The 60,948-nt window shown below is 37.8% G+C and overlaps 5 protein-coding genes and 1 pseudogene across 5 annotated transcripts in view; 5 read left to right on the forward strand and 1 right to left on the reverse strand.

Annotated features, from left to right (window-relative positions):
• Positions 1–334, forward strand: part of TAAR1 (trace amine associated receptor 1) — a 1,017-nt gene extending 683 nt beyond the window's left edge. The window contains exon 1 of the mRNA XM_032408255.1: positions 1–334. This exon is cut by the window's left edge and continues 683 nt beyond it. Coding sequence (XP_032264146.1) covers positions 1–334 — 334 coding nt within the window.
• A 21,256-nt stretch (positions 335–21,590) lies between these two features.
• On the forward strand, positions 21,591–22,454 carry LOC116634777 (trace amine-associated receptor 2). Its single transcript, XM_032408314.1, has one exon. The coding sequence runs from the start codon at positions 21,591–21,593 to the stop codon at positions 22,452–22,454; it is 864 nt and encodes a 287-aa protein (XP_032264205.1).
• Positions 22,455–33,582: 11,128 nt separating this feature from the next.
• LOC116634778 lies at positions 33,583–34,606 on the forward strand (annotated as a pseudogene).
• A 9,871-nt stretch (positions 34,607–44,477) lies between these two features.
• On the forward strand, positions 44,478–45,521 carry LOC116634316 (trace amine-associated receptor 4-like). Its single transcript, XM_032407428.1, has one exon. It carries the CDS (start codon positions 44,478–44,480, stop codon positions 45,519–45,521), a length of 1,044 nt encoding a protein of 347 aa, XP_032263319.1.
• Positions 45,522–52,963: 7,442 nt separating this feature from the next.
• Positions 52,964–53,974, forward strand: TAAR5 (trace amine associated receptor 5). The gene has a single exon (XM_032407427.1). It carries the CDS (start codon positions 52,964–52,966, stop codon positions 53,972–53,974), a length of 1,011 nt encoding a protein of 336 aa, XP_032263318.1.
• Positions 53,975–54,474: 500 nt separating this feature from the next.
• On the reverse strand, positions 54,475–60,658 carry LOC116634702 (trace amine-associated receptor 6-like). The gene is given in 5 exon segments (XM_032408256.1): positions 54,475–54,635; positions 58,328–59,134; positions 59,137–59,175; positions 59,178–59,220; positions 60,635–60,658. Coding segments are annotated over 5 exon segments (1,074 nt in total).
• Positions 60,659–60,948: the final 290 nt, after the last annotated feature.

Raw genomic sequence — 60,948 nt, forward strand, 5'->3', positions numbered from 1 at the left:
GAAGTTTCAAATTGGATTGGAAGAAAAAAATAGAATGTCACAAAGCAAAGAAAGGAAAGCTGCAAAGACTTTAGGGATTGTGATGGGAGTTTTCCTAATATGCTGGTGTCCTTTCTTTGTCTGCATGGTCATGGATCCTTTCCTGGACTATAGTATTCCATCCACCTTGAATGATGCATTGATTTGGTTTGGCTACTTAAACTCTACTTTCAATCCACTGGTTTATGCGTTTTTCTATCCCTGGTTCAGAAAAGCACTGAAGATGATTCTACTTGGTAAAATTTTCCAAAAAGATTCGTGTAGTTATAAACTATTTTTAGAATCACATCCATAGAATTATTATATTTACTGCTTACTGTTTTGCAAAACAGGTGGTGATCATATTATGATCACGACATAATCAACCACATGCACCAATTGCAAGGTCTTTTATCAATTATTTGAGCCAAAGAATGTATAGTGAGATTCTTATATTTTGCTTCCTATTTTAGACGTAGTAGATGTGATCTTTGCCATTTTTACTATCCACAGAAGCTTTGCAAGTCCAGAATTGAAGGCTCTTCATTAAAGAAATTTTCCAGGCCTTACATGAACTGCCATGAAATTGTCAGCAGTACCTTACTCCAGTTATTTAGGGAATGTATTTGGGAATGCAAATTAGAATGGCTTTGTCATTCATTTGCTTGACTATAAATGCCTTTTTGTAAAATCAAAGAAAGTACACATTAAATGTTATTAAATAATTGTTTATACATGACTTGCTATTTATCATGAATCCTTATTAATATATATTCCAGTTTTCAAATAACTTAATTTTCATCTTCTTATAATAGGTGTTCTTGATTCTCAGAAAAGTTGCAAAAAAATCAGAAAATAAAGAAAAAATAAAAATAAAAAATCATACAGAAACGAAATGAAAATGAAGATATCACTCATAGCTTACCTCCTAAAAGAACTATATCATTTAAAATTCTTAAAAACATAATATTTTGGTGACTGTATAATGTTACATTGTATGGATCTACAAAGATTTTTTTTTTTTCCAAACATGGGGCTTGAACTCATGGCCCTGAGATCAAGACCAGAACTGAGATCAAGAGTCGGATATTTAACTGAGCCACCCAGGTGCCCCCCAAGATTTTTTTTAACCATTTCCCTATTGTTGACCACTTAGATTTCAATTTCTTTCTTTTTTTTTTAATGATGGAAATTAAACCAAATTTCTGTTACTTGTTAGTGAAGGTTCTGAAAGTGTCTGGAAGGATTTTACCATATTTCAAGGTTGTGCCTGGTATGACAGGACTCAAAATACAAGCTCTATGAAGTAAAACAAATTCCCTTCTTGGGCTCCAGGCTACACCGAAAGAGGAGCAGCCATCCATCAGTGCAGCTAAACATGATGGATTAACACGAGGTATAATCAGAATAGACATGCCATGCCTATTAAGATGGCATATACAAAAAGAAAAAGAGGAACAATGGTGGTTTCAAATAAGATTCCAGAACAGGAAGCGGGCAAACATTCTAAATGATAAGCACTGATTTCCAATTGAGCTGTTTCTCCTACAGACTTCATGCAGTCTGTTGCATGTTGAGTAGCCCTAGCGATTTGGGTTTATTTATTTAATAACAGCAACTTACGCTCACGAGTAGGTTGGGGTAAAGTAGCTAATTTTAAATGAAATTACATTGCACCTTCTTGCATCCAAGTTTCTGTTCACAGACCTGTTGATCTCTGAGGATGTTAAATCCTTCCATCGATCATGGTCTGTTTCAGGACTACGTATTATGTTTTATCGATTTGACTAGATTTTTGTTCTGGGACATTTATCTTTTCATTTAATATAAAGTAAGACAAATTGTTGCTAATTACTCCCAGTGTCAAAAACTACCTAGACTTTTTTTCATCTGTGAGATCACTTTGTCAGATTTTAAAAAGTGAACAAAAGGGGGCACCTGGGTGGCCCAGTCGGTTAAGCATTTGACTTTGGCTCAGGTCATGATCTCAGAGTCCGAGGATCGAGCCCCACGCTGGGCTCCCTGCTCAGCCCCCTGTTTGTCCCCTGTTCCTCCCCCTGTTCATGCTCTCTCATTTGTTCATTCTCTCAAATAAATAAATAAAATCTTAAAAAAAAGGGAACAAAAATATTTAGACAGCTTTCTGTACCGTATAGCAAGTTTCTGTGGTGTTCTTCATTTGCTCCCATAGGTTCCTCTCAAAATTATTCCCATTCTGTCCTTTTGTGTATGTGTGTTTTGCCTATTGTGAGTAAATCTTTTTTAAACCACTATATTTTCTGTGTAATCATTATTGCTGGCATACAGTAAAATTTATTTTAGCTTTTCAGTTGATTTATTTGGACTTTCATTCTGTGTAGTCATGTTATCCTCAAACAATGCTAAGTTTTATCTCCTTTCCAATAATTATGATTCTTATTTATATTCTTTGCTGTACTTTAATTAGTCAGAATTTCTAGAGTAATATTGATAGTGGTGATAAGAGTCATTCTTGTCTTACGTTTATTTTAAATTACTATTCAGGTTTTACTATCGATCCTACATTTTTCTTGGTACAAGTTCATGACTCAGATAATTCGACCTCTTTTTTTTACTCAATGCTACAGCCCCATAGCCTATCTTTCTTGGTAGCCTCTGTTTTTAAGACTCACAATAAGAGATAACCTATAACCCACTCTCTTAGCACAACTAGAAGATAGGCTCACTTTGTCTTTCTATATTCCCAGCATCACTCTAGCTTCCATTCCCTCATGCAGAAAGTATTTTTGCCTTTTGGTTGCCCAGAGTCCATTTCCCAACTAGCATCCAATTAGCCTTTGAGAAATTTCCCACTCTGACTGGACATAGCTTGTTGGAACTGTAGTGAGAAGATAGACCCCTGCCTTTCCCCTTTACTAAATAGACAGGGGGTAAGCCAACTAACATTTCCATAAAGTCTTTCTTTGGAATTTAAATCTTTAGCAGAGGGGAAAAACAGTGATCTTTAGCAGAATCATTAGCAGAAAACATTGAAGACATGTGTGGAATTCCATTCCATCCATGTGGTAAGATCTTGGCCAGACTGCTCTTGGTGTTATTGAGGTTCTTGCTTACCAGACTCCAGAGCTGCCTCACGGTCTGTCCATTTCCAAACTAAGCTCTCCAGTCTCTCAGGTATTCCATGAATCTCAGATAGTTTTCCAATAAATTCTTTTGAGAGTAATTTTTAGTTGCATCCATGGAAAGAACCTTAACTTGATACACTGTATTATGGTAAATGCTAAGAAAGTGATTGCAATGACATGACATTCTTTCCCCAAATCCAGACGACTTCCAATCAAAATAGTCTCATTTTCCACTCGCCACCTCTCAAAGAGACGAATTTGTATAAAATGCCAATTAGGAAGAGATAAAAATAGATGCATTAGCGAAGAAGTTTGTTGGAACTGATTTATTAATAATAATTATAAAGCCATCTTAAGAGATCAGTAAACTAGAAGGTCCATCCCCATTTTTAACTTGGTTCTTGAACTCAATAATCCAGTCTCGGGAGAATCATAAATACTTGCCAAAAACATAAGACAAACCATATAAACTCTAATCCATTGTAGATTCTGGTGAGTCACAGTTTCTGTTTAGCCGTACATTGTCAACAAGAGCTTGAACTTTAACTTCAATGTGTAGATATATGAAGAATGATTTGTTTTTAAATTTAACAGACTATAAAATGTACTAACAAAACCTCTCTCCAGAGAGATATTTTGAATGCTGCACTCAAATATTCTAGATGATGTAAGAATCAGATTGAAGTATTTTTTTAAGGTAAGGTATATATGCATTTTCCAAAGTGTCTTAATACAGGTTATTGAGTATATGGCCAGCAATAAAAAGTATTCAAAGGAAATGAATTTATCTTTGACAGGTCCTGACCTTCTTTTCCATATCCCTCCTCCTCCTAAAACCCCTTTCCCAAGTATTTAAGCTCCCAGCGTATTTATACTGCTCCAACATTTTAACTTGGTTGAGGCTGGTTCTCCTGCTCCAACATTTTAACTTGGTTGAGGCTGATTCTCCTGTAAAGCCATATCAACATCAGCATCTAATTTGTTCTGTCTTTGATTTTTCCTGAGAGAGAGAAAACCTTGACTCATACAAATTGAAAGTTCTCAGCATATTTATCAACTTAAGTGACTTAGAAGCTTAGAGTGAAGCCATCACAATGGTTTATCAATGGCAAACCTTCCTCTTCCTAAATATATGTCAGATAAATAATAACTGAGATAGAGGATAAACTCTAAGATTTGTTTATTGGTCAATGTTTTCACAATGTGGTATTTTTTTTTAAAGATTTTATTTATTTATTTGACAGAGAGAGACACAGAGAGAGAGGGAACACAAGCAGGGGGAGTGGGAGAGGGAGAAGCAGGTGTCCCACTGAGCAGGGAGCCTGACGTGTGGCTTGATCCCAGGACTCTGGGATCACTGCCTGAGCTGAAGGCAGACACTTAACACTGAACCACCCAGGCGCCCCACAATGTGGTATGTCACTCAACCCTGGCTGCTGCTGGGGAGCAATAATATAAATATAAATAATGTGGATACTCAGGTCCTATGTCAAGAAATTAATCTACGGTGAAGAGGGAAAGCCTAGAAGCCAGATACCACGGGTTTAAATTCTGGCGCCATATTTATCAACTAATGTTTGGACAAAGTTACTTAAAAACTCTAAGCCTTAGCTCACTCACCTACAAATGAGAACAATAATATTACCCATCTCACCAGACTGTTGATTATTAGATGAGAGAAACTGTCTAGCATGGAGACTTGCACATAAAAAAAAAAACCACGCAGCAAACATACATTATTAGTATTATTCCCTATCATTTTATTGGCATGTGCTATGGTGGTGCTTACTCAGAATATGCTCAGGCAGATTACACAGAGAAGTTGCCATAGGCAAATATTACATACTGGATTTTTTTTTAAAGGTGGTGCAGAATTATATCATCCTCTTTCCTAATAAATTTCAAAATTACAATTATGCAAAAGAATAGCAGAAGATTTATTCCAAGGTCTACGCAGAAGGAAATTGAACTTGGTGCCACATTTTTACATCACTGGTCTGTGATATGTCAGTGTTTGGCATATAGGATGTTTGAGAGGCTGTGGGATTTTTTTATTTCTTTAAAAAATAATGTATATAAAATATGTATATTATATATATATAATAACTATATTCTTATATATACATGTATAATAGCAATATCTATTTGCGAAGTAACTATTACCTACCTATCTAATGAGCTTGAACAGATACTTTATGTAAGCCAGGAAGCACAGTAGTATGGAGCAGAGGCCTGCAGCACCCACACAGAGGGACGTCCTCAGGCTTTGGAAGCAGGCAAACCTGAGTTGAAATCCCAGCTCTCTTCCTAGTTCCTGTGCTTTCTCTCCTTTGTGCCTTTGCTCCTGCAGCCCCCCCATGCCTGAAACGCTGAAATGCCTCCTTCCTCCCCAACTCCACCTCCCTTAACTGGCTGACATTTACTCATTTTAAAGAATCCTCTTGAGGGTTATCTCTCCAGGAGGCCATCTATAATTCCCCAGATCAGGTAGGTGTTTTTCTCTGAATTCCCAAAATATCCTATGCATTTCCTTGTTGGTGCACTTATTCATTGTTCTAAGATGTCCTCTGCCCCCCACTGAACTGTAAATTGCTGAAGTTAGGGAGTGTGTTTTACTCATCCTTGTATACCCTGTGCTTAGCACAATGCCTGACACAGACAAGTCACTCTATGCCTGGTTTTAAGAGGGAATAAATGAATAAGGGATTATAATAAGGTATCCAAGGGGATCAAGCTAATAAAAGTTAGAGACAGATTTGAGCCCCAGTCTGTCTGGCTACAAACTCCACCCTCCAGGAAATCTATTTCAGGAAGTGGGGCCAACAATGGAGAAACTACAGGGATTCATAGTTTGATCCCCTGCCAAGTCTAAGCAGATGTGCCTATATGGGTTTAATTTTGGCAATAAATGTGTATTTGTTATGAACAGAAATGATTTTAAGAGTTGTTTTCTTATTTTTTTAAGATTGTATTTATTTGAGAGAGAGAGAATGAGAGAGAGAGAGCACATGTGGAGGGAGGGTCAGAGGGAGAGGGAGAAGCAGACTCCCCACTGAGCAGGGAGCCCCACAGGGGGCTCAATCCCAGGACCCTAAGATCATGACCTGAGCCAAAAGCTGATGCTTAACCAACTGAGCCACCCAGGTGCCCCAAGAGTTAAGGTATTAAAATGTGTCTAGATTTAGCTTATGGTCTACTGCCTAAGCTGATGTTTGAAGCCCTAACTGCCTTCCAATTTTTTGGGATGTTTGGACTGAGACTCAGAAGTCTTCAGTTTCTGGGAAATCCAAATCAAAACCTCAATGAGATACCACCTCACACCAGTCAGAATGGCTAAAATTAACAAGTCAGGAAACAACAGATGTCGGTGAGGATGTAGAGAAAGGGGAACCCTCCTACACTGTTGGTGGGAATGCAAGCTGGTGCAGCCACTCTGGAAAACAGTATGGAGGTTCCTCAAAAAGTTGAAAATAGAGTTTATAGCAGCAATGTCCACAATAGCCAAACTATGGAAAGAGCCAAGATGTCCATCAACAGATGAATGGATAAAGAAGATATGGTATATATATATACAATGGACTATTATGCAGCCATCAAAAAAAAAAAACCCCAAAATCTTGCTATTTGCAATGACATGGATGGAACTAGAGGGTATTATGCTAAGCGAAATAAGTCAATCAGAGAAAGACATGTATCATATGATCTCACTGATATGAGGAATTCTTAATCTCAGGAAACAAACTGAGGGTTGCTGGAGTGGTGGGCGGTGGGAGGGATGGGGCGGCTGGGTGACAGACACTGGGGAGGGTATGTGCTATGGTGAGCGCTGTGAATTGTGTAAGACTGATGAATCACAGACCTGTACCTCTGAAACAAATAATACATTATATGTTAAAAAAAAAAAAGAAGAAGAAGAAGATAGTAGGAAGGGAAAAATGAAGGGGGGGAGAATCGGAGGGGGAGACGAACCATGAGAGACTATGGACTCTGAGAAACAAACTGAGGGTTCTAGAGGGGAGGGGGTGGGGGGATGGGTTAGCCTGGTGATGGGTATTAAAGAGGGCACATATTGAATGGAGCACTTGGTGTTATATGCAAACAATGAATCATGGAACACTACATCAAAAAAATAAAGAAAGAAAGAAGTCTTCAATTTCAACATACAATGCAGGTTTTTTGGGCTACATTTCTTCTGACAACCATTGACTTAGCTCCTTAAGAAAAAGGAATTCTAAATTTTTCAGTTTGTATAGTACAGTGAAAACTTTGGAAGATACTAAATACTACAGCACATTTATAAAGGAGCCCAGAAGCCCTGGCACATGAATCTCCAGCACCTGCCACAGGGCCCAGCACAGGTGGTGCTCCAGGAACGTGTGTCCAAGGAAGGCAGAGAGGAAAGATAAGTGGTTAGAATGTGATGTTTTTAAAGCAGCAAGAAAAAGATTATTTCTCAAGTTATCTCCTGAAATTTAGGCATTTTAATGTCATTTTCTCAAATTATTGGTGCCTTGACTGTCCAATTCAGGGTTTCCTAAGCCCTCTCAGTCTGTGGATTAGCACTGGATGTGACATTTTACAGATCATTGTGAAATATGAAAATAAAAACAAGGTAGTGAGGTTTTTTTTTTTTTTTTTTTTTAAGATTTTATTTATTTATTTGAGAGAGAGAGCACATGAGACAGGGGAGGGTCAGAGGGAGAAGCAGACTCCCTGCTGAGCAGGGAGCCTGATGCGGGACTCGATCCCGGGACTCCAGGATCATGACCTGAGCCGAAGGCAGTCGCTTAACCAACTGAGCCACCCAGGCGCCCAAGATAGTGAGTTTTTCATTTTGGAATACTTATTCAACTTAATAGATTTTCTTTTATTCTTTCTTTCTTTTTTTTGTATTAAGTAGGCTCCACGCCCAACGTGGAACCCAACATGGGGTTTGAACTCGCTATCCTGAAATCAAGACCTGAGCTGAGATCAAGAGTCGGACACCCAACCGCCTGAAACACCCAGGTGCCCCTAATAAATTTTCTTTTATCTAAGATCATAACTTGTAAAATGTTCAGGATTAAGATGTTCTTTTCTTTTATGAAAATTTGGTAAGAATAGATGGAAGGTTTTTAAAATGTTTGACAAACCTACATTTAACACCCATGTTTTTAAAATTTTTATTTATGAAATATCCACTATTCTACCCTATTACTAACTAACCCCAATGGCAAGAAAGGTGGTTTTGGCAACAAGATCTTATGGTAGGCCTGAAACGTACCAGGGAGGCATCTGGTCAGCTCCAATCACTGAAGAAATTAATGTCATAAGGACCGCTACGAACCCACAGTCACAATCAGTGGTAACATGACAAAGGCAACAACCAAACACAGACAAAATAATTCTTGCTACTAAGAGCAAAATTGGCCTTTTCCTGTGTTATTCCCCCTTTCACCACAGAATCTTAATTTATTCCACTTGCCTAACTCATTTATAAATTTAAATTCTGAAATTACTCATTAAGGGACAAAGAAAATAAGTATCTAGTTTAAGAATTCTCTTGTTTCAGCCAACCAGGGCTAAGGTGTGATGTTAGTTGAATGGTTTTCCTGAGACTTCTGAAATCTTCCAGATAGCTGACTCTTTGTTTCATTGCTCATGATGCCAGCTCCGTAAACATAGTCACATCAAATAAGAAGGTAAACTAAGGTAGAAGTCACTATTTTGCTTCTCTTGCATCAGCTAAAGTTTTCTTCCTCAGATTTCCACTTTGCCTTTGCTTAATAGTCTGAGAATTCCCCAAACATTTGATTCCTCAAATAAAGCTCTGTGATAAATGTTTTCCTATCTCCACTAAGTACATCTGCTTCCCTAATGACTTAGAGTGTGAAATTATTTCCCATCATGATGAAGGCAGAACAGCAGATGTGTTAATGATGCCCTCTGGTCTCTATTTACTTGGAAGTTTGGCAAATGAGAGCAAAGCGAAAGAGATGCTGCTCATACTTGTCTCTTTGGACTGTGGACTCAATTGCCCCTTCAGAGTGTCAAACTGTAAATGAATTGTGGTGGACTTTGGTAAATATCCAATCAACACATTTAATTACTGTTATTGGCAATTCTCACAAGACTTTGAATGAACAGAAGAGTTTGCAAACGGTGATATCATATACTTGAAATATGTTAGCTTTATTTTTAAATGGCTCAGGGTTTTCCATCTTGTCTGTATATTGTCCTAAGCATAGAAAATTAAAAAAGTTTGAGGAATAAGGAAAAACACATAGACCATCCATTGATTTTCTCTTCAATGGTTCATATTACAAGGAACAATAAAATAAAACACAACAAAACAAACATTGCAGTAACACCTGTTTCCTACCACATAGTAAACTAGATGTGGAATTACCACAATGCTAAATTTGATTATGTATAGCTAGGTGACATGTTAGTTCTATATAAAAAAGCGAAGTGAAAAATGTGGTCATTACCTGGGTGGGTCGTTTAAGCTCTTCCTCATGACTCCTGCTGCCACAATTAAATAAAAACACAACCAAAAGAGACTAGAATAGTTGCTTGTGACGTACATTAGAAACCTATTGGCCTGAGTTTACATTCAAACACTGGTGATTAATAGCCGTTTAGCAATGTTCAATAGCAGAAAGCAATTTACTAAACCTCTTTAAATTTCAGTTTTCTCACTTCTAAAGTGGGGAATAGATAACTTCCAGTGTGTTGTGAAGATTTATTCATTCATTAAATCACTTATTCATTCATATAACAAGTATTTATTGAGCACTTGTTATAGCCCATTGTGTTAGCTACATGCTAAGGGTATAAGCAGGAAGAAGGCCAATATGTTCCCGGTCCCTCTGAAATTTTCATAGAAATAAAACTAAGCTTTTGGAAATGAAATGAGATTATATTTTATCACATGTCCGCATGATATACAGTACATAGTTCATAGCACATGGTCAATAAATTAGCTATGGTTATGATTATGATTTACAATTCATTTAGGCATTGCCAACTTAGTCCATACTGCAGAGAATTTTTGTAAAGATTTTATTTATTTGACACACAGAGGGAGAGAGTGTGTGTACGAGTGCACAAGCAGGGGGGAGCAGCAGGCAGAGGGAGAAGGGAGAAGACTCCCCACTGAGCAGGGAGCCCGATGCAGGGCCCAATCCAAGGACCCTGAGATCATGACCTGAGCCAAAGGCAGATGCTTAAAAGACTGAGCCACCCAGGGGCAGAGAGAATTTAAAGATATATCCCTGACTCTCCATTTTGAGCTCAGATCTCTTTCTGTTTAGCTGATATGTCAAAGCCTCAAGGTCATTGTTGTGATCGTACTCTCACTGCCTCCTACTCTGTTTCTGTTCTTGTTTGGCCAACTTACATAAACCACATGGGTGTCTTTGTCTGTCTATTGGGCATCTCCATTTCAGCAGGAGCCAAAATTCTGTATGTACAAATTAAACTAATTTATCCCATTATCCCACTTTCTCCTCCTATGTTCAATATTGAAAGACACCACTATCCTTGCAATTGCTCAAGCTGAGTCTGGGAGGAATCCTTGGTTCCTCCTCGTCCTTACTCCCCACATCCTGTCAAATATGGGCTCTGCATCTTAATTTAGGACCCAACTTTCCCTCCATGAACTCTGGATAAATCCCACAACTGGTTTCATTCCTCAAGTCTTGACCATTCTAGTCCAGTCTCCACACAGTAGCTACTGATTCATGTAAATCCCACATTTGGCCCCTTGTCTAAATGTCTTTCTGCTGTTGAACATCTTTAAGTATTTTGTAGTATTTTTTGTATTACTTACATCACAATGTCCAAAATCCCTGGCTAACATAAAAGACCGTCTGTGGTCTGACCTGCCTACTTTTCTATCTGTATGTTCTACCCATCTCCTACAAGCATATTATATTTTAGCCACACTAAGTTACCTAAATTTCCTGAAAATTCTATGTCTTTTCAGAACCAGGTTTTTCAAAACCTGGACTTTGAACACTCTTTTTCTGCTGTTCAGAATGTCCTTCATCAGGGCGCCTGGGTGGCTCAGTCAGTTAGGTGGTCAACTCTTGGTTTTGGCTCAGGTCATGACCTCAGGTCCTGGGATCAAGCTGAGCCCCTTCCCCGCCTCAGGCTCTGCACTCAGCAGGGAGTCTGCTTGAGATTTTCTCTTTCCCTCTCCCTCTGCCCCTACTCCCACTCTCTCTCTCTCTCAAATAAACAAATAAATAAATAAATCTTTAAAAGAAAAAAGAATGTCCTTCATCAAATTGTTTACATATTCATTCTCAAAGCCTTACCACAGCCTAACTCTTTCCTGAAGCTTGCCTGACAGAGAGCCACTCTGACCCTGATGGTACTTTCTTCTCTGATCTCCAGGAGCAACTCAGGCACAGTCTATTACAAGTGTACACAATGCATTGCAGTGTGATGGTCTTTTTAACGAATATTGAATAGAATATTTAACACAAAATATGTAAGGTACAAATGTTAGGCATAAAAATCACTATGAGCATCCAGGCAGCCTATACTCAGTTTAGAAAAAATAACATTATTTTACAAAATTGTATTGATTTGTAATTCTTTGCATATTCCTTATGCTAACTCTTTGTCAGTTACATGTGTGACAAATACCTTCCCTCTAATTAGTAGTTTATTTTTTTCAGTTTCTTATGATAACTACTGTTAAACATAAATTCTTTATCCTCATAAAGTCAAATTTATCAAACAGTTGCTTTATTTTTTATCTTTTTTTGTGACAACAGTAATCCTTTTCTACAGTGAGATCATAAAGAAATTTTCCCAAATGTCTTCTATGAATTTTATAGCTTTGCTTTTCATACTTAGGTTTTTAATTCACCTCAATTCTGGAATTGATTGTTATGTGTAGTGTGCGATAGGGTCCAATTTCATTTATCCTTTCTATCTGATTGTCCTAACACTCATAACCATTCTCCATTAATCTGTTGTGAGCAGTATCATAAATCATATTTCCATATGTATAAAAGAAAATATGTATTTTTAGGCTCTATGTATTTTTAGGCCACATTACCTGTATCAATACCACAATGTCTTAACTACTATAACTTTATATTAAGTCTTTAAATGAGGTAAAAGAAAATTCCCTTCATCCCATTTTCATCCTTCTCTTCTTCTTCCTTTTTCTTTTTCTTCATCTGGAGAATTTAGGTTTATGTGGCCCTTTGTAATTCCTTATAAATTATTGAGATGACTTGTCAAATAACACACACACACACCCACACACACTCACATTCTCTGAAATTTTAATAGAGACTATATTAAATCTATAGATCATTTTGAGGAAAATTAGCACCTTTACCAAAATGATTCTTCCAATCCCAGAATGTGGTATATTTCTTCATTTATTTAGGGCTTCATTTATGTCTTTAAATAAAAATTTAAACCTTTTCCATAAAGAACTGTCACATCTATTTTTAAAGGTACTGTATGTATTTTTTTGATTATGTTGTAAAGATAGACTTTTAAGAAGTTATGATTTCTAATCATTATTGTTAGAAAAGCGATATATTTCTGTACACTGATTTTTTAATAGCAACCTTGTTAATCTCTCTTATTAATTCTAAAAATATAACACATATTTTGAATATTTTACATAGATGTTTGTGTCATTTGTCAATAATAACGATTTTTCCCATTTCTAATCCTTATACATTTTTCTCCTGTTTTCCTGCACTGGCCAAAGCCTTCAACAAAAGAAGGAAATGAAATGGTTTAAGAGGTTTTTGGAGGGTTTTCTTCATCCTCAAGAGAATAATGTTTCATCATTAAGTAAGATATCTATTGAAATCTTTTCAGTTTTTGTAGAGATACTCCTAATTGGGTTTAAGGAAATAACTCTTCCCCTTAGTTTGCTGCAAGTTATTTTTTAAAGTCATAAATAGATTTCAATTTTATCATGTGTCAATTGAGATAATTGAATGATTATCCACTCTTTTTCCGATGTGAATGACTGCAAGTCATGTCCTAGAGTCAAAATGTCAAACCATGCTTACATACATGGATAAAAATGTAGGCATAATTTATCTTTCTTTTAAAAAAATAAGTCAGTAGTCTATAGACTGTTACCTTTATGTTTATGAGTAAGAATAAACTTTAATTTTCCTATCCTGCATATCCTTGTGAGGATTTGATAACCTCATATGAAGTTTATGCTAACCTCATAAAATTGACTGACAGACTGACCATTTTCTGTATTCTAGAGGTTTGTGTAAGACAGGAATTGTTTGGTTCTGGAATGTTCAGTAGGGCTTGCTATTAAAACCACCTGGACATGAAGTTTTCCTTATGAGAACATTTCAAACTATTCATTTTAATGGTCCCAGACTAGTCACAGATGTTTCTGGTTTAATGGAATGTGTGGGTACCAGAGAAAACAATGTTATTAAAATTGTGCTCTATGAATGAATAATAGAGCTAATGGGGGAAATAGGATTACTGGCAGACCACCCAAGCCCCATGTAGCACTGTAACTGGGACCCTAACAAAAGCAATAATAATCCTAACAAAAACACGAGTAAATTTCTCCTGGAATTTGCACTCAGCTTCACAGTGAATTTCTTTAATAGGGCTTCTGTTTGTTCCTTTGAATTCTGGATGCGTGAGTACATTTGCTTCCAACAAGAGAATAGTTTAATAACAAAATAAAAATTGAAAATCTAATCTCAGGCATGCCATTAATCATCAGTCACAAAAACAAAAAGACAAAAACAAAAACAAAAAACCCTAGCATTGGAGGAAATACCTCTGCCCCCTTTCCGTAGGTACTCTCGACTTCCCCAGAGAGATTCCTGCTGTCACAAGGAAAGCCGTTTTCAAAACCACCAAAGCAGCCAGTACTTGTGCTTCAGGAAGATCCCTAAGACTTATACATATGATGTTAGGGTTCTTTTTTCGATTGTGAGGAAGCCTGTCATAATTACTTCACAACATTAATGTGTTGGGAAAGATCACATGAGAATCAACATAATTCTGAATTATACTGACATCATCCTGATACGAATCAATTGGATATGAGCTAATTCGTAGTATGGAAACACACACTGTCCAACAAACTGTCTCCCATTTCTCCTTAAGTCAATTTCTGTGAAGTATAATTTTCTAAGAATTTCTAGGATTTTCCACTGTTTTGGTATAAGGTTGTTCATAGTATCTTATTACCTTTTAGATATTTGCTGAGTATGTAGTTACACATATTCATATGTCCTTTTTATTTCTAATATTGTTTATTTTCTCTCTCTCTTTCTCAAAAGTATCTAGGCTTTATTTAGCCTTTCTATTGTATGTTGGTTTCCTGTATCAATTACTGCTCTTATCTTACTATTTTTTCCTTTCTTTGCTTTGGGTATTCCATTGCTCTTTTTCTAACTTCTTAATTTGGATGATTATTTAGCTGATTTTCAGTCTTTCTTCTTTTCAAATATAAGCACTTAAGGGAAAAATTATCCTTTTGAGTTTTAATTTTAGATGACTCTTTCAAGCCTTAATACATTTCCTCATTGCCTAGTTCAAAGTAAGTTCCAATTTTAATGTTCGATTCTTTTTGAAGTCAATGAGTGATTTTGAAGTATGTTTTTAATATCCCAAGATAAGGGATTTTTTCCTAGTTACCTTTTTATTTATTTCTAGCTTAATTGCTCTGTGCTTAGACAATTTGATACATATCATGTCAGTCCCTTGAAATTAGTTGAGGCTTTACTTTATATCCCAATATTTTATTAATTTTTGTAAATGTTTTTGTGTATACCTGAGAAGACTGTGTTCTGCAGTTGTTTTGTTGTGCTTTACCTATTTTCATTAGGTCTAGCTTATCTAAAATCTTATTGATATTTGGTACTTATTCTTTCAGTTATTGATAGATATGTATTAAAATCTGCCACAAGGGTTGTGGACTTTGTCTATTTTTCCTTATAGTTTGGTCAGTTTTTCTCTTTATAGATTCTATATAGATTCTTTATAGATTCTATATAGTAAACTGTGGTTAAATTTAGATACATTACATCATCTTGGCAAGTGGAACTCCTTCTGTTATGTATCCTTTTTGCCAGTAATGCTTTTTGCCTTAACATATATATTGTCTGCTATTAACACGACTACACAAATTTTCTTTTGATTTATATTTGTTTGGAATTTTTTTCTTTTTTTCATTTTCAAAATGTCTGTATCCTTGTTTTAGATTCATCTTTTTAAAACAGCTTATAGTTGGATTTTTTTTCTATCAAATCTGATACTTTCTTTTAAGAAGGAGAGTTAGAGAAAACGAGATCAAATAGATAGCTGGAATGACTGAACTTTTAAGCCAAAATTAGAGCTTTGAATGTTATTTCAAGAAGGGAAGCCATTGGAGAGTTTGAGCATGATCATATCACACATGTCTTTCACCTTTCATGCCTTTCTCATTTCTTTTCTCCCCCCTCCTTCTCTACTTCCCTTCCTTCCTTCTTGGCTGGCTTGCTTCCTTCCTTCCCTTAATTCTTCTCTTTTTTGTATGATAAAAATTCTTTGTTTAAAATCTACTTTGTTAGGATGTGTTTAGGGTGGGAAAGGATAAAGGTAAAAATAAAGTGGAAACAGAGTACAGTAGTGTAGTGTAAACTGAAAATCTCAATACAAAGCATTTGAGAGACAAGGAAAGTTGCCACAATGAATGAGTGCTTTAGTAATCCAGAGAAGAAGTCATTATCAGACTAAAGTAAAAGTAATTCTATTTTTTGCAGATTAAAATAGCTAAGATATATTTTTAAAAATCTTTAATGTAGGGGCACCTTGGTGGCTCAGTCAGTTAAGCGGCTGTCTTGGGCTCAGGTCCTGATCCCAGGGTCCTGGGATCGAGCCCCATGTTGGCCTCTCTGTTCAGCAGGAGCCTGCTTCTCCCTCTCCCTGCTGCTTCCCCTGCTTGTACTCTCTCTCTCTCTGTCAAATAAATAAATAAAATCTTTAAAAGAAGTCTTTAATGTGAGCTGCATTTTCAGAAACAGTAAGAAACTCTTTAAGCATAGTCTCAGTGATTTGATTGGGTAATAAGCTATGGTATTTATTTTCTGGAAAGGAACATGAACCACCCTAAAATGGCTAGCTTTTTGTGTCTGAATTAAAGACTGGCAGAAAGGAGTTCCCAAAATGTTTTGAACCGTATCATCTCTAAAGGACTTTTTCAGTGTCATAAGACATATGAATTTTGTTTTAAAAGCAGCTTCATCATTTTGTAATGGTACCTTAATCAACATTGTTCTAGAGGTCTTAGCAATATATTAAGAATAAGAAATTGAAAGCCTAAAGGATTGAAAAGGAGGAAATAAAACCATAATTATTTATAGATAGTATTATTAACCACATAGAAAATCCAAAAGAATCTAAAGAGAAATTTTTCAAATTATAAGAGAATTCAGCAAGTTGCCCCATTCTTCCAAGTCTAGGAGGGTTGATGAGATTTGTTCTTTTAGTCACATTTATGTGGGGGAAAAAAAAGAAAAAGAAGAACAATGGATGGTACGGCTTCTTCTCAGTGACTGGAATGTGAAACAAATGTGGACTGTGACAATCTTGGATTTTCCTAAAGAGATACAGGGCACATGTCCGTTTTTCTACTGGAACCACTGGTCCCATCCCTGTGCGGTTGGGATCAGGTTCCTTAGGGCCACCTGTAATGAACACAGCAGTTCAGATTGGCTTTTACAGTCATTATGTGATAGCAGACTTCGAGACCTCAGGTCGGGTGATGACAACTTAGGTAAGCAGACACTCCTGAGAGGATGGCGGGGCGGGGGGGGGGGGGGGGGGGGGTGCTTCAAGCTTATTAATCTGTTCAACTTTAAAACAGCAAGGGTTTGTTTTTGCTCCCCCCCTCTTAAAATTTTCAGTCCCAGTTCCCTCAAGACTAATTGATAAGTTCTAGAAGAGCGTAAGTCACATAGTTCAGGTCTTCTAGTTCCACATAAAAGAAACAAGGCAATAAAATTCCTTCCAGAAGGAGTTTCATTAACAATGGCATCTTCCGCAGTACAACAGGTATATGGAAAAGGGATTAAGGATGGACCTGTGTTTTTTTTTTTTTTTTAAAGATTTTATTTATTTATTTGAGAGAGAGAATGAGATAGAGACAGAGAGAGCATGAGAGGGGGGAGCATCAGAGGGAGAAGCAGACTTCCTGCTGAGCAGGGAGCCCGATGTGGGACTCGATCCCGGGACTCCAGGATCATGACCTGAGCTGAAGGCAGTCGCTTAACCAACTGAGCCACCCAGGCGCCCCAAGGATGGACCTGTGTTTTGTCTTTCTTGAGGTTTTGTTAGGAAGTCAATTGTCACTGTAATTATGTGATAGCATTATGTGCGACTTGATTCTTTTTTGCGTTTTTGTCATGTGCAAAGAGAAGGTGTAGGAATGTGAAAGATGGTAGGTGTAGGATTTAATACGAATTTGTAATAAAAGGCAGAGTCTTTCTATTATGTAAACAGGATAATGTGTTGCCTTTTGGCAGTGACAAGTTTCTTGGGAAGAAGATATGGAATCCTAGAATTCACAAGTGGCTGAGTAAATTATCACTGGTGTTCACCCAAGTGTAGAGAAGTTTAAGACTGACCTAGGATTTTACATACAATCCCATTCTTTACTTTCTTAGGAACAGTATTTTCTAGTCAAATGTATTCTTGAATGTGGTGTTCATCCCAACAAGGAAGGAATAAAGATGAGAAGAAAGTCACTTTGATAATGTTCTTTGTATATCAGGCATTGTGTTATTTAATATGTTATGATTCATTAACATGGAATATTTGATAGAAATTGAAAAACTGAAAGAAACCAATAGCTTGGGTAAGGGCAGAATAATTCCAGAAAGGTAGAAAGAATAATTAGCCAGAAGAAGGACTTTGTAAAGTCTGTTAAAAGTTTAAAAAAGTGGTTGCTAAAATGAAGGAATATTTACTATGGCAGCACTTACCAAATTTAATAAGGTAAAGAGAAATGAGATTGCATTAGAAAAATCAGAAAATTCCTATTATGATGGTCATGGTCCTGCAATTTAATCACTTTCCCAGGGAATGTAGAAAAAGCTTTTATTTTTAACAATTTAGTAGAATACAGTTTAGATACAGTATTTATTTGTTATTCATGAATGGGCAAGCGATTCATTATGTTCTGGATCTTTAATTTTTGTGCTTCTTATAGCAATAATGGGGAAAAGACCAGTCTTTAATTCTTTTGCCATCCATGTATCTCTATGTGCTTATATTAATAGTTAAAAAGATTTTTTTACAAAAAAGTACTTGAAAGATGCATAAAACAATACTTGAAAGTATTGTTTTATGCATCTAGCATTCACAGACAATCACTGAAAGATGTGAAAGATTTGGCCATCGAAAGGTTTAAACTGATGGTGGATGTCACATTACACCATAGAGGACAATGATGCTTAGAGAGAAGTTACTTAAACATCTTCTTTGATGAAGTCGCCAAATAGTCATCTACTGTGCCCCTTCCTGCTCTGTGGCGGGGGGACAAGGAAGACATATTCTAATGTATGCATCATGCTATGTGTTTCAAAGAACTTTATAATGGTTCTTAGAGTTGATTGGCTAATTAGGTTCCTGAATGCTACAGGGAAGGGAGGTCAGCTCTGTGCCCTATGATTTGAAGCTTAGAAGGATTGAGCATGACTTTCCAAAAATGGACAGTAGGATGATAATAATATGAAAGTCACTAAGCCAGGATCACAAAGAAGTTTGCAATTAAACCCCATATAAGCTAAAGGGTCAACTGTACTGTATTTTCTAATTTGTAAAGACATATGGTCTCCTATGTTCATTGCAACATTATTTACAATAGCTAAGATGTGAAAGCAACCTAAATGTGCATCGATAGATGAATGGATAAAGAAGATGTGGTGTATATATCTACATTGAAATATTATTCATCCATAAAAAAGAATGAATCTTGCCATTTGCAACAACATGGATAGACCTTGAGGGTATTATGCTAACTGAAATAAGTCAGACAGAGCAAGACAAGTACCGTATGATTTCATTTATACTTGGAACGTAAAAAACAAAACAAATGAACATATGAACAAAACAGAAATAGACTCATAGATACAGAGTACAAACTGATGGTTACCAGAAGGCAGAAGGGTGGGGATGGACAAGATAGGTGAATAGAATTAAGAAGTACCATCTTCCAGTTAAAAAATAAGTAAGACATGGGGAGGTAATAATGTACAGCATAGGAAATATAGTCAACAATATTGTAACAACTTTGCATGGTGACAGATCATAACTAGACTTATTGTAGTGACCATTTTGTAATGTGTATAAATATCAAATCACTATGTTGTACACTCAAAATGAATACAATCTTGTATGTCAATTATTCAATAAAAAAGAATCAGTTGGAGAAAGCTTTTAATTTCAAATCTGCACTCATTCTCCTGCAGCTATCTTAAATGCTTTATTTATTTTTTTCTTTTTTAAATCACTACTTAAATTTGAGAACAAAATGGGGAAGCTCCTTGATTATATGCTGGCTAAGACCACTGACTTAACAATGGGGGCAACAATGAAACTAGCTCCCTCCTCCCACTCTGTCTTCTCCTCAACCCTTTAGTTTCTCTGTGTTGTTTCAGAGACCCTTAGAATGAAGGTCTCTGAACAACCTCATGCTTTTTCTTCACCTTTCCTTCTGCTTGGAATCGGCTTTCTCTCTTCTGTTTTTTGGTTTTGTTTTTTTAAGATTTTATTTATTCATTTGAGAGGGAGAGAGACAGAGAGAGCACAGGCAGGCGGAGAAGTAGAGGGAGAGGGAGAAGCAGACTCCCCGCTGAGCCAGGAGTCCAACGTGGGGCTCTATCCCAGGACCTGGAGATCATGACCTGAGCCGAAAGCAGACGTTTAACCCACTGAGCCACCCAGGTGCCCCCTCTCTTCTGTTTTAAATTCCATTCATCTATTGAGAACCAGATGGAAAGTCTCGCCCTCACCAGATCATTCTTGTCTACCCCAGCCTGAAATTCTCTTGTCCATTTTTTATCTTAGCATGTTTTGCCTAAACCCCTCTCAGGTCAGTTAATCTCCATAGTTGCTTTTTATCTGTGGTGCAGAATCATTTATGTTTTAAGTGTTGATGTGTTTTGCCTCATCACATGTTTTGTAGAATCTCTGCAGCCAGGGACTAGTGAACTAGTGCTTTCTTGTTCTTTCATTGTGTCTTGTGTGTTGTGGGGACTCACTAAACAGTTTTGCTCAGTGTGTGATGGTACTCACAGGGGCTGAGAATCTACTGGTTTATGTTAGTAAGTAGTCATGTCTGATTTTTGTGAAGTCCTTGATGGCCAAAGACTCTACAGTATTAATAGTTATGCTTTGTATTAGATAGTGCTTTTCCCCTCAATATACTTTAAGAAAGGTAAGTTATATAATTATTGAACATGTTTCCTTTCAAATATACATGCAGATTTTTATATGCAAAATGAAGATACTGGGCCAACACAAGAAGGGAGTGGAGATGGCTTGTTGTCCTAAAGCTCACTTACCATCTGTTCCTAGCTCTCTATGTGACCCGCACACTGAAACATCAGGCTTTCATTTTTTCCTGCTTTGCATTGCCTGAGGCTCTGAGGGGAAGCACCATGGAGGGGAGCTTGCTCTTCACAAAGAAGTGAAGGTGGTCCAACTTTGGCCTCTGCCCATGTCTGATTGAGCTGCTCTGGCTGGTGAGATGCTTGTCAAGGCTCCATGACTGGCTAAAGATGTTCTACTAGATCATTAGACATCCTTAAATGACTCTTTCCCTTGCAAACAACCTTGGTGAGAACAAAATCAAAACACCATGAAAATAACACAACACATGAATGGAACAATTTTCAAATGATAATAACCTGGTCCCACAAGGCAGTAGACCTGAATCAAATAAAATCTGATTATTTGTTCCAGACTTATTTGAGGAAGAAGTGAATGTATTGTTTAATACATATCTAGTCTTTCTATGAACATAAGGAATATCAATTATAATGAATTAGATAATGAACTTGTTGCTTCTTCTCTTCCCCTTCACCTCTCCTCCCAGTTTTCTCTTTCTCTTCCTCCTCTCTTCCTTTTTTTTTAAATTTCTGGCCCTGGCATAAAGTAAGAGCTTACAAAATGTTGGTGGTATAATTTGTACCTAGGAAAGTATAAAGTAAATAATGATCATTTAAGCTCAGGTTAAAATTCTATGAAGTTGCAAATAAAGGTTAGGATAAATAAATGAGAAAGATTATAACTAATATTTCAGCATAAATTAAATATCTTCCTTGAGTCTTCTATATTTTTCTTGAGTTTGTGAAAACTTTGACAACATTTCATGTGTTCTCGCTTCTTCTGAAGGAAATACTGGATTGCTCTGGATATGGAAATGGATCTTGCCCAGAAAATCAAAGGCCACTGGGTGTCCAAGTAGCTATGTATTCATTTATGGCAGGAGCCATATTCATCACGGTGCTTGGCAGTCTTGCCATGATCATTTCCATTTCCTACTTCAAGCAGCTTCACACACCAACCAACTTCCTCATCCTCTCCATGGCAGTCACTGATTTCCTCCTGGGGCTTACCATCATGCCCTACAGTATGGTCAGATCAGTGGAGACTTGCTGGTATTTCGGGCTTACATTTTGCAAGATTCATTATAGTTTTGACCTGATGCTTAGCATAACGTCCATTTTCCATCTTTGCTCAGTGGCCATTGATAGATTTTATGCTATCTGTTACCCTTTACATCATTCCACGAAAACAACGATTCCCCTCATTAAGTGGTTGCTACTTCTCTGCTGGTTGGTCCCCGGAGCATTTGCTTTCGGGGTGGTCTTCTCCGAGACCTACGCCAATGGGATAGAAGGTTATGATATCTTGGTGGCTTGTTCCAGTTCCTGTCCAGTGATGTTCAACAAGCTATGGGGGACCACCTTGTTTATGGCAGGTTTCTTCACTCCAGGGTCTGTGATGGTGGGGATTTATGGCAAGATTTTTGCAGTATTGAGAAAACATCCTTGTGCAATCAATAACTTGCCAGAAAATCAAAATAACCAAATGAGGAAAGACAAAAAAGCAGCCAAAACTTTAGGAATAGTGATGGGTGTTTTCTTATTATGTTGGTTTCCCTGTTTCTTCACAATTTTATTGGATCCCTTTTTGGGCTTCTCTACTCCTGTGGTTTTGTTTGATGCTTTGACATGGTTTGGTTATTTTAACTCCACATGTAATCCCTTAATATATGGTTTCTTCTATCCCTGGTTTTCGCAGAGCGCTGAAGTACATTTTACTAGGTAAAATTTTCAGCTCACATTTCCATAATACTAATTTGTTTACTCAAAAAGAAACTGAATAGACTTCTTCTGTATGAGTGAATTGAGGCAAAAGGACTGGAACTTAGAAGAATAAAGTCACTTAAAGCGTGTGTGTGTGTGTGTGTGTGTGTGTGCGCACACACACACACACGCACGCTTTTGGCTACCATGGGAAGCTTTTCATTTCTAAGACTTGAGAAAAAAAAAAAAAAAAAGGAATCTTCTCTTTGAACCCCAAATCCCTCTTTTTCAGAATACTTGATATACCCACTACTTCTAGGTAAGAAAAACAAAGAAGAAGAAAGAAAGATAAAGAGAAGATGAGGAAAAGTCTGGAATGGTGTGAAGAGGACACACAGGACTTTTACCCCATTTGGAAGGGATCAGGGCACAAGCTGAGCTTGAGGGCTGCTGCCCCCTCTTACCACCACTAGCACTTTTTTGTGATATTTCCATTCACTTTCTGTTCCTCAGCAGCTCACCAGATGTATTTTGAAACATCAACAACTAATAATTATAGATAAATAAATACGGCAATAATTTCAAAAATGTATATTCTGTCAGGAACCCGTCGTTGGTTAGCGGACAGTTAAACCTTTACTAGATTTTACTGTGGTGTAACGTTTCTTAAAGGAAAGAAGGGCAACTGCACATCAGAGGCCACGGATTTCACTCGCGTTTTCACTGATGTATCATCTTAATCATAGTCGCTGGCAAGTTTCTGTTCATTTGCAGGATAATTCTACTCAGTGCTCCCTTCCTTCCTGAGGCTCATCCACATTTTGTATTGCTCATTGGTGTTCTGATTTTTTTTTTTTTAAGAGAGAGAGAGTGCACACACAAGCGGGGGTAGGGCAGAGGGAGAGGGAGAGAGAGAATCCGAGGCGAACTCCATGCTCAGTGTGGAGCCTCACTGGTGGCTGGATTTCACGACCCTGAGATCATGACGTGAGCTGAAACCAAGAGTCAGCCACTCAATGGACTGAGCCACCCAGGCGTCCCTGTGTTCTGATTTTTAATAAATGTAAATATATACCAAAAAGTTGTGGGTTTTTTTTTTTTTTTTTGCTTAATATTTATACATACATGTTTGAATCAGAGTGGTGGGAGGAGGAAGCTAAGAAGAAAACTAACATTTATGGCAGGGGTAGGGGCGGTTCTAGGTCCTGGAAACTATATGTTATTCAGTGTCCTTTTAACTGTAAGCTGAGACCCATAAATGACTAGTGAAATGCAGTTGGTGGTCTGCAACCAGTGGTGTGTTGCTAAGTATTTAACACCTGGCTCTAAAAAAAAAAAAAAGAAAGAAAGAAAGAAAGAGCCTTGATTTGTAGAATTTGACAATTTCCTTGAGATACATATCTATCTCTATCTCTATATCTATATCTAGATATATTTATTTATTTCATGGAATAACGTAACATTTTAATTTTAGTTCTCTGTGTGTGTGTGTGTATAAGTGAACTGCGTTCCACTAAAATTTTTTTTGGTTTATTTATTTATTTACATTATATCAATGAACAAATTAACAATTTTTTCTCTTTGTGGAAAAGTTTACATAACTGTCTGTAAATTCGCCTTGATCTTAGTTAATTGCACAATTAAATAGTGACCATTCAGAGGTCAGCTGAAATATTAGTTTTGCCTACCTGTCCAAAGATGGCCCTGTCACATGTGGTCTAGACCTTTCATCCTTGCCAGCCTGCTGATAGGTTGGTCCCCCCCCATAGCCTTAGAGTAGAGGAGAAATGGTGGAGATGCTTTGAGATGGTGAAAGAGATTGCAAGTACAAAATAAATGGAAACAATTTTCCAAGAAGAGAGTAATTAAAGCCAGGTGCAGTTATGAGAGTTAATATGGTGTGTTGGATGCTATTGAGTCTGTTTCGTAATTCTTTTTAATGAAATACTGATGTTTATGCTGTTTTGGTATTTGAACACACCCACATGCACACAGATGTTCTTATCCTAATTTTATTTTATTTTTGTCTTTATTTTAAAAGAACAATTGTTAAAAAAAATGAGTAAAATAGATTTTAGTTTTACTGTAAGGTAGAATAATTTTGAGTTAATATTTATTGAATTTTCTCCCAATTCCCTAACATATGACTTTGGAAAATTAAATATCTTGGTGTAAGTTTGTCTGTTGACATTTGTTGGAGAGGTTTAGACATTCCTTTCTTTTTTCTTTCTTTCTTTCTTTTTTTTTCAGAAGGATAATGTTTGTGATGGTGGTTACGTTTATGCTGGTGTTTACAGAGGCAATAAAAATTTGGCAGCCCTGTGTGCACCATAAAGTTTCTTATGGTGCTTCTTTTCCTTTTCTATTAGATCCTATTCATATTTAAAAACATCAAATAGCCCCTCTGTAAAGTTCTGCTCAGTTAGTCCCTTTTCACTGAAACATAATTTTTTTTGTAGGTCTTCATGGCACTTTTTGGTTTCAGAATGTAGTCATCCTGACTTGTCTGCTGGTGAAGAAAGTGATCCAGCCTCCTATGCAGGGTCTGCCTTTCATCATTTCTCAGAGTAAGTAAAGTAGTCTCCCCTCTGCACCCAGGATTTTGTAGGAAGTTGCAAATGAGAAAACCGAATCCAGAGATATTAAATGGTTTGCCTTAGATTATACAGCTAATTATAAAGGTAGGACTAGAACCCGGCTCTCTAGACTTCTTATCCAGTGTTCTTTGTTCACTGAACTGATTTTTTCAAGATTTGTGACACTTTAATTGGCTATTCTTACTAAGGATTTTAGTCAAACTGGTATAAATCACTAAAGCAAAAATAAATACTTCCCTCTTACCCCAATATCTTATTACATTCAGGAGTCAAAGTGTAAACAGCAATCTTTTCTGGGTCAGACAATTGTCCCTCCTTTGGATATCAGCCAATGTTTAATTCAGCCTACACATATCTGTATATTTTTAATATACAGAAGGATACCTTATCTTTGGTACCTTATCTACCCAGAATGAAGCCCAAATGCCCTTGAAATTGATATAAAATTGTCGTTCCTTTGGAAAAAAAAGAAACTGAAAACTACTTGGGACATTAAAAATACACAGAATATTTCAATATCCTTCAGGAAAGAGAGTTAGAAGAGCAATCCCACTGGGGCTCTGCACTTAGCTCCTCTCTTGGAGCTCCTGGATCTGAGTTCTCCACTTCAGGTCTCTCGAGAGCCCAGGCAAACTTATATGAATCAGATATCTCAATCCTCAACACTATACTTTCTAGAACTTCCTCACCTCATATCTGCAAAGCCAGCAGAAGAGACTCATGGTTCACAACTAACTTTTCAGGAGAAGGAAGGTACTGGGTCAATACAAAGAATTGGAAATGTACTATCCTTTTAAAAAGAAAAAATTGCTAATTTATTCTCTTTTTCAAAATAATTGAACAGAGATAATTAAATTTTATAGAAAACCAGAAATTGTTGCAGTAGAGGAGGTAGGGGCTCTTTCCTAACTGGAAAATGATTATTACGATATTTCAGTGAAAGAAACTTCTTAAATTTTCCATCAAATTTTGTTATAAATTTCTATGTGGTGGCATATAAAAAAGGTTTTTGTAAAATTCAAAAACTATGCCAAACATGATTTAATAAATGTAAGGTACTTACGTGTCTCAATAATGCTAAAATGTATTCTCCTCTTCAATATTAAAAATTTAATAAACAATTCCTGTTATATACTACTTAATTCACTACCTATTTCGTTTTTGGTATTTTTCTCTTGCCAGCAACATTGACTTAAGGTATTCAGTTGCTCTTTGCTGCTCAAAATTACTCACTCATTTCAGATACAGAGAGTGTCCAAACTAAAAATGTAGTTTCTCTATTGTCTAGAATTGTCCTTCTAGAATTCATTGGGCATACAAATAATAATAGGTATTTTGCTAAGATATACACTTTGGGATGGTTTAAGATTTTTCATTTCCCAAAATACTCCCAGGAGATGAAGATGTGGCTGGCCCATGGACCATACTTTGATTAGCAAGCCTAAAAGGGAAAAACGATAAGCAGATGAAGCCATAAACTTTCTTGCTGTCCAAATAGATCAGAAGTGAATTGTTACCATAATTAGGGAAAGTAAGAGGTGGTGGGAGGGTCACTGGACAGGAGCTGAAAGACCGAGGTTATGATGTTGGTTCCAGGCTTTAGTGGCAATGGTTACTTCAAGGCCTGAGGTATAGTGGGAGGGTGACTTTCAAGTGATTTAGAAACTTTAAGACACACAAAATTTTAATTGTGGGCTGGGTTTCATTTGGAATACTGTTTGTTTTGGGAGGAGGTTTATTAGGTACTTTCTGTACAGCATTTATTGTATTCCTAATATTTTAATCTTTCCTAAACCAGATGTCTTTTAAGACCATGAGAGGAGATGCTTATTAACCAGGTTGCATGATGTGTTGGGATTAATGTCCTTGCATTTAACTCAATAAGCTGTTACTACATACCTTCCACGTATACAGCTCTGTATAAACTATTGCAAGAGTTGGAAGATTAATGGGGATAGATAGAGAAATGTTTTAAGACATTTACAGTTAAGGGGAGGCTGGGTGGCCCAGCAGGGTAAGCACCTCCCTTCAGCTCAGGTCATGATCCCAGGGTCCTGGGATTGAGCTTCACTTTGGGCTCCCTGCTCAGGGGAGAGCCTACCTTTCCCTCTCCCTCTGCCCCTCCCCTGCCTTGTGCTCTCTTGCTATCTCTTTCTCTCAAATAAATAAATAAAATCTTAAAAAAAAAAAAAAAGAAATTTACAGTTAAGATCAGACTGTTTTAAAAAAGAATTGTGCCAGAAGAAGGAAACAAGGTAATTGAAATCAAAGTCAGCTGTAAGATGAGGAAATGGAATCACCTATCTCTACAGTCTTTGGCCACCCTATAGTCTATAATTTCATGAGATTAACTCCAACGGGGAGAGTCAGAAAAGGTTCCCGGAAGGAAACGATAGTTTTGCTGAGCCTTGAAGTGCTCAGAGATGAAAGGACAGGCAATCAGGTGCAGGAAAGAGGGGCTGGCCAAGCCACGGGTTGGGCGTTTACAGGGCAACGTGGAGACAACTGTAGGCAGAAGTGGCTGCGTTATTGCAGACTGAAGGCAGGAAAGGCGACAGACAGATGCTGAAAACATAAATTTACAGCCTGCAAAAGCATGCTCTGCTGCTCTAGCCAACATGTGTTTTCTCGGACTCTTTCCCTTGTATCCAACGAAAAACATATCTGTGATCTTGATAAAAGATTTATTTAGCTCAATTCCTCTTGGGCCCTCTACTTCGAACACGTTCTCTGGTGCATAGTTTTATTTTATTTATTTATTTATTTTATTATTATGTTATGTTAATCACCATACTGGTGCATAGTTTTAGTAAAGATTCTTCCGTTCTGCTGGTGTTCAAAATGCCATCATTTATAGCTAGTTATAAGAAAGATGTTTTGCTTTGCTTTTCATTTTCACTCTTCTTTCTGCCACCGCTCTCTGAAATGGAATTTGCTCTGCCTGTTCCCCGTGTGTATTTACTGTCACTTAAAATGTGTTTCTTGATCCTAGCTCCTTTTGAGAAGACAACATTTTCAAGAGGTCACCTCTGCCCGTGGCTAGCTGCTATGTGGTTTTATAAGGCTGACTTATGAACTGTAAGCCATTTGGAATAAATCTGTCATTTACATGCCAGATACTACTTTTACTTTTTGATGTCATGATGTGTAAACTACTATAGATAGTTACAAAGTAGACTTACAGAAAGAACTCTTTTTCTTCTGTTTGTTTTAGTTTTCAGTGTTACATCAGTGTAACAGCAGTGTTACATTTGAATACGGTCTACTTATCCCTGAAACGTCTTCCAGAGTCTTTGTGATTGTAGTCTTTAGATATTCATTATAGTCCATATTAGATATTAGAGAATTAACCAGAAAAGATCCAATATCAATATCATGAATTTTCATAAATTTCAAACCTTTGCTTATTTTTTCTATTATACTTCGTACACTATTTACACCTTGTACTGTCACCCTGCTGTCTTTTTTTTTTGAAGATTTTATTTATTTATTTGACAGAGAGACACAGCGAGAGAGGGAACACAAGCAGGGGGAGTAGGAGAGGGAGAAGCAGGCTTCCCACGGAGCAGGGAGCCTGATGCGGGGCTCGATCCCAGGACCCTGGGATCATGACCCCGAGCCAAAGGCAGACAGTTAACGACTGAGCCACCCAGGTGCCCCTGTCACCCTGCTGTCTTGATTTAACAAATTCAATCGAAAATTCACACAACTCTGCTCCTTGGGTGGAATTTGCTTTTAGGCTAAGAATGATTTTGGAGCATTAAAAACAGAATTCATATTTGAGACTTTGCAGCTTGAGATCAATTTCTTAGAAGATTATATTAAAATTGACATTTTCTGACCTGTGGTAAGAGGAATGAAACAGTCATTTTTGGTGTTAGTTTTAGGTCTTTCAATTCATGTGGGTTTTGATAAGAGACTCTGTCTTACTGGTACACCATGAGCAGACATTCAGAGTGTATGGTTTGAGAGGCTAGTTTGAAATTTTTTGTGGTTCTCTTAAGCAGTTGGATAATAAGCTGAAATACCTTAGACTTCAGCCTTAAATTCCAGGGCAATCAGAATTTAAAGGAAAAAAAAGAAAGAAAACACATTATTTATGAACATTATCCAAATTTGTGTTCAAATAAAAAAACTTTAAAATTTTCTTCTTGTTACATTTAATTTGAGTCCATGTATTTAAAGAACTACAATACTAATTACTCATATCTCCTTTTGTTGATCCTTCATACTTGATATTTTTCTCAACAATTAAAAATGAGAAAAATCTTAGGGTGCCTGGGTGGCTCAGTCAGTTAGGTGTCCAAGTCTTGATCTCACCTCAGGTCTTGATCTTAGGGTCATGAGTTCGAGCCCCGCATTGGGCTTTATGCTGGGCATGGAGCCTACTTAAAAACAATGATAAAAGTCTTAATTTGGATTAATTTATATATCTCTACATACATATATATGGTGGCAATGACAATTTTATGTTCTTTACCAAATAGGTTCCAGAACGGGGGAATGTGTTTTCTAGCAATGGTGATACTTATACTAGTTGATACCTTACAGAGAGCATGTACAAATATTTGCCTCCTTTTGTTAGAACCATGGGTTGTAAATTTCTCATTTTCTACTACATCTTATATGATATTTGTACTTTAAGGCTACAAAAATTAGAAATTAGATTCTGAACCTAAAATTTGCTGTTGGGCCACCTTTTCCTCCTACTAAAATCAGTATGTTCACTGAAGATTCTCTTCAACAAGCTTTAGCTCCATGATATAATCTTGCACTGAAAATCTGGCTTCTTGTACATGTATGTGATTGGAGATATGCCAACTTTTTATCAGTCAGTCCTTGAAACTGAGACTTAAGGGAGGAAAAAGAAAAAAGATCCCAATAGTAAATTCTTCAAACTTACTAATATTTGAACATTTTGAACTTACAAAAATGACAATTTCATAGAGGCATGTGGTTCAACATGGTAGATTACATGGAAGATTCAAAATAAGGCAAACTTGGAGGAGATGCCATAATTCTTAGGAGGAAAAGCAAAGAGGAAGGTAAAAATAATGCTAATGGTCTTAAATATCTTCAGAGACAGCTTCCCCATTTTATAGAGAAAACTGAGGCTCAGGGACACTGAGAAACCTTTCCAAAGTAATATGGTTAATAAGTGGTTGAGCCAATCATCAAACCATGTTGGCCTGATTTCAAAGCCATACTGGAGGATGTAAGACAGCTAAGAGGCTGGAAATTGCATCACATAATACATCTTTGTAAACATTCCATTTGAGGTCTTCTCCAGTTCTGAAAGTATGTGAAGTTTCCCTTATATAAATAGTAATGTGCATGGTGGAAAATCTGATCTCACGTCAAGCACCTCCTAGAATCCTCTCAATCCTTAAAAAAATGGAGCAGTTACTTACATGCAACACTCATATGATGCTGTTTCAATGTCATGGCTGTCATCGTTAAGGTCATGTGGGCAACTGAGGTGTGACAGGGAGTTTCTCGGGCAATAACATAATTTAAGTGTATAGGTCTTCATGGACTTGTGTACTGTACAAGTTTAATTGTGAGTCTGTGCTTTCTGTACAGTATTAAATTTATGAGACTATGTGAGTTTCAGCTGGAAGAAAATCCCCAACTCTGCTAACCCCATCTTAATGTATTCATGAAACACCAACGAGTCTGATACCATCACAGCCACCACCTCCCAGGTGCATCTAGCTGAAACACTCAGGAGGTTTTGTTTTTGTTTTTGTTTTCCCACTGACACCTTTGTATTTATCTGAACTCAATATCTTTTATCCTCTTCTCAGTAACCTAAGGGATCAGTAAAATATGTCCACAGCAATCTCTTTTCTGCTTTTCTAAATGTTGTCTAAATAACAAGGGATTATTTTATAGCACTATCAGAAGCAATTTAATACTGGAAGATAAACTCATGAACTGTGCTCCTGGATCTAGTCCATTTGTTTATAGCAAAATTTCAAGCATATTGAAGCAACTGCTTTTATTGGAACAATGCAGATATTTTTTTAAACAACCATAATTTACCATTTATTTATGTTTTTATTCATTCAAAAATATGTACCTAGTGTCTGCCATAAGCACCTACCAAGGTGCTGAGAATTCAGGGGTGAATAAGACATACAGGTTCTTTGCCTGATGGTAGTATATTAAAAAGTTGTGCCTGATAAGATGTAGCTGTTACTTAGAGTTTATTTTAGGAGGTTAAGTCAAGAAAAGACAAGATGTGAGCTGGTGTATATTTTAACACAGATATTACATTTAACAATTGTTTATCGAGTGTTATCACTTATATGCTAACATGGGGCCCAGGTTAGAGCTCACAGCCTTTTCTTGGTGAAAACCGAAGAAGAAAAAGAGGCAATGAGGAGTGGAGGAGTATCTACAGTGGAGAGAATCACATCTGTGATCTTGGTCAGATGTACCCCGAGACTGAAAGTACTATTCAATGAATTCCTACATTGAGCCACATCCTTTATTCCATGTCTTTCTTTCATCTTATTTCTCTGTTTTTCCACTTTCCATTTGTTTATAGGAAGATGATTTAAAACTAATGACCTTTCAGCTACCAGTCATTCACAGACTTTCAAAGCTGGAAGACCCTCTCGGGCCCATCTAGTCTAGCACACCTCCCTTTATTGGAAGCTCACAGCCAGTTAGAGGCAGAGCTCAGACTAGAAGAAGAACCCCCAATTCAAGTCTCTTTTGCTCCCTCTTCTTTGGAAGTAAGTGATGGAACCCCCTAAAATAGAGCAAACAGGAGAGCCGCATGGAACACTCAGCTCAAAGGGGGTCCTCTTAAGACTTTCTGAAGAGAAACCTTCCTGAGGCTTGGGAAAAGAAGCTTCTCCATCTAACATCACACAGGTTCTTCTGTCATTAAAAGGTTCTTTTTCTTTTCCCTGTCAGTCAGGAAAGATTGACAGAGTCAGAAGGAATGAAAAGAGCTTCTGACACTTTGAGACCAGGAAGGGACTTTTTGTGCTCTTTCTTAGGGTTCTAAAGGCAAAACTAAGTTGAGTCTGCCAAAATAGATGAACTTGCCTGAATCTATGCTATGGTTGAATCTCTATGGCTGGGAGAATCTGATGTAGGTCTACAGTGTCTCTTATGTCTGACTCAGTCAAGATTGGCCTTGTTTTTCTGTAGCCCATTGAGTAGATTTGATGGTTTGTGAGAGGTACAGTGTCAAGCATCTGCAGAACCAGCCAGTGAGCAGATTTTTCATGATAGTGGATATCACAAAGTAAATAGCAAAGCAGGTGCAGTAACTTACTAAGAGTTCAGATTTATGCCAACTTGTCCATTATCTCTTATTCAGCCCCTTTGACCAATTAGAATCACATGAGATTTGACTGGCCCAAGTCTATGAACATGAAATTTGTGAACCTTATGAGTCTCTCGGGGATGATATTTATGACATGGCTCCAGTAGTTAGAATTCCAGATGAGTGATAAAACTAAAGAAATATAGGGAAGGGGAACAAAGAGGAGAGGGCAGTAGAGAAGGACAGAGGGGAGGGGAGGAAGGCAGTAGAGAGTAGAGAAACTAAGCATTGACCCAGGTGCATGGTTTGACCCATAGGTACATGGTTTTCCTTATATTTCAACAGCCACATGCTATTTATAATTCTTATATCTGCAGACTCTTTAAAAAGAAGATTTGAAATTATTGAAAGAATGCATAAAGAAAAACATTGTGATTTCACTTAGCTTTTGTGTACTAAGTATTTTTATGATGAGAGATGTTAACTTGTAGTTCAAAAGAGTTTCTAGAAACGTCATTGCTCAAGGTAAAAGTTGACCATAAATTCTTTTTTTAAAACAGCTTTATTGAGATACAAGCTGGACAGTTTGATTAGTTTGGACATATACAAACACCTGGGATACCATCACCATAATCAAGGTAATGGACATAGCCAACACCTTTTGCCCCCCTGCCTTTTTTTTTTTTTTTAGTTTTAGTTGTTTGTGTGTGAGTGTTAAGAACACTTACATGAGATTTACCCTCTTAACATATTTTGAAGTACACAACACCATATTATTAACCAGAGGCACTCTGTTGCACAGCAGATCTCTAGCATAACTGAAAGTTTATATCCATTGAACAATAACCCCTCACCTTCCCCATTACTGGTAACCGTACTGTATTCTCTGCTTCATGAGTTTGACTTTTATAGATGTCTATATAAATAGAATAAACTCTTGAGAAGCTTCCAATACATTAAAAAGAACAGAGCACTCAATAGATAAATCCACGTTGAATAAAAAATGGATGGTTGGAATAGAATAAAATATAACAGGAAAGAATAAGCAGTTGGAACTTTTCCTTTCCTAATGCAGCAAATAACTCAGAAAGCAACCACAATTGATACAGTTTTAAATATTTAAATAAATAAAAATGGAAATGAATTAATAACAGATGACTTTGAACCTTATTGCACTATTAGGAGCTGAAATTACTGGAATCATTTTAAGAAGAGAAGAAACACTGAATCATCTTCCTAGAAAAAGGAATTTGGAGTGATAAAGCACCATGGATCTAACTTATATTCCTGAAGATTTATCCAGTTGTCCAAAATTTGGAAATAAATCTTGCCCTCCCATCAACCGTTCTTTGCATGTCCGAGTGATAATGTATTCTATTATGACTGCAGCCATGTTTATCACCATCTTTGGAAACTTGGTTATAATGATTTCCATATCACATTTCAAACAGCTTCACTCTCCCACAAATTTTCTGATTCTCTCCATGGCAACCACTGACTTTCTGCTGGGTTTTGTCATTATGCCATACAGCATGGTACGATCAGTAGAGAGCTGCTGGTATTTTGGGGATGGCTTTTGTAAATTCCATGTAAGCTTTGACATGATGCTAAGCCTAACCTCCATTTTCCATCTGTGTTCCATTGCTATTGATCGATTTTATGCCGTGTGTTACCCTTTAACTACTCAGCCACAATGACCACCTCCATGATAAAGTGACTGTTGGCATTTTGCTGGTCGGCCCCTGCTCTTTTTTCATTCAGTTTAGTTCTATCTGAGGCCAATGTTGCTGGTATGCACTGCTACGAGATTCTTGCTGCTTGTTTCCATTTCTGTGCACTTACTTTCAACAAATTTTGGGGGACGATATTGTTCACTATGTTTCTTTACTCCTGGCTCTGTCATGGTTGGTATTTATGGCAAAATCTTTATTGTTTCCAAACAACATGCAAAAGTTATCAGCAATATGCCTGAGAACACAAAGGGCGAAGTGAAAAAAAAACTTATCTAAGAAAAAGGACAGAAAAGCAGCTAAGACCCTGGGTATAGTAATGGGGGTGTTTCTAGCTTGCTGGCTGCCTTGCTTTCTTGCTGTTTTGATAGACCCATATAATTCCACTTCCATAATAGTACTTGATCTTTTAGTGTGGCTTGGGTACTTCAACTCTACTTGCAACCCCCTCATTCATGGTTTTTTTTATCCATGGTTTCGGAAAGCTCTTAAGTACGTAGTGTCAGGCAAAATATTTAGTTCTCACTCAGAAGCTGCAAATCTGTTTCCTGAAGCACATTAATAAAAAAAAAAACTGTTAGAAAAGTGAAGAAAGTATTGAAAATGAGACATTATTTTGGCCCCATACCTCACATTACTTATTCTATTAAATTTCAGTAATCTTGATAAGTGTTTTATAACCTGAATGTAACAAGAGTTACATTCAATATCTTTGACCAATCAATCACTTATTAATTGTGAACTCTGTATCTAATCAACACTCCCATCTGATTGGGGGAAGATATACAAAAGAAATATAAAACATTTCAGAATAGGCTGGCCTCTATTTACACACATGAGACAATTATAAACCAATATAAGAATAAAGAAAATCAAGTGCTAATGGTTTGGGTTGTTGATTCCACTCTAGGAATTCAGAAAAAAGAAGATTATTGTGGGTAACCTGTGGACCCATGGGAGAAGTGTGACAGAAGTTTGGCCTTTACTATTAACTAGCAGTCTACTTTATTGTTTGGTGTTGGATAATTATTAACCCTCATTATATAAATTATTCAGTCATTTCCTGACACCCTGAAGCTTATTACAAAGAGCTGTCCATAGGAGAAGCAGTTGATTACAAATCATCATACACAATTTGAGCTTTTATCTTTGTGATTTTTCACTTTGTGGTTTATATTTGGAATGACTTCCTGGTTCCTTGTCGCTACATTTTTCCTCTGCAAGGTGTGTCTACACCATCGGCCAGCAATCACAAGGCCTCTCCCTGTACTTGCTTTAATCACTTTTTCTGAAAGTTGCCCTAAAGGCCTGACAAATAAATTTCATCCGCACAACAATGCCTATGATTTAAGTCGGATCATGAATGTTTGGTGAAAATCCTTCCAGTGATTATTCTGTGAAACATTAAGAAACAAACAGAAACTTTCTTTTACCTGATAGATTGGAAAATACATGAGTACATGTAACAGCCGTGTCCACTTCCTCTCCTACCTGGGATTACGTTGTGGGAGGGAAAAGAGGAGGAGCAGAAGGAAGGCAGACTGCCCCTGAATCCAAGTCCAGCTTTAGGGCAAACTTTGGATAGGAAAACTTAATTTTGGCTCTTTCTGACTCTCTTCTAAGCCCTTCTCTCACATTCCTTGACACACCATGGCCTAGATCCAACCGTGGATAATTAGCCAGGCTCAACATGTGCCTTGAAGAACAATATGATTCCATAAGGATGACTCCTCTTCACCATCATCACAGTTTTCATCCCCTGTTCTTGTTGGTAGAAAAGCAAAGGTGCATAATAAATGCATAACTGAAGTACTTCCATGTCTACCAAAGGATATTTACTGATGTAAGTAGTCTAACTGCTGGTCTTGAGAAGAACATTTTAGGCTGTATCCAGGGAGAGATAATTGGGTGTGAGTAGCACTGCTCAGCTCCTTCCTCCTGAGAGTCCCAAAAGATGGTGGACACCACCACTTGGACCTCTCCCCTCACAGTTGAAGACCGGGGTGCCCAGCTGACTCGGTCAGTAGAGCATGTGACTCTTGATCTCAAGGTCCTGAGTTTGAACTCCACATTGAGTGTAAAGACCACTTAAAAAAAAAAAAAAAGTTATCACAGACCTTAAAACTGACTTGCCCCACTTCAGTAGTGACAGGCACTTACTATCCAGTGATTCTTGTAATACTTGGACTTCTTCTCAGTTCCTGCTTTTAAAAGTCTCATTTGAGGGCACCTGGGTGGCTCAGTCAGTTAAGCATCAGACTCTTGGTTTTGGCTCAGGTCATGATCTCAGGGTTGTGAGATTGAGCCCCACATTGGGCTCCGTGCTCAGCAAAGAGTCTGCTTGGGATTCTCTCCCCTTCTCTCCCTCTCCCTCTGCCCCTCTTCTTGCTCTCTCTCAAATAAATAAATAAAATCTTGAAAAAAAAGTCTCATTTGTTTCTCTACTTCTGAACTATTTCTCTATTTTAAAAACATCATGACATGCATGTGTGTGCGTTAAGTTATTCATCACCCTTGTTATAGGTGGTAAGGCAGACTTTATTCAAGGGAGGCTACTACACTTTGGTTATTATTCAAGGGAGGCTACTACAGCATGATTTGTATAGTAGGGAAGACTGGACTCAAATCTGACTCCCACAAACTCCAGTGGGGATCTGTACCCAAAGAATAGTGTTTGGGGCAGTGGATGGAAAATTACTAAGAGGAAACACCAGGGTTAAAGGGAATTCTTGCTAGACTGACTCACCAGAATTTTTGCTGAAGGCAGGCCAGAATGATAAGATGTTGAAGCTGGTTAGCTACCAATGGTGGGAGATTTTTGCTGAACTGACTTAGCAGGATTCTTGCTCAAACTGGATTTTACAAAGGCAGAGAGGGAAGCCCAGGTTCACGTCTAGTTAAGCACAGGCATTAAAGGAGCCTGATTAGAGTTTGGTCAAAGGAGAGAGCCTTGGTCTTGTGTGTCCCACCCGCCACTCCTGCCCTCCCATGCTTCTCATGGAAGCAGCATCAGGGGTTTCCCAAGGGGGAAGAGAGCACCATAGGGATGGCCAGCTTTTCAATATGTGGGACAATGGCATGTGGTTGTTAGACTGAGGACCATCTGTAGATATAAATCTAACTAAATAAAAATGGAATCATCGTATTGGATAAATTTAGCGAACCACCTGCATGAAATATATAGCTATAAGGCTATGGGAAAATTGTCTCTATTTATTGATGTAGATATTAAGTACTCAATAAAAGACATACATGGTCATCTGTAAATGTGCCTTCCCTCTCATCCATGTTAACTCGTGTTCTCGCCTCAGGTCTCACAGCTTTCCAATCTACTCTGCACAGTTATCTGAAGTTAACAACTGCCCTCTTAAATATCTTCCATGGTTTCTATGCTAGATTCCCTCTGTTTTCCCTAGCGGGGAGCACAAATTAGGATTAGAATTAAGGGGCTCCCTTGCCCTGGGTTGTCCAATGGCATATTACCAATGAGAAGCACTTGCAGGACGGGAGGAAGTTGAAACAAAGGTATTTAACCCAGACAATCTCTCTGTCACATTACCCTGGGGGTTGGCTGAGTGTCTTCAGGAAAGGTCATATGGAGTCCCCCTCTCTAGAGCCATCCTCTCGAATGCCTGTAACCAGTGCCTTCCCAGGGCACTTTGGGCCCTGCAGGGTGGTGACGCTGTGTTATTGCTGCCCCTGGGTACTAGGCTGTTTCTTGCTAGTTTTCTTAATGCTGCCCACATCTTTGTATATAGTCCCTTTATTAAACTCTCCTCAATCTCCCAGGCTAACTGTGCCGTCTGTTTCCTGCTAGACACGTGGTGAATGTAGCTTTTCATTGTTCTGAGATAAAGTTTTGAAATTCTCACCAAAGGCATCACGTCTATCCATGCCCAACTTGGCCTTTCTTTGTATTTTCACATTTTTTCACATTTTAAATCATTCCTCTGTTTGCCCTACCTGGGGGCAACTCACCCTCCTCTTCCACTTGGTTTCTCCTGGGGGGAGAGGTATAACTGGAGAGGGGTAGGAGGGAATCATCTGCATGCTGGAAATATCCTATGACTCTTCTGGATTATGGCTGTACAAGTCTACATGTATTTAAAATCTCATAAGCTGTATGCTGGATATTTGTGCATTTACTGGGTGTGTGTTGAACAACAATAAAAAAAATTTTAACAGTGTAAAACAAAAAAAAAATAATGACACATTTTAAGTGGGAATCACAAAGCTATGGTGATAAATGCCCTAATATGCTAAAGTCTCTTAAACACTACAAATACTGAAAATGACAAATATACAAAGATTACTTTAAACCGAACACAAACTATACTAATACTTTGGATTTCTATGACTGCATTTCTATAACAAATTCAGAGCCTTCATAAGCGTGAGTTATAAGGGTTTTTAAACCCTGCCTACAGCTAGATAAAGTTTTAGTTAATATGTTTGAATGACATAAAGAAAAATAAAGAAAACTTGTTTAAAAATCTTTTTAATTTTTTTAAAGGGAATGCATGCATATTAAAAATGCAAAAGGAACCAAGGTCTGTACACTAAAGAATAAATTTCCCTTTAGTCTTTGTCCTTTTGTCTTACAGACTCTTTCTTAGAGGCAATCACTTTCCTGCATATCTTTCTGGACATACACAGGCATCTCCACAATCTTATATGTATGCACATACTGTACTCTCACACTTATTAAAAAAATGGCAAAATACCTACACATGCTGTTCTGAACACTTGGTTGTTTCACTTAATATACATCTCAGGGGTTCATTCTATATCAGGAAAAAGTTTTGCCTAATTTTTCAAAAAGTCTGTAAAATATCCTTTTATTTGGAAATATCATAATTTATTTAACCTACTGTTTCTGATTTCTGCAGTAACAAGTCATGCTGCAGTAAATATCCATGCAAACACGTATACATTCATCGCTGTATATCAGTAAATACCTTAGTTGTTTGCTTTTTGATATTTATTTTACTGCATTTCAATGATTATGTTATATCACTCCTCCTCCCGTGATTGAGTATGGTGCATAGTTACCGATGCCTACCCGGAGGAACACAGAACAGAACACAGTGATAAACTAGAATTCAATCCTGTTCTCTAGAAATTTGAATCCTAGTGGGGGAAAAGAAAACATAAGGGCAGATGAACACGTATTTTGCAAAGCTTCTCAGGTATAATATATCTAATCTGAATCATTTAAATTTTGTGTTTAATTTAGATCTATTAGTTCTTTGGTGTATGAAGAAAATCCTGTTGAAAGTTCAAATGTGCAGTTCGTAAGTACCTGTTAATCTGGTTTGTCCCTTCCTTCCTTCCTTCCTTCCTGCTTGCCTTCCTTCCTTCCCTCCCTCCTCTCGTTCTTTCTTTTTTACTTTATTCTTTGATCTTTATTTTATTCTATATTACCTTATTCTTATTTCTTTTATTTTACTTTATTCTTATTTATACTTTATCCTATACTACTTTATTCATCTTGGGGGATGAGCAGCTAAGAGTGGTTCACTGGTAAATTAATGCCAAAGAAAGAAAAGATCTTCTAAGATCAAAAGGATGCCATTGCTTTTCCTTTGGCAAACTAAGTTCTTTTAGTAATAATCAAGTCCTGGTGCTCCAAAGTCCTTCTGCCCTCCGTGGAGCCCCGGGAGAGCTGTGGTGACGGGTTGGACAGCTCAGAATCCAACTGTAGCCACCAAATCTGTGCTTTACATTTTATCAAGCTCACTGAGGAGTTATTTTCATGCTAAATAATTTTGTTTAGTCAGACACCACTAAAGCACTTGAACCTCAGCTTGAGCCTGGACAAACTCTTCAAGCCATTTAAATAGGACATAAGTCCTTCGATATCTCTTAAAACAGTTTCATAGTTAATTTCTTTCAGTTAAAATAACAATTTCCCTTTTTACTTTCCTGACTGGACTCTGCCTGATACAATGAAAATTTATAAAAATATACTATGACGTTATTAGTGCTCCATCTAGGAAGAAGTTTGGAAAGAGAAGTTTTGTAAACCCAGTGAACGTAAAAAGAAAACCCAACATCTTCTAACCATCCCCATTCACTGAGGCTTTTTATTTTATAAAGAAAAGTCCTCAGAGGATGAAATAAAGTTGGTTTTTACTAGTTAGTTTAAATACAAATAATTTGATGCTATTTTTTTATAAATATTTAAGCACTGAGTATTTAGATATAACAGTTTTGTGTCCTCGATGGATGACAAAATTATCAGTGGAAACAACTTGAAGCTTGGTGTTTAGAACTGTGGTCCCCTAATCGAAACACTTTCCCCCAGGGATCATGAAAACACCCACATGATGATAGAAATTTTCACTTTTCATTTGGTTGGTTTGAAACATGGTTCTTACTGCTTTTTGTTTGACAAATTATGGACTTAACTGCAGTGTGAATATCACTGAATTGTGCATGGCAACAAAAGGAAAAGGTATAAATGAGCCAAATTTTCACTAGGGATTAAGGTGTTTATTTTTTTAAAGTGGTGTGGTCAGTTGTGCATTTTATTTGTTTATTTATTTATTTATTCATTCATTCATTCATTTTTCTAAAGATTTTATTGATTTATTTTAGAGAGAGAGAGAGCAAGCATGAGTGGGAGGGGCAGAGAGAGAGAAAGAATCTCAAGCAGATTCCGAGCTGAGCACAGGGCCAGATGCAGGGCTCGATCCCAGGACCCTGAGATCATGATCTGAGCCGAAACCAAGAAGAGCCAGAGGCTTACCTGGCTGCGCCACCCAGGTGCCCCGGGATTAAAGTGTTTAAAAACATCTATCATTTGGTAATAAGTGGAGTGAGCATTTTTTGGATTTTAACTAAATTTTCTCCTTCTTTATTCTTCCTTCTTTCCTTATCCTCCCTCCCTCGTTTCCTCCCTTCCTATCATTTTTTTCCTTTTTATCCACTTTGGCCTTCTGTGAGGCTAGTCCACGCTGTTCCTTTGAAGTCAAAGGGACAATCACACAAACTGATTCACCCTCCCAGAGCCAATTCTCTGGTGACCTGCTGTAATCGCTTTGCCGGCAGCACATTGCACATTGTTAAAGGGCACACCTGTCCAAAGTAGGACAAAAGTAGGTAATGTGGCCTCAGGAGGCATATTCTGTGTATATGTACTGATGACAGCATAGCCTGCCAAGAGTCTACCCATAAGAGCTTGGGCGTAAGTGCCTTTTCTGGTTGAGTATCAGCAAAGAGGAGAGCCGCCAGGCACGTTGCCGGGTTGCGTGGTAAGAAACCTTAGCACAACAGATAATTCATCTCTCAAAGATTTTAGCTCCAAATTACCTCATTAGACAAATTCTGGTAAGCCAGAGAAGAATATATTAAAAGAAGAAAAAGATCAGATTTATTTTTTATTTATTTATTTATTTATTTATTTATTTATTTATTTATTTATTATTTTTGCTTGTTGAAAGGAACCAAACTTAAAATACTGGTCTAAAAAATAAATCTGGATCATTTTTTTAAAAAAAATCATGGAAATTCTAAAGAGGCAACGCTAGGAGGACCCACAGCAGTTTTTTTCTTAAATTTACTTCACAAGTAAGATCCCTTACCTAAGAAACTACTCAATGAGTGAGATACATCAAAGGAAGATAATATCTTTTTTTTCCCCACAGAAATAGTCTCAGAGGTAAAACGGCTGAGCTATGTCACCAGCAAGGGAAGAAAAATCATGCCTGATAAAGCAGGTATGATATGTCCTTTCCTAAAATTGCCACTTTATTTACAATGCATTATTGAGTTCAATGGATATTTTCCTTCTTATTTGAGGGAAATACATATATATTAACAGAATTTTAGGTAATTAATGCTTAGGGAAAATTATTACATGAGTCTTTTTTCATTTTTTTTTTTTTTGCAAATCTGAGGAAATCATTCTTTCAGAGTCCTTGTGTCTGTTTCCTTATTATATTATTTTTTCCCTTAAAGAATTAAATTTGAACTAAAAGACAATGCAATTCTTGCTCCTCTCCAGAATTGTTTGCAAATGTTTCTTATTACCTCCTACCAAAAATAACTAATAATTTCCTATGCTTGCCTCCTGTGATTGTTTACAATGTTGTCACTCATTTGGTCCCTGGAAATGTTATTGGTTCAAAAAATAATAATAAAAAAATAAAAGGTATAATAATAATATTCTCTGAGAAAAGTGAGATGTCATAGTGGGTTTAACCTTGTTTAATCTTATTAAAAAATTATTGTATCTTTTTTGGAAGTGAATCTTCAAAGTAAAGGAGTCTATTCTGTTATATTGTTTAAATAACAAACAAAACCTCAAACTTCATGACCATTTCGTTGTTTAAGGAAGTGGTAGACCAGCAGCCACATTTGCATTTGCTTTCTTGCTTTTGTAATTTGGGGCCAAGAACGTACAGGTAGGGGCTTAAAGTATTATTACCTTTGACATTACCTTCACAATTCACCCATGTAATAACTTTTTAAGTAGATGTGTTATCTGACTCTTTTTGTCTTACTCTAACACTTAAATGTTTAAACACTTCCCTGATATATATAGCTTTGGATCAGAAACCTGAGGTGATGCATACCCTGTTTCCTTCCACACAAAGTAAATAAATAAGATGAAATAAATGAAATTCACTTTACAAACCTAAGAGGTTAAGTTATATCAATTCTTTCAGGCATTAAGTTTTCAAAAATGAAACTTCAGACTCTCCAAATTATACCATGAACTACTGAAGAGTGTACATTTTGTATAAGGAATGCTGTGTCTATGGATATACAGTGACAAATGCTTAAGTAATTTTGTGGTACTTGTTAGCTATCTTTAAAGATAATTTTTAAAAGAATTAAAGAAAAAAATTAAATTCACGAAAGTAAAGAAGACAAAAAGCAGAATAAAGTTAATTCACTAAAGAAGTTAATTTGGTATTTAAGACTTCATTATATTCAGTATTTTATGGCTTAAGTGATAAGGGATCAAATAATTTGTACTGTGTGTTCCAAAACTGATAATCCATAGTTTAAAAAGGACTTGAATAAATCTTTGTCCGTCTTACCTCTTACTTCTCTGTGTTTTGTTTTCTCAAGTTCAACTCCATTGCATAACATTTGATTGGCACAATTAAAACATATCTAAAGAAAAATGCAAATCTGAGAAATTAAATTATTGTATCCAGAGCAAATAAAATGTGCCATGATGTTAAAATTCCAAATAATACACATTGGAAAAAATTGCTGAGCTCTATAATAGCAAATATGGTAAATTATTTTCAAAGGTACTTATATTCTCATTTAATGTATTCTTCTCAGGCTAAAGTCCACTTCTCCAACCTGGCTTTAGATCTCAGTAATGGTTGTCCTTGGTCATCAGAGTCACAGACCCAGTGCTGGCACTGGAAAAACAAATCAAACCTCAGTCATACCCTGGGTGAGTCAGTCTCATTATTTTCACATTTTCAGGGCAAGAGCATAAATTATGTAAAGTAACAGTTTAAACAATGAGCACGCCTGTCTGTCAAATTTGTTCCCAGTAGAAGCCTTGCAATCTGTGGACAAGGAGACCTCAACTTAAATTTGAATTCGTGGATGCAGTTGCTATATGAATGGAGATTTACAGAATCTTTCATTTCAGTATTCCCTCCTCCTTTTTTCTGAGATTACTCATGTATATAATTTTGTAGGCTTTAGCACATTTTCAGTTTACCATAAATTGTTCTAAATGCTAAAAACTATATTGTTCACATTGGAAAGAGAAATGTTTCTTAAATTAAATAGTGTGTATCAAGCAACAGGATCCGAAGAATTTGCAAATACCCACAAGAGAAATTAAGGGGAAAAAAAACCACAATCTTTAGATTGTAATTATTGTTTGAGTTAAACACTAAATAATGGTTCCATAGGTCCCAGTTATTCTTGAGGGGCTTTTATCAGCAAAATGGTTAATTTAAGTGGAACAGAGAAAATTCTCGATCTGTCTATAGATTTGGCATCCTGAGAAAGGGCTACATATTAGTGCAATCAGAATATGGGCATTTACCTGGGTTGCTTAGGTGGTTTTAACTGGGTTACTTAGACGTTGGGTGACAATATTCATTTAGTTGTCTTTAGGTCCTTCCTAGTTAAGGGACAGTCTTTAGACTAATAGTATTAGCATCTCCTGAGAGCCAGTGAGAATTACAGACTCTCAACGTCCACCCCAGAATCAGAATCTGTGTTTTAAAAAGATCCTTAGGTGATTCCTATGTACTTTAATATTTGAATTTGAAAAGTAATGCTCCTGGTAGATAGGGAGTTCAATTTGGGATTAGAAATGCAGCTAGCTGGGCCTCTCTGAAAATTTGCCCACCAACAGTTTTCCTTGTTTTTCCTCTTTCTTTCACAGAAAGGAGAGAAGCATAGTACTTTTGCAAAAGACTAATAGTATCTGCAGGACAAAGACAATGAATTCACCTGATCTTTGGAACACTTCAGAAGTACAGTTTTGTTTTGCTTTGGTCAACAATTCATGCCCTAGAAATGTGAGGTCTGTGCGGAGTGTGTGTGCCATGTACGCTATCATGATGGGTGCTATAGTGATGACCATGCTGGGCAACCTGGTTGTGATCGTTTCCATCGCCCACTTCGAGCAGCTCCAGTCCCCAACCAACTTCCTGATTCTCTCCATGGCCACCACTGGCTTTTTGTTGAGCTGTGTGGTCATGCCCTTCAGTATGGTCAGGTCCATCGAGTCCTGCTGGTATTTTGGAGACCTCTCGTGCAAAGTCCACAGCTGCCGTGACATCACGCTCTGCACCACCTCTATTTTTCACCTCTGCTTCATCTCAGTGGACCGCTACCATGCTGTTTGTGACCCTTCGCATTATGTCACCAAAACTACCATCCCTGTGATAGAGGTCTTTCTGCTCATCAGTTGGTCCGTTCCCATCTTTTTTGCCTTTGGCCTGGCATTCTCAGAGTTCAACATAATTGGTGCAGAAGACTTTGTTGCAGCCATTGACTGCACAGGTTTGTGTGTATTGATATTTAACAAGCTCTGGGGGGTGCTGGCCTCCTTTACAGCCTTCTTTCTCCCTGGGACTGTCATGGTGGGGATTTACGTACACATTTTCACAGTAGCTAGGAAGCATGCTAGGCAAATTGGCATGGGTCCTACCAGGAAACAGGGAGGGTCAGAAAGCAAAATGAAAGTATCATCCAAAAAAGAAAGCAAGGCCACGAAGACTTTAAGCATAGTCATGGGAGGGTTTGTGCTGCGCTGGCTGCCCTTTTTTGTCTTGACGATCACAGACCCTTTCATTAATTTTACAACTCCTGAAGATTTGTACAATGTCTTCCTCTGGCTGGGTTATTTCAATTCCACTTTCAATCCCATTATATATGGCATGTTTTATTCCTGGTTTCGCAAAGCGTTGAGGATGATTGTCACGGGAACCATCTTCCACCCTGACTCTTCCACCCTAAACCTATTTCCTGCAGATGCTTAGGCAATGTTCTCCATTCTCCAAGATTTTTTCCTGGTACAGAATCTTGGATGCTCTTTCCCCCAAAGATAGGGCCATGGACTTACTGGATAAAGATATTCTTCCAGTTGGTGTTATGGACACCTAAGTAAGAGCAATAGATCTAGCTTTCTGGGTGTACCAGAGCTACCAAATTGGTCAATTTCTGGGGTTCTGGGGGAGGCACCTCCAATAAAAAGAGACTCTGCCCCATGGCTTGCTGATTCCTGAATTTACACAGTTAGGGATTTAGAATTTCATACCTTTGGTTTAAATCAAATAGGGATCTCCTTTTTTTCTTAGAAATATCAGAAGGGGAGATACAGTTGGTCTTCACCCACTGACAGCCACACCAAGTTTATCTAAATCTTTCTTAAGATTATTGTTATATCTTAGAGGAGTGGGGGAGAGAGCTTCAGAACACTGGGGGCCTGGATTATTGAGCATGTGAGTAATGTGGAAGGGGAAAAGGAAACAGGCACAGCTACTTTCATTTTGTTTTTTGTTTGGTTTGGTTTGGTTCTGACTTAAACATCTTTCAAAAAGAATTGATGTGAGTTTTCTAATATTTTGATAAAATTGAACTGTCTTATTGAATAAGAAGAATGAATAAAGAAAGAGTTTAGTAATATATTCTTTCTCCCAATAAATAATTGTATATATACACACATATACATGGAGAGAGAGTGTGTGTATATACATATAGGTGGTATTTCCATCTCTTTGAGTGTCTGTGTGTACATACTAATTATTCACCAAGCTTGAGCTTCATTCACAAACTGAAGTTCCTGCCCTCCCCCAGAGTTTTAGGATAATACTTACTGCCTCAAATGTCTCTACATGTCTTTTTCTGTCTTTCTCTTCTTTCTACCCCATAAACTTATTTTGTCCTTTACAATCTTCTTTTCATCCTTCACACCATCTCTCTGTCTCTCTAATCTGGTGGTTCTCAACCAGGGACAGATTTGCCCCTTGTGGACCTTTGGCAATATCTGGAGACATTTTTGGTTTTCACAACCAGGGAGGGAGTTATACTGACATCTAGAGGGTAGAGGTAAGGAATGCTGCTAAACAGTCTACAATGCACAGAGCAGTCCCCACAAAAAAGGTTATCTGGCCCCAAACTTCAATAGTTCCATGGTTGAGAAACCCTGCTTTAACCTTAGCTAAGCTCACAGCTTCAATATTCACGTCTATGTAGATTTCTCTCAAACGTATTTCTTTTCAGCTGTATCATTTCTTCCAAACTTGAGTCCTTCATTTCTTACTACCAACGAAGTATCTTTTTGAATGCTCCAACAAGATCTCAAACTCAATGTATCCAGCATCCTCCCTCTATGCACACCCCACCACCCCAAACCTGTTTCTCTGGCTCCTGCTTTGACCAGAGTTGAGTGCACACAGGTGTATTGGTTCCTCACTAGACTATAAGCTTATTTTGTGTGACACTATGTCTTTCTATTTTCCAATTTTGTGTCCCACAGTGTCTAGTATGGTTCCTTTCCCCTAAAAATCTCTGAACATGTTCACTGGATAACTGAAACAGAACTTTGAAGAAAATGGGAATTACTCAAATTCACAGAAATAAACTGTTATAAACCAAAGGATGTTAGACAAGTAGGGGCTCCTTCTCTTGAGAGACAAGATGGAAGAAAGAGCCTATTTATAAAGAAGAAATTGAGCTGAATTTAATTCCTGTTCTCTTTGGTCACATGTATACAATGTTGTACTAGGGAACTTGGGGACAAGGCCAACAGAGGCACTTAGTGGAAAATGACTTACTGACTCAGAAACATCTGCAACCTTCAAAATGAAGCTTTCATGCTCATAGAGTGAGCTTCCTGAGAATAGAAATCAGATCTTCCCTTCCCTTTCCTGATGACTCAACAGTGGAAGTGTTTTATAGAAAGGTTTGGTCATGTAGAAATATTGTTCATTATCTCATAGATTGATAGATTGGTAAATTTCTTAAATGGAGATATTCAGTAGAAGGACTCTTCCAGCCAAATAGAATATATCTGAAAACTTAGAACTGTTTCTATGTGTTTGATACAATTTATTTATAACCTTTGCCCACTTTTGCAGGAAGGAAGGTTCTTCTCAGAACGATAACTTTCAGACACTGGTAGGTTGCAAAGAGAAAACTTGTTATCATTAGCAGAGGTTTTATTTTATTTTATTTTTTAAAAGATTTTATTTATTTATTTAACAGAAAGAGAGAGCACAAGTAGGCAGAGCAGCAGGTAGAGGGAGAGGGAGAAGCAGGCTCTCCGCTGAGCAGGGAGCCCGACGGGGCTCGATGACTGGAGCCAAAGGCAGTGGCTTAACCGACTGAGCCACCCAGGTGCCCCCCATTAGCAGAGGTTTTAATGTTAAATGCATTTTATTACAGTAATTCTTATAGTAATATCAGAATATTTGGTTAACCAAACCCCCTTCATCCTATGACCTGGCCAAATGACATCACACATCCAGGCAGGGCATCTTAATCCTTGAGGTTTCTAATGTTCATATATATTTGTATATGTATATATACATATACATATATATATAAATCCTAAATGCTGTTGTGAACGTTTTTGCTTTTTTGACTCTATCCTCACTGTAGACTATCTATTGGGAATGACTCATTACTCCAAAACACATTTAATAACATCTCTATTAGGTTGAGAATTCCCAATACTCTCTGGATCTACGTGTTCTGTTGAATAATAAGAGCCTCCGGTGGGACGCCTGGGTGGCTCAGTCAGTTGGGCATCTGCCTTTGGCTCGGGTCCTGGTCTCTGAGTCCTGGGATCGAGCCCCACATTGGGCTCCCTACTCAACAGGAAGTCTGCTTCTCCCTCTCTCTCTGCCCTTCTCCCTGCTTGTGTACTTTCTTTCTCACTCTCTCTCAAATAAATAGATAAATTAAAAAAAAAAAAAGAGCCTCTTGAGGCCTGTACTTGTAATTTGGTCATTTGAATATAGCACATTTAGGTCTTGAGATGTTTCAGCAAATTATTATTATTATCAAAGGACAGGATTTGAAATCAAAATTAGGTTTTGAGATGCTTAGTAGAGTATTGGTTTATTCTTTAATGATTGCAATAATTCAGTCCTTCAGGAGGAGATTTCCTCTGCCCCTAATCCAGAAGGCAACATGCCAGAGGCTAAGGTACTCCTTCCTTTTGAAGAATCAAAGAAGGAGGAGGAATTCCTCAGGCTTTAGGCCGAGATAGACCTCCTTCTTGGGTCTGATGGGGCAATAGATAGAGCACCATAGGATGGCAGGAGCGTTTTACCATCTGCTTTCCATGATGAGTCTTCCTTCCTCTTTAGGGATTCAACAAGGCTGTTTGAACTGCTAGAGCCTAGGGACTGAACAGGAAGGGCAACCATCACTCAGTTCATACTCATTTTGTCGTTCAATCCTCAGAAGAGCATAAAATGTGTGACTTAATATCAAGGAACTCGGATCTGAGGCCACAGGCAGGTCCTTTTTGTAGGCCCGCATTTTCTTTTGCCCACTAAAACACAGCTAAATAGAGGAGAAATGAAAGAGCAAGCGGAAGCTTCTGCTGCAGTCATCATCACTCCTTACCTTCATATAGAACTTTTGTTCTTTATGATGGATGCCCATGAACATCAGCTCCATTATTTCTCAAAACAGCACCCCATGCTCTTCCCAAGTGGAAGGTGGCTAGTCCAAGGAAAAGTGAGTCATTCCATTATTACCCCAAACCCAGTGGTCTTCTTTCCAGAATGTAAGTAGGTTGAGTAGAGCAGCTCTCAGGAGGAGGATGACTTCCATGGACACCTTGCTCTCTGTATTGAAAGCCACTCAGGTCAATAAATAGTTACTGAGCACCTACTATGTGCCACGTGCTACTTTGAGTGTTTGTGGTTCAGAGATGAATAAAATTGAAATCCTGGCTTTAAGGGGCTTATAATCTAATAGGAGAGACATAACCTTTCAATTACACAACATGATAATATGTCCTATGATAGAGCCAGGCACAATTAGCTATGGGAATATGGAGGAGGAAAATTTTGCCCAGCTTGGGGTGTAGGGAAAACTCTGCATTTTAGGTCAAAGGAATGTATCATCAGATTGAACAATGGAGCCACTTCCAACCACTGAAATATCTCATCTTAGGACTCCCTATAACCTCTAGCTTAAACCCCTGTTCCTTTAAGAGATTATGCATCTTTTCCAATATTATAAGATTCAAAACCAGGTCTATCTCTTGGTAAAGCCCATGCTTTTTACCTCATCTACTGCTAACCTAGGCTTTCCCTTTCATATGCATTTAATTGATCTTTGGATTGCAGAGGGGCTACTAAAAACTGGAAACCTTATACTCCTTAAACAAGTTCTGAAATTGCTTCTTTATTTGTATTTTCAAAGGAATTGCTTTTACTATTCTTTATGTTAAAAAAAAGAAAAGAAAAGAAAAGAAAGCCCTCACTTCCTCAGACCTTAGTCATCAATGGCGATTGCTGCTTCAGACTGCAAATACGAACAGAGGCAATTCTTAAAAACTTGCTAACTGCCTGTCCCAAATACTGCTGAGCATTTATGGGTTCCTTGGGGATCATTGTTAGATCTTTTCTTTTTTAGAATATCTCCTAGTAGCCTTTCTCTCTCCTGGACCAAAACTCATAGTTTATTTCAAGGGAGTCTGACATTGCTTTGGGAGGAAAACATTAATATTCCTCTCTTCCAGCCTAGGCTAGTGGCTTTAGTGTTAATAAATAGCAAGACTAATTGTTAAAATCCTAAATCTGAACAACACTTTGACTATCTTACAAATATTCCACTTACTCTTATTTCCTGTTTCTAAAATATATAGCCACTTCGAAGAAAGCTGAGGAAAAGGAACATCAATGAATCCTGAGATAAGCAAGAAAACCTAGAGGATCTAAATTCCAATGACTTTTGCTCCTAGTTGTTGTGTAACAGGAATATATTTCTGAAAGTGAGTGGAATAGGGGACAAGAGCCCTAACTTGGGAGGGTTGACACAGGATCTGAACTAATATCCACTCACACTCTTGTCTATCCAATTCTGCTTACTCTGTGACAGGAACCATTCCTAATACTCATTCATCGTCATGACAAAATTGTGGTGTAGGTATATTGTATTATATTCAATTAATAGATGAGAAAACTGGGCACAGAGCATTAGGTAATCTCTGACCTAGGGATCACACAACTAGAAACAGTCTTTTAAAATTCTGCATCTCCAAATAGATTTGTGATTGCATATTGCATTTCAGGTTTGATGTAACATATCCCCCAAACAAACAAAGCACAAAATTTTTTGAGAATTTCCTTCTTCAGGCCTTATTTTATTTGTAAGACATTTGTCCCTATTTTTCACAGACTCTTGGTCAGATTGAACTTAGAGCTGTAGGACTTCCTGGCTGATTGCAGATGGACTATGACTTATAAACCAAGGGGTGTCATGGTTTGTGATAAGGCAGGATCCTTCCTGGTCTGATGATCAAGTTCTGGAGTCAGAAATCTATTTCCTTCCCTTGTACCAAGGCAAGTTTCTAGCAGTCACTACTGGGTTTAGCCCAGGCTTTGTAGAGAAGGTAGACATGCCTGCCAACCTCCTTCATTTTTTTTTTTTTCCCCCATTTTCTCTCCTTCATTCTTTTTGACCTCTACACCTTCTATGAAAGGCCCTGCTGGCAGATATATTCTCTTGTCACCTTTAGAATTATGTCATTTTTGTAACATCAGTTTGACTTATATTGTGCAATGATCTCTCCAAGGCCATAAAGAGGCATTCCATCCTCTGGAGGTTTGGTACCAAGAATCAGAGAGAGCAGAATATGATTGAATGTATTATTTTCCTTGATAATATCCATGTGAAGTAAGGACACATAAGTGTAATTGTAGGTTCTCTTACCAATTGGAAGACAGAGGGATGAAGAGGATAAGTGATGACCTAGGCAGTAATAGAACCAGAATCTAACTCTGCTGTGTTCAGGGCACTGTTTCATCTTCTGTGATTTCTTTAACCAACACAAAGCATAGAGCTAAAAAATAATCCTGATGAATCCAATGTGCGGTGTCACAAACCAAAAGGCTTATGATCAATTATTCTCAACTATTTTGTTGAAAGAAATGTACATGAATAATCCTAAAGCAGAAGGGATATATGAAACTCACTAAAAATAAAACTAAAGAACATATAAAACCAGTGTCTTCAATTTTCATCTCTAATTAATTGGCAGGATAAATTATCCTGTCCTGAATAGGAGCCTCAAACTACTGAGCCTTGCAAACTAGGTCCCTTGGTGCTCCTCAAGCCCTCATTTGCATGACATACCACACTGAGGATTAGTTGCTATTTGGAGTATAAAATCATTAACTGATTGCACATCTGTTATCTGTGCTGATGGGAGAGAATTCTACATACCTGTGTTCACCCACTACAAGAAGGACTTCTTCTGATGAAGTGATTCTGATTCCTACCTATGTAAGTAGCTTAGAAACGTTGAATTCTGGGGCGCCTGGGTGGCTCAGTTGTTAAGCATCTGCCTTCAGCTCAGGTCATAATCCCAGGGTCCTGGGATTGAGCCCCGCATCAGGCTCCCTGCTCCGCAGGAAGCCTGCTTCTCCCTCTCCCACTCCCCTCTCTCGCTGTATCTCTCTCTGTCAAATAGATAAAATCTTTAAAAAAAAAAAAGAAAGAAACGTTGAATTCAATTTATTAGAACTTGTTTAAAATTTCACAGGCTAGTGTTAAGATAGATAAAATACTTTTTCATATCAGAGAGTTCTTTAGAGTTTATAAACAATGTGTGTTCTCTTTAGAAATTGTGCAGCATGCACAACTGAAATCAGGTCATTCTCTACTCTTTTGATTATTTGTACTTTGAATTATTTTCTTGGGAACAGTTGACATGTAATTAAAAAGTTTAAGCTATTGATTTTACTGTCAATTTATTTAATTTTTGAAGGGAGGAGCCAGAAGTTACTCCTTCTCCAAGTAATGATTTGTTACAAAGAATGAATTCTTCCCTTGGTTCAGACTCATAACTTGAAATCTCACTTTACATTTCACAATAGGTGAACTTATCAAAAATGGAAGAGACACCCTCTCAATAATTGTATAATACCTACTGTGACATAGCCTCCTTTGTCTTTGCGGGAACATTTAGCTTACATTCTTCTTCTTTTTCCTTAAAGATATAGTCTATGTTAATTTCAAAAGGGCCCAGGCAGGCAAAACAGAGCTAGCAGAGAAGTGACTCTTATGAGACCTTAAATCCCATGCTGCTTTGATTTTCAGAGCACATTTGATTCAGTACCCAAGGAAGTTGCACTAGGTTCCAAACTGTCCTTCAGTTTCTCCTCTATATCCTTTTTTTTTTTTTTGGCTGGGACAGGTGGCCAGTTCCCAGAGAGAGGAAGAGTAGAAACCATAAATGAGTGCTGTCCTCAACCAAGGTGCTGAAGAACACCCCACAGCATTCTGCTACCAGGTAAATGGGTCTTGCCCCAGGACAGTCCATCCTTTGGACATTCAGTTGGCCATCTACCTGGCCTGTGCAGTAGGCATGCTGATTACAGTCCTAGGAAATTTGTTTGTGGTGTTTGCTGTGTCCTACTTCAAAGTGCTGCACACTCCCACCAACCTCTTGCTGCTTTCCCTGGCCCTGGCTGACATGTTTCTGGGTCTGCTAGTGCTGCCCCTCAGCACTGTTCGCTCAGTAGAGAGCTGCTGGTACTTTGGAGACTTCCTCTGCCGCCTGCATACTTACCTGGACACCCTCTTCTGCCTCACCTCCATCTTCCATCTCTGTTTCATTTCCATTGACCGCCACTGTGCCATCTGCGAGCCCCTGATCTATCCCTCCAAGTTCACAGTCAGGGTGGCCATCAGGTACATCCTGGCAGGGTGGGGGATCCCAGCGGCTTACACTGCCTTCCTCCTCTACACGGATGTGGTAGAGAATGGGCTCAGTCAGTGGCTGGAAGAGATGCCTTGCGTGGGCAGTTGCCAACTGCTATTCAATAAGTTTTGGGGCTGGCTAAACTTTCCTATGTTCTTTTTCCCCTGCCTCATCATGATCAGCTTGTATGTGAAGATTTTTGTGGTTGCCACAAGGCAGGCTCAGCAGATCATCACCTTGAGCAAAAACCTGGCCAGGGCTGCCAAACGTGAAAGAAAAGCTGCCAAGACCCTGGGCATTACTGTGGGCATTTACCTCTTGTGCTGGCTTCCCTTCACCATTGACACGTTGGTTGACAGCCTCCTTAACTTCATCACACCACCACTGGTCTTCGACATCTTTATCTGGTTTGCTTACTTCAACTCAGCCTGCAACCCTATCATCTATGTCTTTTCCTACCGATGGTTCAGAAAGGCACTGAGACTCTGCCTGAGTCGGGAGATCTCATCTCGGACACGCACTATTGATTTGTACCAAGAATGACTTCTTAAACGGAATGCAGGCAAGGGGTAGGTCCTTGCAGGAAGGATGGGTGGTGCTGTGGCAGTGGGCTGTGTGGTGTCATGAGTTTGTGGACATGCTTTTTAGGGCACCATGGTTTAAGTGGTTGAGAAAAAACAACTTCCTCATTCAGAAAGAAATAAAGCCCTCTCTTTATTCAATGTTTCTATAGTAGAATGTAGGAAAAGGAGAGAATGAAGTCAACAGATATTTCTTGGATAAGTTAAAATTCTGTGAAAATAATGGGCTCCTTATTTACTACTTCCTTGAGACAGAGGAGATACAGAGGTGGAGGGAAAAGAGCACGAGGTTAGGATTTCTGAGTTCTCATCCTGGTTCTGCCATGTGGCAGTGCTGGGTGAGGCTATTTTGGCAATCTTTGCATTCCTTCCCATCTCACAGAGTTTCAGCTAGAAAATTAGGGTTTCGTACTGTTTGTCCTCTAAGGTCTCCTGAAGCTCAAATATTGCATAATTTAACTTTCAGAAATATTGCTTGTATCCTAATTTCACATCACTTTTCATAATCATAGTCAAGTGTTTGGACTGTTTCTTTTTCAACATGTTCCCTTTAGAATCCCTGTCTTCTTGGAATCCCACCACTAAACAGGATTGTAAGCCAGATTCATCCATTTCAATGATTCCTGAGTAAATGTATTATATTCTTAAAGGAATATCTCCTCCCTTTCCTTTGATAATTGAAACTTGGAAATAGTGGATTATTTTGTAAAGTGATAATGATCCACATCTTGCCATTGCAATATTTCTTCCTTTTAAAAAAAAATCACGTAAGTTCGACCTACTATCTTTCCAGGGATACCAGTATATGATTTTCTTTGGAAAAACAAGTACTTATGCCACATGCTTGTTCAGCATTGAACCAAGTGTTTCTTACAAGCTATTCCTAGTATATGTACTGACATCTTTTATGTACATTTTGCTTCTGTCTTCTTCCTAAATCTTTTCCAACAGGTCTCTAGTAGCTCCCACATTTCTTACTGAATATTTTCAAATTAATAATTGCTTATTTGGAATACTTATTTTAAATTAATTTGAGGTCTCTGAAGTACAAATATATAGATAGATGTAACATAGATATAAACATAAACCAATCAATCTCCATAACCAAAGAAGTAATGTTTTAGTTTGTCATTGAAGTTAGTTGAAATGAATTTATTTCACTCCATTTCTTTCTTTCTGGCTAGAAAGATAACTCCTATTGACTTTATTGTTTTTCTTAATTAAAAATTATTTATCATAAACATATTTTTCAATGTACTTTTTTAACGCCTAATTTTTCTTTGGAAGTAATTATTCTCTTTTCTAATTAACTCAAGTATTATCACATATTTAAATGAAAAAAGAATTGTAAATTAAAATTCATCCTAATATATGTAATTTTGAGACATCAAGGAAACGGTGCCTTAGATATAGGAATAAATATAATTTGCAAAGTATAAATCAGTCATTACTTTAAAAAACATAGTTTCTTCTGCCTAGAAATAAATCCACACCTCTTCCCAATCCACTAAACATGACACTTTATGTCCTAGAAGAACACTCAGCTCATCACAAAGTGGAACTCCACACAAATTTTTTAAATGCATATTTAAACAATGTTAGACAGGTTTTTGTTGAAACAGGACTTCTCAGAGTCTTTAATATGTCATGTCTCGTGTTACTCTCCAAGAGCGGGATATAGTATGCAGTCATTCTAAAACATTGCTGATGCAGAAACTTCTTTTCCCTGGAGTACTTTATAGGATGATTGTAAAACCTCATTGGGGAAATGTTGGCTCAGAAGATGGAGAATTAGAGGCGTCAAAACCTGAGCAGAGGGGTAGAGGTAAGAATGTCTCCACTTTGAAATGGAAGATGCCTGGGGAGGTGTAGGGAGAGGGAAAGGTGGAGGGGCTTGAATGGCAACCTCAGGAAGGTCAAAAGGGTGACTATTCTCTTGGTAGTTGTTTAGCTGTTTTATCTCCATATTTCCTGGACACTCTGTGCACTTTCTCTGTTTCTTTGGTCATGCTATTCCTTCAGCCTGAAAATCCCTTTCCATCCTCTCCCTCTTGCAAAAACTCTTCTTAATCTCTTAAGGCCCAGCTTAAAGCTACCTCTTTAATATGTCTCCCTGGTTTTCCAGTGAGATGCTAATCCTCAAACACATTCTTTATTGTTTAAACCTTTATGAATTCCAAGCCATAATTGTCAGTAAATCAGTTTTTTCTACAAGATTTTCTAAGGCTTTTGTTCTGTATTCCTGAAGCACTGAACCCAGAACACAGAACACTAAGTCTTCAAAGATATTAGTGAAATGGATCAGTGAATGAGTCAGTATAAGGATGAATGCCCATTGTCCTCACATAATTGTATACCCTACATTTTTAAAAATAAACTTTTTATTACTTTAGAATAGTTTCAAATTTACAGGAAAGTTACAAAGATAGTACAGAGAGTTCTTATACCCTGCACCCCATTTCTCTTATTATTAACATTTTAGATTAGTATCATACATTTCTAATGATCAATGAACCAACATTGATATATTATTATTAATGTATCAAGATAAAGTCCATACATTATTCAGATTTCCTCAGGTTTCCCTACTGTCCTTCCTCTGTTCCCGCTTCCCATTTAGGATGCTACATTTAGTGGTTATGTCTCTTTAGGCTCCTCTAGACCCTGACAGTTTCTTTTACTCCCGTTATCTTTGATGACCTTGATGGTTTTGAGAAGCCCTGGTCAGATATTTTGTAGGATAGTCCTCAATGAGGTTTTGGTTGATGTTTTTCTCCTGATTACACTGGGGTTATAGGTTTTTTGGGGAAAAAAGACCATAGAAATAACATGCCATTCTCATCACATCATGACAAGGGCACTCTGCTAACAACATGACTTGTCAGTGTTGAAGTTCACTTTAATCTAGCTGAGTTAGTGTCTGTCCTTTTAAAATTTTCCACAGTTAACAACATCGCTTCTTGCCAGAGTTACAGATTCTTAAAGGTGGGATCCTATTACCTGTTTCTATGTAATCTAGCACTGATTTGGTACACTGCGGGCATGGGGTTCATGGTTCATAAGTGAAAAAAAAAAAAGATGAACACGTGAATGTTTTCATTGATGTATATTCTGCTTATCTCCTAAAACTAGCAAATTTGCTATTGAAATTAAGTTTTGTTACAGAAAAAGAAAGAACTAAAGACTGCTTTCAGAAGAGAATCTTCCCCTATGAGAAAGTAATATTCAATGTGTTTGAACAGAATAGCATAGCATAGAGGGCTATCCATAGCAACCATTTACACAGTTTAAGTAGTAGTAGCAGTAGCAAGAAGAGCAGACAAATAATCATCTTATCATCATTTGGGGAAATACAACGCCTTCTGCTTCCTACCCTGGGGGAGGAAATAATTACACAGGATGAGAGTAATCTGTCTGGCAATCACAACAGCCCAGTCAGGATGGTGTCTATGTTTGCAGATGCTCCCCAACCCCCAAGAGATCTCTCCTGATTCTGAATCAGACAAGGTGTCTGTGTTACTCCACACGCAATTTATAGATAAATATTTCAAATCTCTCTCCTCAGACATTAAGCACAATACATTTAACTGCTACCCAAAAGCCTCCCTTGGGAAATTAAGCAAAGCAAAAGAAAGCAAGAACCTCACGAAGGCAATTCACAGGTGAAATTTTTGACAGGTTTTGAGAGAGTGAAAAACTTTGTAAGACAAGAGGAAAGGGGATTGAAGAACAAAGATGTTTTCATGTGACATTCTAGAACAAAAGAAGAGTCAGTGAATTAAAAGAAATGAGGGAGGAAAGTATTTTTAGAAAGTGGGATATGCTGAGCTCTGAAGTAATTAGCAAATAAAAACTTAACATTTCTTAGGAAATGCATGCTTTTGGAGAAGTGACAAGGAAGTGCACATCTTAACATGACTGGAAAACCATTGATCTACCCTATTAAATTTGAAGAGTAATTTGTTTTCTCCTCATGAATAGTCCTATTTGATTTTTTAAAACTCATTTCATTTGGAAATTGTAAAGATTTCTTTATTCTTCAGTCCAATTGCTTACATTTGTTTGGAGAACAAATTCATGGTGGCTGAACTGTCCTTGAAAACCCAACCACTCACAATAACTTTGATGGCTTTCTTTTTTTTTTTTTTTTAAAGATTTTATTTATTTATTTGTCAGAGAGAAAGACAGAACACAAGCAGGGGGAGAGGCAGGCAGAGGGAGAAGCAGGCTCCCCGCCGAGCAAGGAGCCCGATGTGGGACTCGATCCCAGGACCCTGGGATCATGACCTGAGCCGAAGGCAGCTGCTTAACCGACTGAGCCACCCAGGCGTCCCTTTGATGGCTTTCTTGAACCATGGGTAAAATAAAGCATAAGTCAAAGGATTCATGGCTGAATTATAATAAGCACACCAAGAGCAAATCTCATAAATATAGGCAGGCGTTATGAAGCCTATATAAGCATCTATTAATGAATCAATACTATATGGTAACCAGGAAATCATAAATACTACCACCGTGATGCTCAGGGTTTTAGCGGCTTTTCTCTCTCTCTTGGCCACTCTGGATTTGTAACTGTCTGATGACTATTCTCTTTTGCCTCCAGTATGTTCAATCTTTTTAGCTTGTTGTCTCGCCACAAGAAAAATATTGCTATAGAGAATTATCATAATAAGGATAGGTATAAAGAAGGATAGAAAATCTATCAACACCCAGTTTTGATTTACAACTGTCTGACACCCTCCTACACAGTTGAGGGCACTAGATAATTCCTCCAACCCATCATCATAGACACCTGTGTAGAACACTGCACCGCCGTATACAAGGGGCAGGATCCAGGAGACACTGACGCATATCCCTGACACAGACCCCGTGAACTTGCTAGGAGAGACCAGAGGGTCAGTAACAGCAAGGTACCTGTCGATGGAGATGAAACACAAGTGGAAGAGAGAAGAGTAACAAAATGCCACATCACAGCACGTGTGGAAGGTACAGAAACTTGGCCCAAAGTACCAGCAGCTCTCCACCGACCTGACCATGCTGAAGGGCATGACGGTCACCCCCACCAGGAAGTCAGCACTGGCCAGAGAGGCCAGGAGAACACTGGTGGGAGAGGGCAGCTGTTGAAATGCAGGATGGAAATGACCAGCAGGAGGTTTCCAAACACAGCACAGCCCCAGAGCCAAACAGGGTGTAGTTAACAAATAAGGTCTTATGACATCACTTAGTGTTAATCAGTCCATTCGGGATATAGATCAAATTTTTCTGCCTGAAAACTGGTTATCTAGACCCTGAACCATCATGGCCCAGCTGCTTATCTGTGAGATCCTCACAACAAAAGAGCACTCATTCCCTTCTGTAGTGAATTGAATGGTAACCCTCCCACACACACATACATACAACAAAGATATGTCCACATTCTAGCCCCTAGAACCAGACCTTATTTGGAAAGAATCTTTACAGACTTAGCTAAGATGAGTTCATCCCGTGATGATCTCATTACCTGGATGAGCCCTAAATCCAAGACCAGTGTCTTACAAGGGACACCAGAAGAGAAACAGAGAAAGAAGAGAAGACCATGTGAAGATGGAGGCAGAGATTTGAGTTATGCTGTCACAAGCCAGGACCACCCAGAGCCACCAGAAGCTGGAAGAGGCAGAGAAAAACTCTACCCTGGAGCTTTGGGAGGGACCATGGTCATGTCAACACTTGGATTTCAGATTTCTGGCCTCCAGGACTATGAGAGAATACATTTCTGTCAGAGAATAAAACCAACAGGTTTGTGGGAATTTGTGATGGCAGTCAAAGGAAACTAAAACACTTTCCTAGATATTTTTCATTTCAGTGATAAAATGATTGACAAAGAAGAGATTGGAGCAAAGGATCAAGGAAAGAAAATCAACATAATTTTTCAAAAAATCTGATCCAGAGCTTTGAAAGAAAATTTTAAGGAATGAGAACTTTTATTATCAGACATTTAACAGGCACTAACTTTATACCGTAGGTGTGATTAAGCTCATTTAAGAAAAGCAGACTTTATTTTTTCGAGCAGTTTTGGGTTTACAGAAATATTGACAGGAAGGTATAGAGATTTCCCATGGACTCCCTGCTCCCACAAGTGCACGGCCTCTCCCACATCTAGTCTATTTTGAAACTAGACAAAAGACAGGGAGTTTCAGTCATGGAGATGAGAGAGAAGTTCAAGCCTATTCCATACCTATGTTCTTTTCATTCTCCTCATTGTGCTGCTGAGTACCAAAGCTACACCCACCAAAAAGTCCACCAAGGCCAGACAGGTGATGAGACAATTAGTTGGGGAGTACAGCTGCTTGAAATGAGGCCAATAGAGAGGCCAGCACTTTGGAGAGCTTGTATTATCAATTTCACTACTACTTTGATGAGATCTTTTGTTATGCTTCTAACTGCCATTTGGGTTTTATTTCTATGCTATATGTCATTTCTTGAAAAGTTATAAGCAGCGACAGTAAATGTGTTGGGCATAAGTTAGAGAACCCATCTTCTAAGACAGGAAGGCAGCATCCTTAGAGAATCCTTGCACAGGGCTGTGAATCAGAAAGCTCGGAGGACAAATCCTGGCCATGTGATCTTGGACAACTTACCTAACCTCTCCCAGCTTCAGATCACTCATCTCTGAATATGGAAGCAATGTTACCCACCATATGGAGCTGTAAGTAAAGATAAGGAAGGAAAAGAACTTACAGCTAAAAGTTGGTATGTAATAACCAATAATAAAATATGACAGATATGTAGATGATAGATAGATAGATGACAGATGATAGATAGATACATAGATAGATAGATGATAGATAGATGATAGATAGATAGATAGATAGATAGATAGATAGATAGATAGATAGATAGATGATAGATAGATAGATAGGGTAAACATTAACAAAAATAATAAGAACAAGTGCATGA

This window comes from Phoca vitulina, unplaced genomic scaffold, assembly GCF_004348235.1.
Source record: "Phoca vitulina isolate PV1807 unplaced genomic scaffold, GSC_HSeal_1.0 scaffold9, whole genome shotgun sequence".
Classification (NCBI taxonomy): Eukaryota; Metazoa; Chordata; class Mammalia; order Carnivora; family Phocidae; genus Phoca; species Phoca vitulina.

Excerpts from the sequence above, each read along its gene's own strand:
- LOC116634777 (XM_032408314.1), top strand. The coding sequence starts at position 21,591 with ATGTATTCATTTATGGCAGGAGCCATATTCATCACGGTGCTTGGCAGT.
- LOC116634316 (XM_032407428.1), top strand. The coding sequence starts at position 44,478 with ATGAATTCACCTGATCTTTGGAACACTTCAGAAGTACAGTTTTGTTTT.
- TAAR5 (XM_032407427.1), top strand. The coding sequence starts at position 52,964 with ATGAGTGCTGTCCTCAACCAAGGTGCTGAAGAACACCCCACAGCATTC.